The sequence below is a fragment of the Cavia porcellus genome, unplaced genomic scaffold (genome assembly GCF_034190915.1).
Source record: "Cavia porcellus strain 051 isolate PalLab524CR breed Dunkin Hartley unplaced genomic scaffold, mCavPor4.1 scaffold_2, whole genome shotgun sequence".
NCBI lineage: Eukaryota > Metazoa > Chordata > Mammalia > Rodentia > Caviidae > Cavia > Cavia porcellus.
This window is the reverse complement of record NW_026947485.1, coordinates 113,794,608-113,866,696: the sequence shown is the minus strand read 5'-3', so window position 1 is coordinate 113,866,696 and position 72,089 is coordinate 113,794,608. Positions and strand designations below refer to the sequence as shown.

At 39.2% G+C, this 72,089-nt stretch overlaps 2 protein-coding genes and 3 pseudogenes across 2 annotated transcripts; 3 read left to right on the top strand and 2 right to left on the bottom strand.

Moving 5' to 3' along the window:
- The first annotated feature begins 6,930 nt into the window (after positions 1 to 6,930).
- Positions 6,931 to 7,889, top strand: LOC106025640 (olfactory receptor 14A16-like; annotated as a pseudogene).
- A 7,930-nt stretch (positions 7,890 to 15,819) lies between these two features.
- LOC100731076 (olfactory receptor 2T3-like) lies at positions 15,820 to 17,522 on the top strand. Its single transcript, XM_013143276.1, is given in 3 exon segments — positions 15,820 to 15,997; positions 16,541 to 17,275; positions 17,278 to 17,522. Coding segments are annotated over 3 exon segments (1,158 nt in total).
- Positions 17,523 to 24,938: 7,416 nt separating this feature from the next.
- On the top strand, positions 24,939 to 25,898 carry LOC100731349 (olfactory receptor 2T4-like; annotated as a pseudogene).
- Positions 25,899 to 52,360: 26,462 nt separating this feature from the next.
- LOC100715199 (olfactory receptor 2M3-like) lies at positions 52,361 to 53,299 on the bottom strand. Its single transcript, XM_003479755.2, has one exon. The coding sequence runs from the start codon at positions 53,297 to 53,299 to the stop codon at positions 52,361 to 52,363; it is 939 nt and encodes a 312-aa protein (XP_003479803.2).
- An 11,768-nt stretch (positions 53,300 to 65,067) lies between these two features.
- On the bottom strand, positions 65,068 to 66,010 carry LOC100731626 (olfactory receptor 2M3-like; annotated as a pseudogene).
- Between the last annotated feature and the right edge of the window lie 6,079 nt (positions 66,011 to 72,089).

Below are 72,089 nucleotides of genomic sequence, written 5' to 3'. Positions count from 1 at the left end.
ACAATATTAAATGTTTTCCAAAAATGGATTAAAGTTATAGCATATTAGTTTGTTCATTTCAGAGATCGTTGATTATAATAACAATAAATCTATTAACCTATTTCTCCACTCAGCCAGTGATACAATCACATCCTCACTAAATCCAGGGCTTACTCTTAATTAAGTCTAATAATTTATTGGTGACTTTATTTCCAAAATTTGCAACACATGTGTGACATGGCATATTTCCAACTAAATGGAATAAACTAACGTTACTATGTAGTACTGTTGTATGTAGTACTGTTGTGTGGTTAGCAGGAAAATATATGTGAAAAACAGGCACTTTAAACATTGGAAGAAAAGAAAACCATTCTGAGATGATTACATGAACAGAAAACTTAAAATATTATAGCAATAAGATAACTCAGCACCTGTCAGACTCTCTATGTTATTCAGCCAACTGTAGGGCACGCATGCAGATACATGGAATTAGTGGCTGTGTCACATGTAGTGGAACAGCACATCTGTGACACATTAGTGCATTATTCACTAATTTTCCAAAAGTTGGAAATACATGAATTATCCAATAATGCTCTGAGAGAAGGGGTAGAACCTAAAAGTACTGCAGAGTGGAGGAAACATGAAAGGATGTGGTTTGAAGGAACACTTGAATAGCTGTGTCAGATGCTTTCTTGAGAGCACAATTCAAAAAATGACAGGAAAATCTATTTAAGCAAGAGCTCAAAGCCAACAGTCATTAAAAAATGTCAAGATGAGTAGATCAAGCAAAATCTCATAAGGATAGAACAATCACAAAAGATAAAAATAAAACAACTTTATTTTTCCTGTAAAGAAGCACAGTGTTTTATGGTCTGTTTCCAAATATATAAAAATCCTAAATAAAGCAATGCAAATCAATAAACAGCAGTGAAAAGTTAATAACATATTTCACACATAAAATTTAATAAAAACGTTTAACACTTGTTAAAATTTGCTCAGCCTGACAGTTAAATCTATGCATATCGAAGCATAGAGGCATTTCGACTAAGGACTGAGGAATGGTGGCCCCAGGTGATCCAGGTGATTCCAGCTGGAATGATTTCTTCTGCAATCTCCTGTACGCTCTCAGGGGAATAAGCATCTCCTGAGAAGTCTTTTTCTCCCAAGGGGAATATGTGGTACCTTTGGTTTTATTCCCAGGGCATTCGTGGGCCAACTCCAGCAGGGCCATTTAAACCACAAGACACCCGGGCAGCTGCCCATGGATTCAGTGATCCCACTCCACATAGAGCATGGCACCTTCCTGTTTCTCAGCCTAAGGAGCTGAGGAAGCTCCCTGCTCCTCCCTCCTGCTTCTCTTCACCTCCCCATCTGCCGTCCTTGTCTCTGTGTCTTTGACAGTCATGTCTCTATATTGCGGTTCAGAGCTCTGAAGTGGCACCTTGTGTGCAGCAGACTTAGTGTCAGGGCTTCATGATGTCAGAAGCATCTGCTGGACCCACATGGGACACAGAGGAGGGGACCCCTGATGGCCACCTCCCTGCCAGCCCTGGGCCGTAGTGAGCCACAGCACTGGAGCAGCTGGCAGCCTGGGGCAGAAGTCTGGCTTCCTGTAGAAAAGCACTGGGCTTGCTAGAAGGCCTTAAGGACTCTGCTCAGGCATCCTGAGTCCTGGGCTCTTCACTGGGCTGCTCCAGCCAAACTTGTGGGGCTGGGACACCCACGTCCCAGTCCTGCTCCTGTCCTGGATAATATGTTCCTGTCCTGCTCATGTCCTGGATAATCCTGCTCCTGTCCTGGAGCTCCTCGAGGGTCCCATCCTACTGTAGAGTCAGAATAGAAGGCGACCTCTAGGAACTAGGTCCATTCCAGGAAGGCACTTGGACAGCTCAGGAGTCCTCAGACTATGAATCTCACTGGGCTTGGACCAACCCAGCTAATGCAGACCTGCTCTGTGCCTCCTGCTCTGAGGAACAGCAAAGAGCAACCTGCTGCTGAAAGTTTAGAATCAAGGGTGTAAGGTTCATGTACTTCTTGACACATCCCCTCCAGTCATCAGCAAGTCTAATTTCCTGGGTATTCATGCTCCTCACCTCAGCACCCTGGGGAGGCTGAGGCAGGAGGATCACAAGCTCACTTGTCCAGCCTGAGGAACCTGGTCACTACGCAAGAGTTGTGCTATAGCTTAGTAAAAAGCTGTGTCCAATCTTCAGTACTGAAAATGAGGGGTGTAAAATCATTTACCCCGAAAAACCTTCGCCCACCTGCTGGCTTGGAGACAGATGGCTAAGGCCACACCCTGCTGCCCTCTGTGGTATTGGAGCTGAGCTTCCTTGGCCATCCCAGGAAGTGCTCAGGCCCACACTGGGCCAGGATGAATGGATGTGGGACCCTGCTGGTGACTCATGGAGAAAGAGCCCAGGCTCCCCTACTCTGCACTTCCTGTTCCCATCAGGTATGCAAGTGCCTTCTCACACTGCTGACAAGTTCTTCCTTATCACTAAAAATGTGCGCAAACTATGGGGATGCATGAGGCCGGCAATTCATCTTCATGCGGGTGAGGATGCTCCTGCGGACCTGCTCGCTGGAGTCTCTGATCAGAAAAGAGACACCCATAGTTCTGGGATTGAGCCAGGCCACGCCTGGAAAGGAGGACCCCAGCAGGAGAGCGCTAGGGGCAGGAAAGGAAGTGGAGCTGGGCCTTCCCTTCCAGTGCAGGTGGAGTCAATTGAGTACAGAGCTGCGCACCTGAAGTGCATTACCTGTGTCCTCTCTGCTCTCCCTTTCAGACTCGGTGCTGTCCTGGGCACCTGCTTGTGGTTATTCAGTGCTTTCTTTCCCCTCCCATGCCTATTGCAGGACCATTTGTTCCAGACTCTGTAATGGCTCTGGATGTATTACCGAAAAGAAAACCCGCACTTCTTCCTCTGCCTTGAATATACCAACCTAGGCAAAGTCACTCCATATGAAGAAGAGTTAAGCGCCAGGTTGCCCTCACATGCTGAGTAGTGGAGCCTAGATGAGGACACAAGGAAATTGAGACCTCCCTACGAGGGCTCATCTCTCTGAGCCCCTCGGCAGCCCCAGAGGGCACAGTGCACTGGGCCTGCCCTCATCAGCTCCCTAGGAGGGGTGATGGCCCCTTCCTGGAGACCCACTGTCCAAGGATCTGTCTCTGTATTGTTGACCTAAGTCAACCCCACTTTGATTCCCTATGACACACTTGGTGTCTGCCCCATTTGGTATAGAAAATGCCATCTTGCATATTGTATAGTTGTCCATAATTGCATATTACCAGGAAATGATTTTATTATCAATTGAGTAATCACCACACAACAAGGGGATAGGAATTAAGAAGTGACTTACTCAGAAGTCCAGGGGAACTTTGGTTTGTTTTTGAGAATTTACTTGGAATGCTAGAAATTCTAGAGTAGAAATAGGAAGTAGAATTGAAGAAAAGGCAAAAGGAACATTTTTGAGGGCAAGGGACATTTTTAGGAGAAAATGCAAAAGGTGTCCCAGTGAGAGACAGAGACTTTACACACCATCCTATTCTGTGCATATAGTTTTCAGATGCCACCCTGCATCAAAATCTTTTTATAAACGTTGATATTTTTTAAATCTGAATTTTCCTAGTGTATGTTTGCAGTATATGCTTGCACTTACAGTCATCCTGTGCTCGGGCACATGAAAAGAATACAGCTTGATATTTTTCACTCCCCCCTCCAATTCCCTTATCCCCATTTTCATTCTTGTGGATATTATTAATCTTAGCTCTTGTCATGGCACATAGTGTTTACATTCACTGAGGTTATTAGCTTCCAGTAATCAGCCTGTCTTTATTCTGTCTATTCCCCTTTCCATTGCCCCCACCCCTCACCCTTGTTCTCTCAGACCCATGTCCTACTGTCAGAGGTCTGTCCTCTGCTTCCATCCTTTTCATCCTTTGTTTAGGTTTCTCTTGGTCAAGTGCCACACCCCAGCACGATTGTGATCTTGAGCAGGAGGCTCTCGCTGAGCTCCTCTCCTAGAGCTTCTGATTCTGTGGGTCTCAGCCGGGCCGGGGGGTGCACTTGTTTCCATCCTGCTCCCAGATGATGCAAACCCAGGGCCCTATTTTGAGGAAAGCTGTTTTTGCTGAATTCTGACTTTGGTGGGAAACTGCTATTTTCTTGTAACTCTCCAGGAGGGAGAGAGGAAAGGTTCAGCTGACTTTGGGTCACAGGGGCCATGCACTGAATGGTTTGCTGTAGCTGTTTGTTTAACAGGAAGCATGAGACAGATTCAGGAAGGACCTAGTGGGAGATGGAAGGCAGCACATACTGAAAGCTCTGTTAAGAAGCATGAAGTTTATGAAGAGGCAAAGTAATGCATACCAAGCTGTGTAGAGGACCATGAGAGAATGCTCTAGAGGGTGAGGAGCACTGTGCGCACTGTGACTGCCGGAATACATTTTGAAAAGCCACTGTTTGATGTTCACTTACTTTCTAAAGTGTTAGTATGCTGCCTCCCCCATGTGACCTTGTTGTCTTGTAATTTCTGTGTAGTTGTATCCAACCGTGTCTAGTAGAATGTGAGCTTCTGGTATTTCCCCGTAATGTGTGTACCCTTTCACAAGATCAACATGAGCACTTTAGATGAATTTCTGTGTGGTTTGGAACATGAAAGTTGAACAATGAGAAAGGGAAAATTTAGGGAGAAAAATCTATAGACACAGAAGATTTTTCAAGAACAATAAAAAAGCTGATCTTGACAAATCAGTATCACAATTGTGAAAAACTCCAGGTCTGCTTGATTTGGTGTCATGAAGGGTTCTGCCAGAGGTCACCACACCTGAGTGATAGATTCATCTCAGCAAGTGCTCCCAGTGTGAGATACTGCAATGCTGTACTATAACCTTGTGAAGCAGGGAAGCTTTCCCTGCTCTGAGACAAAAGGGGAAGGAATAGAAAGATAAGAGAGCAGAGCAGCTCAGGAGAGAACATAGGGGATATTTACAATTCTGTTATGCAGATGATAAAATAATCCACAGAGACAGGAAAGAAAGAGGACACACAAAGACTCAAGGGCAGAGAAAGAGAGGCAAAAGTAACCTAGCAGAGCAGCTATGAAAGAGAAGGAGGCCTTCTATCCCCAGTAATCAACTATGTGTACCTAGAAACACATCAGCGACAGAACAGTTCCTGATAGGTGTCACAGCTGTGGCTGGGGAGTTCTCAGATAATTTAATGTTTCTGACATATAATAAATGAATGTGACTATTACATTAGACAAGGAAAGTGGCCCATTTCAAAGTCAACACACTATTTAGGCAAATAAACAACAAAAGCACAGAGAATATTTGATAGTTTTCCAGCATTGCTATCTCTGAAAAATTGGGCTATTTTTTCTCACATCAATTAAAATTTTTCAAAATCCTTGAGAAAGTTATGTTATTCAGGTCAGGCAATAAAATATCTTTACAAAATGGGTGAGATAGTGACTTTCACACTAATTCAGCATGAGCACAGGCTATGAAACCCCAAAGCGAGTTCTGCTGACCCCTCTTCCTCTCTCCACCACTTTCCTCCCCTCTGCCCTCTCTAGTTTTAGGCAAGAACCATTCCACTCTCCTCTTGTAAGATCAGTAAATAAGCAGAAACAGGTGGTATTTGCCTTACAAGTTGACTATAGTCATCAACAGCCTGTAATATATTTCAGAATAGTTCCAAGAGTACAATATTTTCCAACAGATAGAAATAATTATTTTGAAAGAGATACAAATGTCTATTACCTTGATTTACTTATTGCTTATTGTACACATAGGACAATTTATGGCTCTCCTACACATAAAATGTACTAATGTGGTATGTCTCTGACAAAATACACAGATCAAGGGTTTTATTTAGATCACTAATTATCAGGGAACTGGAAAGTTATCTCAAAGTTTCAGAGGAGAAGTCAAAGTACCACGTGTGTAAGGACAGATGAAGACTGAAAATTATGCACAGACATGCATTCCTAAGAATAGTGATTTGCATTAAGTGGGAGCTTAGCTCATTGGAATTTCTCTGACAAACAAAATAAACAACAAATGCACAAAGAATATTTGACAGTTTTTCAGTGATATAGTCTGGGAAACTAGGCTAATTTGCTCACTATCTATTGAGTCTTCTTATTAATTTGCACTATTAACAACTGTTTACAATTTATGGAATTGTAAAATAGTTCAAAGACAAAAAGCAACTACATAAGACACTCAGCTTATTTCTTTTGTTATTGCTTGCCAGTTTTCAAAGTTTTTCAGCTTTGCCGACATTGCTTTAAGGAAGGATCATTGAACATTTAATAAAAACCTTTGGTCCTCAGATTGTTTAAGTGCAGAGAACCAAACCAAGGGGCGGGCAGGTGCTGACCATGAGCTCTACTAGTGAGCTCTACACCTTCAGCCCATATTAGGTACAGTACCTTAAATTGAACCAGTCAATTGAACCAGAACAATTAACCAATGAGAAACACTGACTGTAAGCTGACTAAACTGTTATTCAGATAATTTAATCGAAGTCACAGTACTACCAAATGAGTCAGTTGAAAACTGGACTTCAGACTCGTAGCTACAAAACACAGGCATTGTCTTCTAAGAATCCATTTTAACCCAAACTATGTGTGTGTGATTCTGTTTAGTCAGTTACTGATTATAGACTTCATTTAGGTTAAATCCCAAGGCACACAGTTCTGGAAGGACAGCCTTCCCAGCCTCACGTGCAGTGTCCCTTCTCTGGTTCAGTGGCTTCCATGGGGGTTTCCTGGCATCTTCTCTGACCTCAAATTTTCTGACAGATGTGAATGTGAGCTGGAGAAAGACAAATGAAGAAAACCAAACAGTCTGGACTTTTGGTCGAGTCTCACTTTGCTTGCTCTATTTTCACAGATTAAAGTTCCAGAGAAACGGACAATGCCACATGGGGAAGCATGTTCATCCTCACGGGCTTCTCTGCTCTCCGGGAGCTTCAGGTGCTGCATGCTGTGCTCTTCCTGGTGATCTACCTGGCCGCCCTGCTGAGCAATCTCCTCATTGTCATCGTTACCACACAGGACCCCCACCTGCACACCCCCATGTATTTCTTCCTGAGGAATCTGTCCTTCCTGGGCCTGTGCCTCATTTCCATTACGGTTCCCAAGTCCATTGCAAACTCTCTGATGAACCTAAACCTCATCTCCTTTCTTGGGTGTGTGTCCCAGGTTTTCTTCTTCTTCCTCTTAGCCACTACGGAGATGGCTCTCCTCACAGTCATGTTCTATGACCGCTACATAGCCATCTGCCACCCTCTCAGATACCAGACCATCATGAGCCACCAAGCTTGTGAACAGATGGCAGCATCCTCGTGGCTCAGTGGAGTTCTCAATGCAGTTCTGCACACAGCTGCTACCTTCTCCGTGTGGACCTCCTGAGGTCCACCAGTTCTTCTGTGATGTCCCCCAGCTGCTCTCCCTTGCCTGTGTCTCTAACATCAGGGAGTTGGTAGTCATTGGACTCAGCCTCCTATTGGACCTCATCTGCTTTGTGTTCATCATTGTCTCTTACTTCCTTATCTTCTCCACCGTTCTGAAGATGCCTTCCAGAGAGGGCAGCTTTCTCCACATGCCTGCCTCACCTCCTGGTGGTGACCCTGTTTCTGTCTTCTGGGTTTTTTGCCTACTTATGCCCCCTGCCCAAATTTCCTTCATTCTTGGATTTGCTAGTTTCTGCCTTCTACACAGTGGTGCCCCCCACTGTGAACCCTCTCATCTACAGCCTGAGGAACAAGGACATGCAGAAGGCTGCAGCTGAGCAGGGGTCACTCTGCACAGTAGATGATCTTTCCCCTCATGCATCGCAATCTTTCCACTCCCTGACACAGGTATCTGAACAGTCAGGCTGCTTCATCTAGCAGCAATATTAGATTTTTAGAGAGGTCTCAGGAAAACCTCATCACACCTCCAAAAGTGTAGCTGGAAAGTACACTTCATGTTTAATTGAATGGCCATGGTGATAGAGTAGATACAGGTTCACCTTATTTCGGTGACCTTAATGGGATATTCTCTCTCTCTAGGCTGTAAACAAACAGATTTCCAAGAAATCAGAGACAAACGACCTCTCCCAGACAAACCAAACCTGTGGTCATTCTTAGCCCAGGGGATCTGAAGTTTCATGTGGGCTGATTTATTATGGTATTTAAGGCACTGGAAAGCAATGATGGTTCTAATCCTGTGAATGTGCTAAATACCGCAGAACCCTAAAGACCCAAAAAGCTAATGTATGTTACACAGTGGTACCTCGGTTCATGAATTTATCTCATTCCATGATTCCTTTCTTTGCCTTAACTAATCATATTTTACTAACGATGAAAGGCTCTGACTTACAGCTGGTGCAAGAACTTTAAGGAAAATGTCAGAAGAGCTATTAAGGAAACTATTTGTAGACTAAGAAGACTTTAAAGAACCGTGGTTAAAAACCTTGTGATTGATCATTTCACAAGAATATTTGCTTACTTCAATACATGCAACATTTTAAGTAATCACTGGAATTGTTATCAGTATCATTGTGCTGAATCATATAATGGGTGGTATAGAAAATAACAAAATACTATAATCTTAAAAATTTAATTTATACTAATATTTACTTTATGCAAATACAGACTATGGAAATGTAAACTTTTCTTCTTCAGCAACAATTATTTTCCTGCAGTGGAACAAAAGAGATAAACAATTTTACCATTTACCAGTACAATCATTTAAAGACAGGATGACTGACCAAAATTTGAATTTTGTTAATTTTTATAGTGCAATACAACAAGCAATGTAAAAATGAAAATTTTATCAAATTTATTGAATATTTTTTCTGTGTGTCATGTATTTTAAAACACTCAACACAGAATGTAACATTAAAACCTGGACAGCAGCATCCAATCTTTTTCTGGATTGTTTTCGCATTGTTGTTAAATGTAAATAAACTAAACTTATAATTTGTATTCAAAGTGATCGTTTATCAAGTTACTTTCTTGTTGACTGGCTTTCCAGTACATTCACTTTTAGGCAATTATCACATAAATACAAAGCTAAAAATGTTAAATATACTTTTTTATTTTGCATTTGCTTGCTCTGCCTTAGTCTTGTGCCAGGTATACATGAAGCAATTGACTCCAGCAATTCTTTTGTCACTAAAAATGCAGTTAGACATTTATAGGTAGTTTAAATTTATAAGTACTATATTAAACCTTCAATAGGTAGAATATTGGTTTAACTAATAAACTCAAATAGAATAAAAATTCATGCCCATAATATGCTTAATGCAGATAACACATAAATCATATCCATTTTTAAATCAATGTTGCTAAACTATTTTTCAAAAAGTTTCTCATATCACAGCAATCTGTAGAGCATTTCATTTAGCTTGTATGTTTTTAAGAATTTGGGAAATATTTAAATTTGTGTGCATGTTCACTGATCTCTAATTGAGAGTAGAGTCTTCTATGGGGCTTTAAAAATCATCTTATTTTCAATATCCATTAGATCAAGGTTTTCAGATTCCACTGTGGGTGAGATCATTTAGTATTTGTCTCTGTGTGCCCAGTCTAGCTTCTAATTGTTTTCCAGGTGTGTCAGCCAACCTGCAAATGACAGGATGTCGCACTTTGTTAGGGCTGGCTAGGATCCTATGGTGCATACTTTTTCTTTATCCACTTCTCCACCAATCAGGTTGATTCTGTACCCTATGTATTGTGAATAGAGTTTCAATAAACATGGGATGGCAGGAGTCTTCAATATGCTGACTTTAATTCTTTGGCTGTATACCCAGTAGTGAGATTTCTTTTTTTAAATTTTATTTAAAAGGAAAAAGAGAAAAAACAAAACAAAACAGTGTAAGGGTATAAATAATACAGAACTATAAAAAAACAGTAAGAAATCACCAGTTAATAGATTACACATTATCATCTTAGAGATAGTTGCTCAAGTCACAGTATCAAAGCATACAAAGTGAACATTCAAACAGAGAGACTGCAAACAGTTGCGTTCAATGATCCAACCAAAAACATTAATGTGGTCATCTATTTAACACCCCTAAACACACTTGTAGTTGTATCCTTTAGAGCACTTTTTCCCCTCTCTGTTTTACAACAAAATTTACACATTTTGGGTTTTATTACTCTTTAGTTCTTAATACTTTTTTTGGAAGAGAATAAAGTCAAATATGGCAAAACAAAGCTGTCAGTCAAAACCAAGGATAGACATAGCACATGATGTAAAAACAGAGTACAAGGTTATCAACAATGGTTACCATAATGCCTCTTGCTTCCTTAAAAAGAATTGTCTATCTCATTAGGTATAAAGTTGAACAAAACAGTAGAGAACAAGACCAATAAAACTTAAACATTGTAAACATTACAGGACTTCCAAAGGACATAATAGTCAAACCAGAATGGGCATCTTAGTGAAACTTATAGCCTTCAAAGTAGTTGCCTATTCCCTCAAACTTGATACTATCATATAGAACGGAACAGAGTCTAATCAGTCAAACAAAGATAGTGGGAGTATTACAGGACTTCAAATCAAGTTAGTAGGAAATCAAAAAAGTTACTATAATATATCCTGCTAATTTTTAAATTTTTCCCCTCAATTAAAAAATCATTAAAAATAACTAAATAATTTTTTTAATGAATAAGGGAGAGATTGAGACAAAAGAGGACATAACAACATAACAATACAGGTCAAAGCATGACTGTTTCAGCAATCTAGTGCTTCACCAACAAATAACCCAACTAAATAGTAGTTATCATAGTGTCTGTCTTTTTCCTTGAAATATTTGAATATAACTTCATATACTATAGCTTCAAATGTTTGCATATCAAGCAGCCCAGAATAAAGCCATTCCAATTAATAAGTGAAAACTTCATAAGGTTTCAAGGCCACATAATGGGGAACCATGAATACCACATACTTTTATGTATATCAATCATTATTTACATTAGGATGGCTTTCATTGCATCTCACAGATTCCAGTAAGTTGCATCTGCATTTTCATTTTTCTTGCAGGTATTGTTTAATTTCTTCTGTGACTCACTGATTACTAAAGAGTGTGTTATTCAGTTTCCATGTGTTTGTGGGATATTTGCAGTATCTTATATCATTAATTTCTAATTTCAGAGTGCTATGATCCGATAACATGCAAGGGATGATTTCAACTCTTTTGCATTTGTTTAAATATGTTCTGTGAGCTAATATATGGTCTATTTTAGAGAATGATCCATGTACTGCTGAGAACAATGTGTATTCTGATTTTGTTGGGTGGAACATTCTGTATATGTCTATCAAATCCATTTGTTCACAGGTGTGATTCAGTTCTGTTATTTCTTTGCTCATTTTCTGTCTGGTTGATAGGTCCCTTGGTGTCAATGGCATATTAAGGTCTCCTGTTACAATTTTGTTACTGATAATTTGAGTTTTCATTTCTGTTATTAGTTGTTTTATATAACTGGGTGCTCTGGAGTTTGGTGCATATATATTTAAGATAGTTATCTCTTCCTCTTGGAGTTTTCCCCTTACGAGTATGTAGTGACCTTCTTTGTCCTTTATGGTCATTGTTGGTTTAAAGTTCACGTTGTCTGCAAACAAAATGACTACTCCTGCCTTTTTTTGGATTCCTGCTGCATGAAGAATTGTTTTCCATCCTTGGACTTTCAGTCTGTGAGTATTCTTAGATGGGTTAGATGGGTTTCCTGTAAACAGCATATGGTTGGATTTTGTTTCTTGATCCATTCTGCTAGTCTGTTTCTTTTGATTGGTGCATTGAAACCATTTACGTTAATGGTTATTACTGTTAAATGCTGGTTTATTGTTGACATGTTATCTCTCTGCTGTTGCATCTTTATCTTTCTGTTCTGTTTAATTATCTGCTTTGCTTAGTGGTTTTTTCCTTTTGTATCTAAACTGTCTTTCAATATTTTTTGCAGGGTTGGCTTGGTGTTCATAAATTTCTTCAGCTGTTCTTTGTCATGGAAGTATCGTATTCCACCATCAATTTTGAATGATAGTTTTGCAGGATACATCAGTCTGGGTTGGAAATCATTTTGCTTTAGGATGTAGAATACTTCACTGCATGCTCTTCTTGACTTTATTGTTTGTGCTGAGAAGTCTGCTGTGATTCTGATAGGTTTTCCTTTATAAGTGATCTGTCTTTTCTCTCTGACAGCTTTTAATAATCTATTCTTGTGTTGGATTTCTTGGATGGTGATTATTACATATCTGGGTGTAGTTTTATTTTGGTTATGACTATTTGGAGTTCTATATGCTTCACTGATCCTGATGTCAGTTTCTGATCTCATGCTTGGGAAATTTTCAGCAATTACTTCTCTAAATATCCTCTTGACATCCTTTATGTTGTCTCCTTCTTTTTCATTAATCCCTATCAATCTTATATTATTTTTCTTTTCATCGTCTTGCAGTTGTTGAATTGTTATTTCCTGATTCCTTGTTACTTTTAGAAGATCTTTCCTTTCCTGTTCACTAGCTGCGATCTTGTCTTCAAGGTCTGAAATTCTATCTTCACTTTCACTGAGGTGGTTTTTACAACTTTCAGTGGAGTTTTTTATTTCCTGTATATCTCTGTGCATCTGCATTATGTATTCTGTTTGTTTCTTATATTGCTCATCTAGGGATTCTATCTTTTTGTTTAGTTCCTCCAACATTTTAACTGTGTTTTCTCTAGGTATATTCAAAATCTCTTTCATTTCTTTTATCATTTCTTCCTTTACCTGGGAGATTACTTTGAGTTTGAATTCCTTTAAAGCTTCCTGGAGTTGCTTGTTAATTTCAGTAGCTACTATGTCCAATATTTGAGGTGAGTGGCATATATTTTCTTCTATTGCTCCTAGGGTTTCTTGAGATGGGCTGGAGGTTTGAGGTTGTAAGTTGGTCTTTTGCTTTGTCATTTTCCTATATTTCTGCTATTTGAAAGCTTCCTCAGGGTCTGTTGGAAATCCACTTCTATGTTCGCAGCTCCTGGGTCTCTGACACCCAGTTCCCCCAAGCCACTGGGCCTCTAGAACCAATGGCCCTCTTCTGCCTGTTTATAACTCCATAGTTCCAGATAAGCTGGGCTCCAGGGACACTGTGCACCCACCTGCTTGCTGGAAGCTCCACAGTTCTCTCGATGGTGCAGTGCAGGAGTACCAAATAGGCTGGGCTCCTGGGATAGTGTGTGCCCGCCTGCTGCTGGAAACCCCACAGTTCTCCAAGCGCTGCTCTAATGGGGAGGCGGATGTAGATGCCCCAAACCCACTTATCCACTTCACTGCACCCGGAAGGCTGGAGGGTCCCAAACAATCTGGGCTTTGGGCAGAGGGCACTGAGCACTTACCGCAGGCTGCAGGGCCTCTGGAACCTGTGATGCTCACCTGCTTGCTGAGATATCTACAGTCCTCTAGACACACGGGGTGGCACATGCAGGTGCTCCAGTTCTGCCCAACCCTTCCTCTGCCCAGTAGTGAGATTTCTAGACCATGCACTATTTTTATTTTTTACTTGTTGAGGATCCTCTATAGTGTTTTCCCTGATGACTGCACTAATTTATATTCACAAATAGTGAATAAATGTTCCTTTCTGTCCACAACCTCACCAAGTTATATGTTATCACAGTTACTCCCATTGGGTTGAGATTGCCCTTCATTCTGGATTTAATTTACATTTTATAGGTTCCTGATATTTAGTGATGTTCAGTGTCTCCATTCAAGTCATTTTTAACAAAGGGCTGTATTGATATTTCACATGCACACTTACAAATTTTTTTCTATTTTTCAAAGCTTTGAAATCATCAAGCTTTGCAATCTTTGAGCAGATGCAATTTTATAGGAAGAAGGCTGCTAGGAGCAGAGGGGTAAGAGAGGAGCTCCTTCTCAATGGGAAGCTCTGTAACTACAGCTGCAGAGAGTGAGCATGGACACTTTACAGAGTGATGAGAACTGAGGGAACCCAGGAGCAGGTGCTCCCATAGGAAGAGTCACTTTTGTGCAACACAAAATTCATTAATCCAATAAAAGATAAGACAAACTGGAAAAATTAATTATCAAAATGTATCAATGATCTAAATATAAAACAGAAACACTAAGTTTGTTGGAAAATACAATAGATAGAACTCTTGAAAACAGTGGTATAGGCATAGGCTTTATGAACAAATTCTGATCACACAGGAACTATCGCAAAAATCACCTGCAATCTCATCTCATTATAAAGCTTTTGCACAGCAAGAGAAATAACCACTACAGTGAAGAGACATTTTTTCACAGTGTGGGAAAAAATGTTTGCCACCTTTTCTTCAGTCAAAGGGTTACTATCTAGGATAGAAAGAAATCAAACAAGTCTTCAAAATTAAAGACCCAATGCAAAACAGGGCATCAAAGATAAATATACACTTGTTAGATGAAGAAATAGAAAAGACAATTAAGTAAATGAAAAAAATATTCAACATCCATGGTCATTCAAGAGATGAAAAATTTGAACAACACTGAGGTTACTTCTCTCCCAAGAAACAATGGTTAATGTCAAGTAAACTTCTAATAACAAATGCTGGTGGGGCTTTGGGAAGAAAGGAACCCTTGTTCATTGTTGGCTGCAGTGCAGAAAGCCAGTGTTAAGATTCCCCCAAATCTAGAACTAGAAGTTCCATTTGACGCTGCTATTCTCTTTGGTAACTTCCTGAATTAAAGCCACCATACCACAGTGATAAATGAGAGTAATAATAAAGTTTTTTTTTCCAATTTTTAGTTTTTATTTTTATTATTACTGCATGTGAGCTATATGCATTCCCACTCCTGGTGGAGGTTGGTACAGGGACATCACACAATTTTCTAGCCACTTGTGTCCATGAGGCTGTGCCTACACTGGTATGAGGAAAGCAGAACCACACATGTAGAGGAGTTTGGGACTATGCAGTCACATGGCACCAGGAATAGGTGAAAGAAAAAAGTCACTACTCCTCCTGCTTCCACAAGGCATTAAATAGAAGACCTCGCCTCAATTCCCCAAAGAAAGGAGCCTGTGATGCAACTTCCCACTTTGCCTCCTAAAGTCACACCTGAGTGCCCAGCTTCAGGACGCTGCTGCATCTGCCTGGCTTGGCTCAGACTCAGCCCCTGGAGGAGCAGGAGAGGGGACAGAGGAGTCTGTGCCCTATGCTGTCTGATCCTTGCTGGAGGGTGGCTCACTGAGAAGTCTCTGGAGGACTTCAGCAGATGAGATGTGAGGCATGCCCTGTTTCCTTGCTCTCTTTCCTGTAATTCTAACTTCTCCTGTAACCCTGACGTCTTTTTGCATTGCATTTCCTATTGCTGTGCATTGCTGCTTCTGTGCACTCTTCAAAGCTGGGGTACGGTGATGCCAAGGCCCTTCCACACCTCAGTTTGTCCTGGGGCTCCTGACTCTCTGGTGCTCTAGAATACCTTTGTCCTTTGAGAGTTTATAGCACAGTTGTGTCAAGAGGGACTCAGGCCATTTGACTAAAAATTTAAAATAGATGCATTTGGGTTGAGCACTTCCTAAGGAAAGCTGTGTATTTGCAGAAGAGGTTTTTTTGTTTTCAAAGTAACTGAGATGCAAGACTAGAGGTATTCCTTCACAAAAGTACAGGCCTGCAGCTTAACAGCTATTTAACAAACCCTGCTGCCCTTAATGCTGGACACTGCAGGAAGTATGGCAGAAAAAAATCATGTCTGCAAAAGGGAAAATGAACACTTGAGTCAGTTTACAACTAAATACAAAGTTCATATTTAGGGGATCTGCATGTCTTGTTTCTGTAGTTTCTAAGACCATTTGTCTGCAGAACAGTTAATGAAGAACTTCCTGGGTCTCGAGGTGGATCCTGGGGTCCAGCAAGCCCTGCCCCTCCTGCCTTGCTGCAGGGCTGTGTTTGGAGCTGTTCTTCCAGGCCAGCTGCTAGTCCCACCCAGTGCTAGTCCCCTGACCTCTCTGTTCACAGAACTCAGTGGTGTGAGGAGCAGCTGGGAAGGTGGCATGAGGGGAGGGGCTCTAACAGAGGTGTGTGATGGAGGAAGGTGTTTAAAGGGTGCAAGGTTCCCAGGGAACCTCAGGCAGGGTTTCAGTACCCTCCACAGTGTTAATGCTGCTAGTTGCCTCGGGATTTCTGTCACTGAGCCTGAAGAGCTACTGGGTGTGGAAGTTCTCGAATACAGCAATTTGACTCCTGTCACAGACTTAATGTGTTTTTGACTTTAGTCTCCAATCATTCCTAAAGCCAGGCTTTGTATATTCCAAGGTTGGGGTAAATAAATAAGACTTAGTGCAGACACCTGTCTCTTTCTGGAGCTCATTTTCACTTCATGGTGCCCCAAGGTCTGTCTGTATTTCACTCTACCTAGTAGCCAAAGTCCAGCTTGACCTTTCCGAGGTCTGAATTTATGATCCCACCTCAGTTTAACCCAACATTTGTATAAATAGCACGAATTGCATGCTTCACCAGAAGTAGAGTCCTGTACATACAGTGGTTATAAAATCCTGATTCTGTTTCTCCTCAGGTGAGAATTCTATGCAGACACGTACTTGGGGAGTCTAACTCCATGGAATCAAACTTCAAGCACTGACTTCATCCTTGTGGGTCTCTTCATGGACACCAAGCATGCCGCTTTGCTCTACACCATGATCTTCATATTCTTCTTGCTGGCCCTGGCCAGCAGTGCCCTCCTCATTGCCCTGATCTACTTGGACCTCCACCTCCACACGCCCATGTACTTCCTCCTCAGCCAGCTGTCACTCATGGACCTCCTATACATATCCATCACAGTGCCAGAGATGCTTGTGGGCCAAGTCAATGGAGATCACACAATTTCCCCCTTGGGCTATGGGATCCAGATGTTCTTCCACCTGACCCTGGCTGGGGCTGAGTCCTTCTTCCTAGGAGTGATGGCCTATGACGGATACGCTGCCATTTGCAGACCTCTCCACTACCCACTACTGATGAGCCCAAGGGTGTGCCGACTGCTGGCAGACAGGTCCTGGTGTGTGAGGATACTGGATGCCCTGCTGATCGCCCTCATTACCCTGAGCTTCCCCTACTGTCAGTCCAGGAGAATCCTGAGCTTCTTCTGTGAAGCCCCCACCCTGCTCAAGCTCTCCTGCTCCGACATCTTCCTCTACAGCTTGCTCATGTACCTGTGCTGTGTGCTCATGATCCTGGTCCCCATCCTGGCCATTTTGGGCTCCTACACCCTGATCCTGTGCCTCATCCAAAGGACAAACTCAGCCAAGGGCCACAGCAAGGCCTTTGCCACCTTTCCTCACACATAATCATGGGGGTGCTATTCTATGGAGCCACCCTCTATGCCTACATCCTTCCCAGCCCCTACCACACAGCCCGGCAGGTCACGATGGGGTCTGCCTTGTATACCATCATTACGCCAGTGCTGAACCCTCTCATCTACAGCCTGCAGAACAAGGATGTCGCAGGGGCCCTGAGGAGCATGGTTCAGTCAAGAGCAAGCCTCAGGAGTGCTGCAAGAGGGAAAGCTGGGGAATGACCAAGCTTCTCTGCTCCCTTATCTTCTTCTCTTCATTTCTGGCCTCCTCCTGTCCTTGCCTGTCTTATCATCTGCTCTCAGCATCTGGGTCCCCAGTGGGAGCGCATGCACTTTCTCATGCACGTGGAATTTCTGTCCCCTTGGACCCCATGGCACACGGTGCTGGGTTCGCCTGATGTGTAGACACAGGACGAGGCAGGTGTCCCAGGCCTGCTGCAGCTGCTGTAGACCTGGCTTTCTCCACACAGCATATCAGTGGCACACTTCTGCTCCCCTGCAGTGTATGAAGGGTTTTGTGTAAATTTGGGAGTAAATCCCACTGATTTTGGGGAAAAGAATCCTCTGTAAAGGAAGAGGAACTTGTCAAGCAGTGGATATAATCACAGTTTTATAAACATATATAGTTAATTAAAAAGAAGAAACAAAACTCTACAAGCATAACAAATACTACTAGGTACACTGATACTATTTATTGTATTAGTGATATGATTAGTCTTATCATTGGTATCATTATAGAAGTCACTTGTTTTCAGTTTGTAGCTTGTGTAGACTTTTGACTGGTTTCTGCTTTCTTTTCTGAGTGTCCATTTGTCTTTTTATCACTCCAGAGAAAGATGCAAAGAAAAATTTAAATCTTTTTTGACGTTGTTAGTACATTGGGAAACTTAGTAAAAGGGAAGAGTTTTTTTGTTTTGTTTTGTTTTGTTTTGTTTTGTTTTCCTGCAATGGGAATTGAACCCTGGGGATCGAAGTCATGCTGGCCATGCAGGCCCTGCACCTATGAGCTGTACCCTACCCTCAGTCCCTGGGCCCTAGGGTAGAGTCCTTTTGAATAGGACTGGATTTAAGTAAGTCATTCTCAAGTTCCTCTTTAATTTAGGAAGGATTGTCTGGCTTTTGCAAGCTTGCTCCAGCCCCTATCTTTTCTTTATATCACTTTCAGGATGAAAAAGAAGAACAACTTCGTGTGGAGCTCTCTGAAAGGGTCCTTCTCCAGTTAAGGCCTGCGCCTGCTGCCTAGGCATAAATAAGAGTGTTGACACATTGTTTTCATAGAGAGCAATCACTTCATGTATATTCAGTTGTTATTCACTTCTGTAAGGTTGATTACTATAGGTTTTAACTTACCCATCTTATTATAAGTATCACGACTTCATTGTTGTAGAGCAACGCAAAAATAAAATCACAGTTTTTAAGAAACTGTTTCAAAAAACTGTTTTTAAAAAACTGTGACTCTCACTACAACTTAAAAACATTGTTATTTAATGTATTAAACTAATTCAAGTGTAGTTTATGACCAACTTTACAATTTTAATAGTTTTTCTGTATATTTTATATACAGATACGGTTTATAATAGGTCATAGTTTATGATAAATTTTTTTATATATTTAGTTTACTTGGCAATACATTTGCAGAATAAAGTTAAGAATGCATTGTATGCATTTGTGAAGTAATTTCTGGTGTTTCCATAGTGATTTTCTTATTAGTGCATATTATAGAGAGTGATGGGTTTCATTTGGTATACATTTCAAAATCAGTAAACCTGATTGTACCCTAGAAACAACCAGGTTTTTTTTTCCTTGTCTTTTTTAGCTTTCTAGGTAGAATTTATTGACAGAGTATGCAGATATTTCATGAAGTAAATATCAATTTGGGTAACACTGTTTTTTCCTTAATCATCTTTTGTCTCTGGAGTGAGATACCCGATATGCACAGTTTGCAGATAAATTGGCCCATGGTTTCAGTCTCTGTTCCACTGACTCCCAGGTGGCTGCCCCAGGAAGCTGGCTGGGGAGAAGGCAGCTGGGCCCATGGCAGCCCAGAAGTGGGGAAGCACAGCGGTCTTGAGGGGGGGGCAGGGACAGTGTGTGCCCCGCTCCAGCTCATACCTTTACCTGTTGCCTGTGCATGAACACAGGTAAATGAGGTATGTGACACAAAGATCATTCATCTTATCCATACATTCACCTGTAACTCACTGTTACTGCTGTTGATCATTGCATTTTTTACCTGTGTTTTTGCAAGTATCACAATGACCCACTTCCTCACCAGGCCTCTGCTACTCAGTGTTGGGTTCACTGGCTGCACTGTGTGACCCAGTCGCATCCGGGACCCCACTCCTGAGCATCACCTCACTGAGCATGAAACCCCAGCATGGAGGGTATCTCTGGGAGACCTTTCCTGCAAGCGGAAGTGAGCCCTGTCACTCCCTGGTATCCTGCAGTACCCATTTACTATCAGAGAGAGTGATTGCTTGCATCTTCTCTCTCTTATTTCTTATTCAATTTTATCCCAGATTTAGCACATTATTCATTGACTCAAAGACATGTAATTTGGGTTTCTGGTCCTTTCTGGTCTGTATTTTATTTCTCCTACTCATCAGTTTTCATTTCCTGAATTTGTTTTTATTTATTTATTTATTTATTTATAAAGTAGCTTATGAAGAATGAATTTGTTTTTAAAAGAATGTTGAAGACAGATGTGGTGGGACATACCTAGAATCCCAGCACTGAGGAAGGCTGAGACAGGCAGATTGCAACTTGGAGATTTCCCAGGACAACTTAGAAAGATCCTGTCTGAAACAGAAAATTAAAAACACAGGAGCTCAGTGGTAGAGAACTGCTGGATTCAACTCCCAGTACCAAAACAAAAAAGAACAAAGAGTTAACCTCACTGATACGTAAATTATAAAATATTCTACTAAATTCACTATTTCCCTAACTTCCCTGTCAATTATTGCCTTAGAAGTCTTCACAGATTTAACAAGTGGACTTCTCTGTTTCAGGATGTAAGCCATTCAGAGTGTGCAGCTAGGACACACTCTCACTTGCTTTGGTGGACTGAAAACTTCCCCAGCCTGGAGTTCTGTTTCCTACCAGTCATGCAGGACAAGGTTTCCTCCAGTCCCCTTACTGTAGCTTTTCTCTGCTGTGGCATTGTCCGGGCCCGCTGCTTCCCAGAGAAGGAGTGGCTGCTGTGACTTAAGATGCAACAGAAAGGGGGTTTTCTGCTCTCTGGTGCCCTGCAGGGAAATGGCGGGAGCTGGCCCAGGCGCCCCCCTCCAGGGTCCAGCCCCTATATCCTGCTTGTTCTCCGGAGGCAGCCCCGGATATTTAGCTTGGCTCCCTGACCAGATGAAAACGCTGTAGTGCTCACTTCCTGTGATGCTCTTGCCCTGTCCACTGCTCTTTCCCCCCAGGCTGTGTCTCTGTCCAGTCTCTGCACTCACAGTCTTGTGTTGTGCTTCTGCTCTTTGTGCCACTGGGAGGCAAAGTTCCCCTGCCCAGTGCTTCCTCCAGGGCTGCTCTTAATAAATGCCAGGATTTCTGGATTTTGCTTGGTTACTGGCTCACTCAATCCTCAATCTGTTATTTCCTGTTGGTTCCTCCTCTCTCCTGATTCCTGAACTGGACTCCTGCAGCAGCTTGTGAGGGCCAGCAGTTCCTGGGGCTACTGTCTGTGAACTTCAGCAATGCAGCTTCAAAGTGTGACTTTGCCTTCAAAGTGTGACTTTTCCCATACTTAAGGTATGCTTGATTGTTAAATTCTCATGGAATCAATTTCTGGTTTCTAGAGTTTTCTGTAATTTGCATATTAGTAGTTAAAGTAAAAAAGGGAATACTTTATGATCAAATTTAACACTGAAGTACAATTGGTAATGAAGAGTGGAGGAGATGGAGGGCTAAAAATTCTGACATGAACATAAATCTAACCACACTACTAATCAATGGTGTTGTGTTTGACAGAGTGATCAAGTTCATTTCAGAATTTGATTATGTATCTGAAAAATGAGAATACCTAAAATATTGCATATATGTATGTATATATATAATATGTATGTGTGTATATGCTTGTATGTACCTTTCTTCATATTATATGGTGTATTATCTCTAGAAATGACTCTATAAAATAAAAAGGCTAAAGTTCTATAATATTGACTTATATTTTATAGAGTAGATATTATTGATAATAGGGATATTTTTAGATTATTTTACTATTTTTTTAAAAAAAAACAAAATTTCATAGCAAAATAATAAAGAATAACAATACTCAATGCACTGTGCATCATTATCCCCAAAGCAGTTACTCAGAGTACACAACGTACACAGAAAAGTTCCTCTCTTACAAAGAAGCAGATAATAGTACAAAGCCTTCAAGATTGTGAATTGTACAAGAAAAATTTTAAAAATCACTCGAGAAGAAAACCAGAACCATGAAGCAAGTATGTATTATCTTCCACAGTTCTCTTAGTTTGTTTCCTCTTTAAAGTCCAGAGAGAATTTCACACAAAAATTGGTCCAGCTCAGTAATAAGGTAGTAAGCTCAGGGTGATGTCAGCATGCCAGGTCTTGGGGCACACTTAACCCATCCACACCCGTCCTTCATCCTGGATGGGCCTGCAGAACAAAGCAGAGGGTGAGCTCTCCGACAGGCTGAGACCACTGCAGGAACAGAAGGTAGTTGCTGCTCCTGACTCATTGATCTGCTGCAAAAACTTTGCACTAGATCTTGACAATATTTCCTAGCTTTTTTCCCTATCATTTATTTTTCTGGAGCAAAGAAAATGTGCTTTCTTTTTAAAGCTTTCATATAACATTTATTTACTAAGAAATAAGCACTTGGTTTGCAGTTATTTATTAACAAACTGATACAAATTTCTTCTTTATATTTAGATGTTCTTTTGATGTACTTGTTTCTTGAGATACAACTTTTACAGAGAGAAAGCTAAAGTTACATTTCAAGAGGGGATGGTGCTGTTATAGCAATGCAAGAAACACTAGACTCAGTTATACTTATTTTTCTATGGGGAAGCTTACAGAGCTTGGTGTGGACTCTGATTGCAGCCTACAGTGGAAAGCTGGTATTTCCAAGAGAGCAGAGGAAGTGCCATGCTAGGTATCTGGCCTTTGGGTTACACATCAATCCTAGCTCCATTTAGTTTTGCAGTGTTAGGCAAATACCTGGAGAACCTGAATATGAAATCTGTGGGGAAAAATAAGATAAGTAAGTCACTGACAGGCTCTTGAGCAAAAAGAAATGTGGGAAAGCATAAGAACGCTTCCCAGGAAGATCTCAAACTCCAGCAGTGGTCAGGGACCCCTTGCAGCAGCATTTAGGAGATTCCCAGTCAAACATGCACTAAGCTGTGTGCTTGAAACTCGAGGAATTGGACAGAGAGTAAAAAGCATCAGGTAGCTCGTCCCTGTGTGGGATAGAGACAGTGTCCTCGGATTGGTCCAGGGTCCAGATGGCTGTTGTGTGTGGATGATGACCATGACTTCCACTGGACAAGGAGCAGCAGACATGATCCCAACACTCCCCTTGCCCCACCTGCCTACTGCACCTACTGTATTCCCTCAGCCCTCAGCACCTGAGCTCTCTCACCTGTGCTGCTCATTGCTTCAGTTCTTGAAGCACTCCGCATGGATATGGATTGGAACCGCAGGTGTGCTTTGGAATTTGTTGGGGAGTTTTAAAATTTCCACAGAACTCAGGCTCCATCTTCAAGCAGAGGTAGGATTTGATAGAAAAGAAATTATACAATCTGTCTATCATCTATCCCATCCATCTTCTATACTGTATCTCAGGTTTTTAGATACTTAGAGCATCAGCGAATCATCTATGGCAACAACACCTCAGAACATTAGTGAGTGGAATATTCAAGTTAGTTTTAGAACCATTACAGGGTCATAAAATATAGCTCAAAGCTGTAAATTTTTGAAGCAATCACACATCTTAAATGCTGCTAAAGTTTTTTCAGAAAGATGATATATTTCTCCTTTCCTATTGGTAAGAATTTGTGGCATTTAATATTTCAGTGTTAGAAATAGAAAGTTGAAGACTTTTAGTATATTCAAGGAAAAACATAGGGAAGAAGCCTTTGTAGATTATTTTGTCAGAAAGACCAATATATCTTATGACTATCGGTCTTTCTGACTTATTTATAGTTATTTAAAATTCTATTTTGAGTCTCATTTCTATAGTATTTTCCCCAAATAAACTAAGTGACCTCCACAGCCAAGTGGAATGTGGTGTTGTGTTTTATCGTCTATCCTGGGCTCAGGAGATGAGCCCCAAGCAGAGGAGCAGCTGGTGGCAGGGACAGTTTTCCTCCCTATTCTTTCTGAGACAAGTGGATTCGGCAGTCAGTAACACTGAGAGTGATGACAATCACCCAGTCTTGTCTGGTAAACACCAGTGACCCCTAAATTCCGTTACTTTCATTCTGTTACTTTCATTCCAAGATTTAACATAAATTGTAAGAGCTTTATGGCGATGAATTTGGAGGAAAATCTGCCTACTAGACAAAAAAGGAATTCTCCATGAAGCTCTATCCAATCAGTCTTACACTTATGCACATCACACACGTGTGTTTATATACATGGGCTCATAAAATATGCTTTTAAAATAAATTCATACATTTATACAAAATAAGCAAATATGTTGAAACAAAAATTATCAAGTCTGAATCAGTTTTTAGAGATGAATGGTGTACTCAGTTTACCTATATGCAGATCTTTCCCTCAGTCCCTTGAGAACCAAAGAATGGAACATAGGAAAAGTGGAGAAATGCAGAACTGGAGCAATGCATCTCACAGAATGGTAGGAGTGACTGCCCTCTCTCTGGTTGCCTTTGCAGAACGTTCAGTACAGATGTTAACCAAAAGCACGTATGTTCATTTCTTTTTGTCTGGCTGTCTTCCTCACTTTGCCTCACCTCATCCTGAAGTCAAATATCATTTGCTTTTTAAGGTAGAGTGGACAGAAGCTGGGAGTTTGGGGGCAACTTGAGCTCTGGCTGATGTCTGGCCCTCTTCAGGGACCCTCATTCGATGTCCTTCAAGTTTCCGAGTTCAGTCTTGTGTGAGGATCCCACTCTGCTTGTGGGAATGTGAGCATCATTCCATGCAGCCATAGATTCACTCAGAATGGCCTGATCTCATGAGTAGAGTAGATTTAACTGTTTAGTGTTTATTTAATGCAATTATTTTTCATTTATTTTAAACACATTGTATATAGAACATACATCTGCTCATTTTAATACCTAATTAAATCTTAAAAATAATTGAATTTGTTTCATACTTTAACAATGAAAATTCAAGGATTAAGGAATTTGTTCTCTTTTTTGCAATGATTTGCTGTTTATGTTAGCAGAGTCAATGATTTTGTAAATATTCTGTACTTGTTGATAAACCCAAGTGTCATCAAGTGAAATTCATGATCTTGAAGTGTGGAACTTCACTGTCAATTACTAAGTAAGTGGTACAGGTAATGTATGTATGTCCACACAGCCCACCAGCCTTTGGGACTTCCTATGGTTAGTGGAATCATGCTTATGTATGTATGCTCACTAAACAGTCTTTTGGGATGGTCATATTACATTAAGCCCAAACTTTTCTTCACAGTCAAGGTGAAATCCCATGGATAACACCACATGGAAGTCCAGCAAAACTGGATGGGTAGATTTCATCCTGGTGGGACTCTTCCATCAATCTGCACACCCAGCGCTGCTGTGTCTGGTCATCTTTGTGATTTTCCTGATGACTTTGTCTGGAAATGTACTCCTGACCTTTCTGATTCACTCTGATACCCACCTCCACACCCCATGTACTTTTTCATCAGCCAGTTGTCTCTCATGGACATGATGTACATTTCTACCACTGTGTCCAAGATGCTCATGGACCAGATTCTGGATGAGAACAAGATCTCTGCCCCTGAGTGTGGGATGCAGATGTTTCTCTACTTGACACTAGGTGGTACAGAATTTTTCTTCCTAGGTGCCATGGCCTATGACCGCTATGCAACCATCTGTCATCCCCTGCGTTACCCCATCCTGATGAACCACAGAGCATGTTTCCTCCTGGCAACAGGTTGTTGGTTCCTGGGGTCAGTGGATAGTTTCATGCTGACTTTTGTGACCATGACCTTCCCGTTCTGTGGGTCCCGGAAGATCCATCACTTATTTTGTGAAGTTCCTGCAGTGAAGTCCCTGCACTATACAAGATGCTCATGTACCTGTGCTGTGTCCTCATGCTCCTCATCCCTGTGACAGTCATCTCGAGTTCCTATACCTTCATTCTCCTCACCATTCTCAGGATGAACTCAGCAGAAGGCCAGAAGAAGGCTCTGGCCACTTGTTCTTCCCACATGACTATGGTCCTTCTCTCTACGGTACTGCTGTCTACACCTACGTATTCCCCAGCTTCTATGACACCCCCTAGAAGGACATGGTGGTCTCTGTGTTTTACACAATACTCACTCTCATGTTGAACCCCTTAATCTCCAGTTTTAGGAACAAGGATGTCACAGAAGCTCTCAAGAAAATGTGCAGCGTGAGACCTGCCTTTCCAGACATGGTAAGACAGGGACTGTAAGTACTCATGGGTTCTTTTCCTTCTCCCTGTGCATGAAACACTCAGGCTCTTATGTGACATTTCCTCAGACTCTCATATCCTAAGGTCTCATCCAACACTTGTCCCTTTTTGAGGAATTATTTTAGTATTTCTGAATGTTTTCCATCTTTGCCCGCTTTGTCCACTTAACACCCTTATTCAATTGTGTTGTGCTGATACTGTATTTTCTAAAGTTAGTAACTGCTCCTTAACTATAGGAGAATATTCATATCATCAGGAAATGCAGAAAGGAATATTTATAGGAAATGGTCATTAAGTTTTCAATACACAAAGGAAACAGAGAGGGTGTACTAAGTGGTAGAGAAAAAGAGGATGGAAAAAAGCAGATAATTGTACCATCATTTTCATGAGTTTTATTTTAATTTGAAATTATATACAAATAAAATATAATATCCTGCCCCAGGCATTCAAAAGACTTAGATAAATCTCTTTATAAACAATGCACTTAGTCAGTATCTGAGAGTTGAAAGAGTCTTAACAGTTTTATTACTGTAGAAAAGTCCAACTATAAAGTCTTCTCTGTTACTCAAAGGAAACACTTAGCTATGAACTTCTTCAGAAAAAAAAAATAAACTAGTTAAATACTGGTGACATATTATGTACATGGTAAACATTACAATTCCAAAAGGGAGGAAAAGAATAACAGACAATGAAGATTCCACTGGAAAACATTAAATCCTGAAGTTCTATGTCCAGCTCCTAGGGTGGGTTGTGGTGAGATGTGAGCTCTAAAGGGCTTGGGTAGCCCTGGTCTCATGTATTGCCACAAGCTCATGTCCATGGCTTTCCTCAGCATATCTTACTCATACCTGCCGACTCCAATGTCCTGGGCTCCTCACTGGACTTTCTTTTCACTCTCACAGCTTTACTCACAACCCTCTAATGTGTACACTTGTATGTCCTCCCAGACCTTCTTCTGATTCCTGGGTGGACACCTCTGTGATCCCACAACTCTTACATTTGGACACCTGTAAAACCAGAAAGACATCAATGATGCCAAACTTTTCAGTTTTGCTATTTATTCATGATTTTCACCAGAGAGCTGACTAAAAGCAACCAGTGCACATGTCTGAAAGCTGGGCCATTTTGACAATTTCTCTGTCTTATTATTTAATACTGCAAATTAATCTCAGTCTCCAACCAGATCTCCAGACATGACAGAAATTTAGACAAATTTTCTTCCAGAGCATGAAACATTGGGCCATGAGTCCAACTAATAACAGAATCCTTATTTCCACTGAAGCCTCCTGAGCCTGGTCTTCACTGTGCACTTTTCTACCAGCATTATGGTCTTCAGAGCTCTGATGAGAATCTCCTGCTAAACTCAGCTTACAACTTTCTAGGGCTAGCAGGTATCCCCAAATCTTTCCAAACTCCTCCTGAGAACCAGACAATAGGTTTCTGTACTACATGGTCAGATACAGTACAACAATGACCCCCTTCTCTGGTACCAACATCTGTCTTACCGACTTTCTTACCAGGAGAAAATATCCAAGCATCGCACATCAAAAGAGCTAAGATTAATCTGGTTCATGATTTCAATCCACATTCAGCTGACTCCAAGACAAGCACAGGATGGCAGATCAGCAGGGCAGAAAAGAGGTGCTGTGGAAGCAGGGACGGGAAAGGCAAGAGCCAGGGAAAAGACAAGAATGCATCCTTTCAAGTCATGATCCCCGTGACCTGCCATGCCCCTGCTCCAGATAGGAGAAACTTAAAGACGTTTTTGATCAAAACATAATAACAATTCAGCAAATTTTAAACAAATAACTCCATGTTAACTTTGATCTGCATTTATTTTATTCTATGATATCATTTCAAATACAAATACAGATGGACAGCTGAAACATTTTTATTAAAGCACCAGTTATAAGCAACACTGCAGTCTGAGGCAGGCAACGAGAACTAAGTAGCAGCATGGAAACTGAGAAACTTAGTTGAGATAATGTCTCATAGCGATTTGATTTTTTTTTAAATTAAGATGTCTGCAGAATATGAGTAAATATCAATTCATGGCCACGGCCAGGGGACTCTGCAGAAAACAATCTGACCACCTCCAGCTTATGGGTCTCTAAGTGCTGATGTGCCATGCTGGTATCTTAGGTGCTGTCAGCTTCTTCAGCAGAGCTGTTGCTCCATCTGATCCATGCCACTGAGTGATTGGTCTCTACATCCTTCTTCTATGCTGTTCTCCTCAATGATAGTAACATAGCCTTTACTTATTTACAAAACTTAGTGACTGCAAAAGTTTATTCCTATCGTTTATTTATTTATTGTGTCCTGCTATAAAATTTTTACTCTATGCAAATAGAAAATTTGTCTCATGTTTATATTTCTGCATCATTGCTAAATGTGTGGTACAGGACAGACACAGAATAAACACCTAAGGACAGCAGGTTATTGGTAGCTTCACACACTGCGCAGAGTTTTCTTATAAATTAAGGACTTTTGACAACAGTGCACCCAGGGCTTCAGGGCAGCATTATCTGCTGGGGGCTGGGCCAGGAGCGTCCTCCCAGGTGTGAGGCTCTGTCTATGACTGTCCCTGTGAGGGCACAGGATCACAGTGTTCAGATTCCTCTATGGTGTGGGTCACAGTGAGCCAGACAGGAATATGTAAGCTCAGGGGAAAGAATGGTGACATTCCCCAAGTCTCTTAAAGGTGGAAAAATCCCTGGTGACTCCTGGGCTCCTGCCACATGGACTGAGGGGAAAAGGGCTAAAATGGAGAAAGTTTTCCAGAGATGGGCCGGGGTGCTTGTGTCTTCTCAGAGAAACTGAGGCATGAGTTAGACTTCCTTCTCTGAAAAAGGTGTTAGTAAAGCTTGGTTCTGGAGACAGGAAAGATTCCTGAGGAGAACCAGCGCTAAAGTGCAGTTCAAGGTCAGGTCAGAAGCTGCTGCAGGGTCCATGGGGCTCCTGCTCCCCATTTCTCTCCTCCTCCTCGGCCCCCACTGACAGCATTCTCTGTTATCCTTAATGGCAGTCACTCTTCTGAAATAGTTCTTGTCCTTCACTCTGGTTTTTCTCCAATTTTAAAGTGTTTTCTGTTAAATAATAGGTCAGTCCTTACCTGTCCTGTCACTGTTCTAGTGTGTGTGTCACTGCTGCCCAGAATCATCCACAGACCCTAGGTGAGCTTGTGAGGTGCAGGTCCTGGTGCCGGCCCTGTGTCTGGGTTGTTCCTGTGCCTTACACAGCTGGCCCAGTGCCCTCAGAAGGCTCTGTGCATGCCATAGTGGCCTTTTCTTACTCTAAGACTCAAAACAGTTAAATATAATAAATATGGTTTTAAAGAAGTACAGAAATTCTCTGTCATTCAGGCATGGACAGAATATTCCATGCAAATACAATGTTATATATTATACATAGTGTTATGTATATCAGAAGGGCTTCAAACTCACCAGGCTCGTCTTGAACTCACAGAAATCCTGCTGCAACCCTGAGTGCTAGGATTAGAGGTGTGCACCAGAATGCATGGATAAGATAAGCTTTCCTTGTGCCATAACCTTGATAAATGTAAAAGATTTACAATCACAGACTCTGCCCCATGGCAGCAATGGTACAAAACTGAAAGTCAGTTGTAAAAATGTTTGATTGTTTTAATGAAAATCTCTAAACTGATGGACACAAACTATGTGCAATATAATCTGTAGCTCTAACAGGAAATATGAAAGGAAACTATTGTGCAATGGACAATCTTTAAACACGTATCAACTATTATTCAAAGTCAGGCTCCAGTGGCTGGGGATGTAGCTTAACAGCATAAGCACCTGCCTTGCAAGTGTACAGTCATGAGTTAGATGCTTGGCACCAAAAAAAAATCCAACCAAACAACAACAATAACAAAGCAAAGCAAAACAAAAAACAAAACAAAACAAAACAAAAAAACAAACAAACAAACAAAAAGACAATAAAACAAAGTTAAGCTCCAAGTAAAATTAAAAGAATAAATTTTTAGAATTTTTCATAACTGGACTTCCAGGAGAACATGGCGGACAGATAGCAGCAGCTACGCAGGCTCTCTGAAAGACCCAGCTTAGAATTCAGGAATGGTGTGGAGTGAGGAATCCTAAGCAAGAGAGGAGATATGCCTTGCTGACCCAAGAACAAACTGGGCTGAGAGAAACCAACTGGGAATGCAATACTGGTGCTATAACAGGAACAGATAAAGCCTGGTGCTATAACAGGAACAGATAAAGCCTCAGCGTGGAAGCTGGAGCCCGTGCCATTGGAAACCATGATTTGGGTTTCCTGCTGCCACGGCTGCTTCTGAATCGGCTCGGCAAGGAGACAGACTCGCGAAAGCTCTGAGAACGGGAATCGGTGAACGGAGTTGAGAGCAGGACAGGCAGGGAGCCGTGCATCGACCTGCAGTGAGTGAGAGAAACTGGGACTCTTCCACGATCTAGGAGGCTCCAACAGAGGACATTCTGGGACGGGGCAGACTTGCGGGAACAGGACGCTGCAGTGACTTCAGTCATATATCCCCCTCTCAAGCGGGACTGGTGAGCAGTGCCTAGCCTACGTGATGCTGCTGGCTGAGACCCAGGCTAGCCCAGCCCAGGTCCCAGCACCTGAAGGTGACCTGGAGGGGTGGGCCCCGCATACACTGCCTGGTCCATAACTCCCTGGTGCACTGCGGTGGGTGGGAACACCTAGCCAGCGGAATTCAATCAGACTGTGGCCAACAGGGAAGGAAGCTGGGCCTCCTATATACGCTTGCATATATAAGGAACAAAGAATATGGGAAGAGGGAGCAACAAGAAAGGCCCCTCGTGCCCCAATCCTGAGAAACAGGCAATAGCGGACACCGCACCAATAGACATAAAGCGCTATCTCCAGAGCCTCATAGACGAGTTCAGGAATGAAGTTATTAATGACCTGAAGCTAGAAATAAGCAGAATAGTTAGAGAAATGCTAAGCACCACCCAAGAAAAAACAGATGGTGGAATGGAAGAACAGAAAAAGAGGGGAGAATTGTTTGATGGAGAAAATAGAGAAAGCATAGAATACGTGAGGCAGGTTCAAAGAGATTACCAGGAAACTAAAAACTCTATTGAAAACTGGCATAACAGCATGAAAGAAACTAAGGATAGATTATCTGAACTGGAGGCCAGATTTGTAATATGGGATCATGAAATGAAAAACTTCTTAAAAATAACAAAGAAACAAACAGCAATAATACAAAGACTAGAAGATGATAAGAGGATCTACAACTTAAGAATTAAGAACATAAAAGAAGAAGTAGGGACACAAACAAATGAACTACAAAAGCTACTCGCAGAAATAATCCAGGAGAATTTTCCTAATTTAGCAAAAGGTAAAGATACTCAGATATACGAAGCATTCAGGACCCCAGCCACCTACAACCCAAACAGAGCTACACCTAGACATATAATAATCAAAATACCAGAAATCCAATATAAGAACAGAATATTAAAAGCCGTCAGAGACAAGAAACAGATCACTTACAAGGGAACACCCATCAGAATTACAGCAGACTTCTCAGCACAAACCATCAAATCATGAAGAACGTGGGGGGAAATCATTCAAGCTTTGAAAGATAATAACCTCCAGCCAAGATTGATATATCCTGCACAACTATCCCTGGAAATCAATGGAAAAACAAGGTACTTCCAGGATAAAGAGGAACTAGGGGAATATGCAACCACCAATTCAATTCTACAGAGAATACTACAGGATATATTAAAAAAGAAAAATGTGAAGAATCCAGAAATAGTGGCAGAGAGGCCACAATGAATGGAGCAGAAAACAAAATGAAGAAGATAAACTGACAACTAATGACAGAAAAAGAGCTCAAGATAAATGAGGCAGAGAAGACTGGATGATAGGAACAGCTATTTTGGAGAAAACGTCATAATAGGTCATGCTGATTTAGTATCATCTTGTTTTGAAGTCTCATCAAGCTTTTGCTCTTCTGTCTCCATTGGTCTTAGCATGTTGTATCTTATTGGATTTTATTATATGTGATAGTATAAACAAAAACTTTTATAGACAAGGAGATTATACAGAAACCATTGTTCATTTTCTGTTAGTTGATTCTAAATACCCTGTAATACTGTCATTCTCTTGAATGGTTTTACATTGTTTTGATATATTTGATGCTACAGTATATGAAGTTATACTCAAAGATTTCAAGGAAAGAGACAATATGGTAACTACTTTTATGTAGGGATTATCTTGTGGTAAAACACTATTTTGCTTAAATGGTTGTTTTTTTCTGCGCTATTTTGTTGTTATTCCCTTTTTTATCTCAATCTCCATTTTATTATTTACTTTTTATTTTTATCCTTTTAATTAAGGGAAAAATACATTTAAAAATAGAAGGATATATTATAGTAACCCACTTTGATTTACTATTAACTTGATTTGAAGCCCTGTATTGCTCCCACCATCTTGTTTTGACTGATGTTCCTCTATTCTGTTTTGCTTGATAGAACCAGGTTTAAAAGTATAGGCAACATCTGTGAAGATAGGGAGATTCATTATGACGCCCATTCTGGTTGACTATTATCTACTTTTGAAGACCTGTAATGTCTCCAATGTTTTGGTTTTGTTGGTTTCATTCTTTACTGTTTTGTTCAAATTTTATTATAACTGATGATATAGGCAATTCTATTAGAGATAGCGGGAGGCATTTTGGTAACCATTGTTGATCACCTTGTATTATTGTTTTTACATTATCTATTATGTCCACCCTTTTGATTTGACCGACTCTATTCTGTTATGTCACATTTGGTTTTACTCTGTTCCCAAAAAAGTAATAAGAACTGTGGGAGCAATAAAACCCAAAATGTGTAACAGTCATTGTACAAAAGAGAGGAAAAGAAAGTGCTCTAAACGATACAACTGCATGTATATTTAAGTGTATAAGATAGATAATGATATTACTGAGTTTTGTTGGATCATTGAACAGAATTGTTTGGTCTCACTGTTTGAATGTCCATTATATAAGCTTTAATTTTGTAACTTGAACAAATATTTCTAAGATGACAATATGTAATCCATCAACTAGTGATTTCTTACTGTTTATTTTTTTCTGAAATTCTGTATAACTTGTACCCTTTTTCTTTTTTTTTTCTTTTTCTCCTTAAACAAAATTTAAAAAAAAAAGAATTTTTCATAACTGTTCTATCATTGTTTATCAGTTACTGATGCAATCATTGCATTCAAAGCCTAAATACCCAAGGTCCAAGAGGTGGAAGAGAAGACAAAAACAATACAATTATGGAGGTGAAAAACTAAAAACTAGCATTATTCATTTATCAGATTCAAATGCACAGAAAGCTTAGCTGGCATTAGGTAAAATTCAAGCAGAAAGTTAAATCATGTTGGAATTGGCTTTTGACTCAGTAGCCTGAAGTTACACACAAGAAAATTGAAAATTAAAATTGCATATGTCCTGGCTGTTCCCCTTTTCGGTATTTCCCCAAAAGAATTAAAAATACGATATCACATAAATACCCATGTTTACAGCAGAACAAGTAACACAAGCTAAATCTTTGCAGTGGTCTATTTTTCCACCAACAGATGGATGGATAATGAAAATGGTATTATACACCATGGTGCACTACTCTGCCATAAAGAAGGATAGATTCAGATCATTTGTAGGAAAATGGATGCATCTTCAGGCCATAATGCTAAGTGAAAGAGATTAGGCTTTCTGGGTTAAATATAGCATCATTTCTCTTATATGAGGATTCACCCAAAGGATGAATATATAGCAAAATAAAAGACAGTAGGAAATAGGCAGACAGTTCTTGTGGAACCCAGAGATGGAGGGAAGGAAATGGAAACAAATGAAATGTGTACCTGCACCAGCTCCCTGCAAGGAAAGCAATCATTTTCCTCTGCAAAGAGACACCAATGAAGAAATGTGGAAAATTAAAAATAAGAAACGGGGCTTGGAAAATATCTACAGGAAAAGGTTTTAGTCCTTAAATCTGGACAACTTCTCCTTCCCAACCGGAACCATGCTAGGAATGGTTTGCAGAGGGTGCTGAGCAGGAGCGGCTTCTCCTGTGGAAGCAGTGGTGCAGCCCCTGGTGAAGGTGGGAATCCTGCGCCCAGGGGAGAGAAGCCCAGTACAGCCCCCCACGGCACATGACTACTCAGGTCCCAGACACAGCGCAGCCCACTCGGGGACTGAGACGTGGACTGGCATCGACCATGCTGCACCATGCAGACACGTTCCCAAGAGGACATCATCACCTGACCTGCTGTTGCAGCAAGGATCTCAGATTCCAGAGTGGACTCCAAAGCTAGAATGCAGCACAGGCAAGAGGAAAGGGGGAAGACCAAGGAGCACGGAAAAGCAGCACAGCCCTACACAATGGGTTGGGGTTAATCGGCTCAGTGAGGTGAGAGCAGGGAGAAAAAATCTGATTAAACTTACAAAAAGGGCATTGGATAAAATCGTGTCTAACAGTTAAGTCATGCAGATAGGGGCCTGCGAGTGGAACAAAAAATAGAAATATAAGAGAACCTGGAAAAGATAATAAACCTGGTGGTTGGTTTGGAAATATTGATAGAATTTTCCTCAGCACGCTAGAAAAGCAAGAGCAAACAATGGAAAAATGAATATGGAAAAGGGAAAAGACCCTTATTGCTGCTAGGTAGTGCAAGCCACCCTCTACGCAGGCAAAGATGCCATGAGATTTTATTCAATTTGCCAAGGGGTAGAGTTTAAAGGGGCGGGCAGAGTGACATATTGACAGTTGATTGGGGGAATGTTGGCGCACGCGCAAGAAGCAAGGAGTTCAATTTCCGGGTTTGAAATAAGGCGGTCTTCGGTGTTGAAGGGAGGCTTCTCCAGCGCCAAGTTGGGCCGGATGTCTCTGAGCCTGGCAGCGCTTCCTAGGAGCAGAACCCATCAATATCAGATTGTAAGTGATGGGAATTCTCCAGAAAAAAAAAAAAAGAGAGAATAGCAGGGAGGGAGGGAGATGGTAAAGATGGGCAATGAACATTCTGGAACTGCAGGCCTTGCACGTGGAGGTGAAGGACCAGAGTCCTTGCAAACTGATGTGGGGACCGCGTGCAGGGACTGTGAAGCTGCACTGGAGCCCTGACGGACGGTTTAAAGGCCGGGAGTGGTGAGAGACGGTCCACGTGCTCCCTGTTTATTACCCAGTCACCTCGGGCATTTGTTGGAAAGTCTAAACGTCGTCGTGTGTTCCTAGGGGTGATGGTGGCCCCAGAGTGTGCGCCAGGATGCTTCCCGCGGGTGTTTATAAGAACATAAATTTCCTTTCTAAAGAAATTTATTACTGAATTTTGGGGAGAGATGGGTGTAGCCCAGAGTAGATAGATCATGGACTTATAAATGTACGAGGTACTATATTTTATCCTCAATACCAAGAAAAAAAGAATATTTATTTGAATAAAAAGTAGTGTCTTTTTCATCTATTTTTTCATCCACTATTATTTCCTTTATCTACGTCTATCTTCCTGGGACAAATCATTGTCTCCCTTCATTCCATGTTCAATGCCATCTTTTTAAAATATTTTTCATCTAAATTGTTTATCTGTGGAGTCACGGCAAATTCTATGAATACACCAACTGTAAATCACTATATTTTGAGTTTCTAAATAAATCTAAATGCTCTATAAATATTTTTGTGGTTATAGTTCTTACCAATCAAGTCAGCCCTTTCTGTGTGTTAGTACAACCTATGTTTTTTTATTTTTTCAGTCTGTTTTTTTAGTTTTTATTCTTTATAAAATGATGCTAAGTTGCTAGCTATACTTACTTTTCCTTTATATATTAATATATTTCAATACTAATAATTGTATATATTCATGTAGCATCATGAGCTATTTTGATTTTTTATATAATGTGAAGTTCAAATCAAGGTAGGCTTATCTATCTCCTAAACATTTATTATTTCTTCATTGTGCAAATATTAAAAAGTCCTCCTTCTCAGATATTAGAATTGTCCATTACCATTATCTTTTTCCAACAATGTGGATGAAGCTGAAAGTTATTTTTTAAGTAAAATTATCCATTCATTAAAATATAAACACTACATAAACTCATATGTGGTATGTGCAGTGAGCTGAGCTTATGAAAGTCTAGAGGTGAATGTTGGTTCCTGGGGTCTGAGTACAGTATGGGGTAGAGAGTGGTTGGTTAACTGGTTCTGCCTTATGAGTTAGGAACAGGAATTTCTTGTTCTGTTAAACAGGAATGTGACTATAACAGATAATGCTGATGTATTGTTCAGTTACAATGTTTATTTTATTTCTTAATTTCTATCATATCAACATCTATATATATATTTTATACATATAGATATATCTATATATGTAGATATATAAAAGATGTATGCCATTTATATAATTTTATCATTATATGTTCCACAGAAAAATCTTGAAATACCATTGTTGAAAAATGCTCATACTTTTTCATGTTTATTGAATGAAATGTATCTTCCAACAGAAAATTATGTAACTTGGTTCCATTACAGTCTCTTTAATAAGCAACATGCACTTTATATTTCAAGTGTACTTGTTCTGCTACACTTGTGTGAAATTCTCTGCATGTTTTGAATATGCATATCATTTTAAAATTATAGGAAAATTAGCATATATCAACTCAATTCTTAAAAGTTTACCATTTTTTCACCTTGTGCAAAGCAATTTAACCCAATATATTGAATCCTGGAAGGTACCCAGAATTTTATTAACAATTTTAAATTGGCTTTAAAATATCTACCCCCTAAGTTGGAAGTTCAGTGATGCTAAGAAACCTATGGAACCATGGACGAGAAACTCCATGGGCCAAGAGCTTCTTTGACCTGTATTTCATATTTTTTCTTGCTTATCTTTTTTCCAAATAGACCTATACACATCTGTTTATTATCAATTTTGTACCCACAGCTAGTCATTCTGGGCAGTAAAATCTTTCAGACACACTGCAGGTCATTCAATTTTTAAACTTCCAATTCAGGTGCAGTTGTCTGACTTTCCTGGGGTTTTTTGTTGTTGTTATTTTTAGCGTCTTTAAGGAAACATTGGAATTGCTTAGCACTATGATGCCTTCGATACCATTTAGGGACAGCTCCTCCTTTAATTTTCCTTACTTTCCCATTGCACTGCTTGATCTCCACTGCTTTCTGTGCCTCCACTGACCCATGTGAGAATGAACTCCAGCTCTGAAGGCTTCTCAGCTCTGTGCACAGAAGTGATTTTATAAGGCACAGTAGCTCGTAACAGGACTTCCCTGAGAAAAAGCACAGGCTGGTACAGTTGGTCCCATCTCCTGGTCTTTGTTAGTGTTAATACCTTCTCCATCAGTTTGAGCTGAAAACAGTATAGAGTTGCTGGTGCTCTGTGGGAAAGGAAACATCTACAGAGCAGTAGAGTTAAGATTCAGCCTTCAATTCTTCCTAAGATTCCACTTTGTCTGTGTTTTGTATTTTTTCTAAGTGACCACCAACAGAAGGATAAATTTTTATTTTGTTATACTGCCTCACTTTTTGTGAAAACCAAACCCACAATGTCTCAAGTGTCTGTATTCATCACAAGAGGCTAAATTGAATAATATTCCACATTGTGAAGATGGCTTTTCTGAACATCCTGTTTAGGCTTCTGCATATCCATCGTGTAAGCAATACTTGAAAATGTCAGGTTTTCTTACAATAAAAAAAAATCTTGCAGTTAGGACTAGAGTGCAGCTTAGTAGTAGAGTTCTTGCCAAACATTTGTAAGGCACTAGGTTAGATCACCAGCACACACACACACACACACACACACACACACACACACACACAAACACACACACACACTCACACGGCATTTAACGGTTGATATACTGAGTGGTTGGCATTTCACCTAAAATGATGCACATCACTAAGATATATACATTGTGCATTAAGTAAGTCACAAGTTTATCCATATCATGAAATCTTATGAAGTTTCTTTTATTATGTGATTAATAAAGTTTGCTGATTCCAAATGCAGTCTAGTAAATAAAAGTTCATATGATACTGCAGAGAAGAAAGGAATGATGCTGATTAAGACAGTTCCTGCAGAGGGATGCTGAAGGACAGTGTGTATTCAGATAAAAAATTCTGGAGCTGAGAGGTGGAGGGGCTGAGAGTACAGGAGAGGAAACTGAGGCAAGAAGACCAGCAGAGGTTAGCAGTGTTCACTGAGTATAAGCAATTGCCTAGGTGTGTGACATCTACTGAAAACGGAAGTTCCCACCTCCAAAAAGTAAACAAACAAGCAGGCTCGGAGTTACAGATGAAAATGGCATGCAAATCAAATCATGCTGACACTGTCACATTCACCAAATGCATGTGTAGAAACAACGTGCAACACATGTCCATGGGAGAGGTTGTTATGCCTTTCAGAGACACTCAAAGGTATATCTGAGGAAAAACTGCTTTACTGTGTATATATTTTAAATCATTTACTGTTTTCCAGTTCAACATTGTGAAGTTCTTACAGATGTTACAGATTCTCATTTTTACTCTATCTCCAATCTCTATTCTCTTATCTTCCTGTCTCACTCAGCGGCTATATCTGGTTCTGTCTGTGTCTCTCAGATTTCAATGCAGACTCCAAACTGTCCTCACATTTCAAGTTCTGTTGCCTGACCTTCCACAGGCTGGGAATGCTGCACTGTGCCACCAGGCCCTATTGGTCAGGAAGAACCAGCTCCATGAAACGCATGCACCAGCTTAAGTGTCTCAGATGTTTCCCTTATCGGAAACAACATTGCTTTTCTGTATTCTTACCGTGAAATCACCTTTCCTTCAATTTTTTTCACACATAGTTGGCGCACAAATACACACACACACACATACACACACACACACACATACACACTCTCTCTCCCTCTCTCTCTCTCTCTCTCTCTCTCTCTCTCTCTCTCTCTCTCTCTCTCTCTCTCTCTCTCTCTCTCTTTATTCTGCAGAATAGCAAATGGTGCACCCACTGCACTCACCAGAGACTTACGGCCTGTATCTTTACTGCTCCAGGTGAACAGCAAATGTCAAACCTTCAGAGCTGCAAACTTGAGCTTGCACTCTGACTCTATTGCCAACACTCTGTTCCCAGTCCAGTGTGATGATACCCCTGAAACTTTTAAAATTTTTCACCCCTCACAGGGTTGTCTTAGAGTAAGGTAATCCTTAAACTCCCTCAGCCATTTACAGGTACAGTGATAATTTCTTGAAATTAATCTCTAAACACAAACTGGTCGCCTTTTCTTTTGTGAAACTTGCAACATACTCCGGTGTTACTTAGCAGCCACTATTTCTAGATGCATTCTGTTTTTCTTTCTGAATTATTTTTTATTCATTGTTAAGCTAGGTGCACAGTCCTTATGTGCTGTTAAATGAGAACATTTTATACACAGGGGAAGTCATCAGCTCCCACAAGATAACAGCATGAAGAGATAGAGCAGGTCCAGGGGAGCAGCTTCGGATGGCTCCTTAACAGACACATCGTGCATCCCTCTTACTAATGCAGCACACATCTCTAGAGCTTCACACACATTGTTCATTTAGTCCTAGAGCTTCAAGAAATACAATAAGAACATCGTTCTATTTTCACCCAAGCTATAAAGGGATGGAACACAAATTAACATGAAAAATCATGTCACTATTTAGGGAATAGAAGAATTCCTAATAAATAGCTTGTTAATAAAATGTGGTTCCATCACTTCTGGCTGAATTCAGAGGCAAATATCTTAAGTATTTCAAAATGCCGTGTCTCCCTCTGTCTTACTTTCTGTAGATCTTCAACAAGACACTTCCCCCCAGGGCAGCTGACAGCATTTAAATTTCCAGGGTAAATCTTCACTGCACAATTTTACTGAGTCATCTGTGGTTTAACTCTGTGAATCCTCCAAGGCATTCAGTCCCTTGTCTTTAATTAGAGAACTCTGCTGTCATTCATTTTTTCCTAGGGTTTCATAGAAGTCAATTTCAAATTTGAAAATATAACTCAGTATTAGTATTTAATATTAACAAGAAATTAATTTAATTTATTGATAAATAATATAGACTTCCTATTTTTGCTTGTATCAGCTGGTATGTGCATACATGAAATGCTCCATTTTTACTCCCCTTTTTAATGTTTTACGTTTCCAGACTCTATAACTCCATAAGCGTAGGACAAGGCAGGCAGTTGCAGTTCTGTTTCCTAATTAAACACTTTCCAGTGCTTTGCCTTCCTTACCTGTTAGGATAGCTCTGTGAGAACTCACCAATTTCTTTTACACTGGCAGATCAGGTGGTATCAGGCCGGCTGCCATGAACTTGCTTTCAGCACGTGGGACTCTGGGGCGTTGGTCAAGGTCTTCTGCTTTGGAAAGCTTGGTTGTTTGTGGCCCCTGATTCTCTTCCTTTTCTGACTCTGCTAACAGTTGTCTTACTGTTTTTTTTTTTTTTCAAATACTGTGGGGCAATAGGAAGAACAAGATGTGCTCTGCACAGGCACAAACACCCACAGTGAATGTGACCATTAAATATTACATATGAGCTAAGAGTAATAATTACAAGAATGAAAATGGGAAAGTGGGATTTAGAGATGAAGAGAGGTAGGTGGATGAGAAGGAAGGAGATTATAAAAAGGAGCATGCTGTGTTACATATAGTACTTACTTGGCAAGATGACTGTAAACCTCATGCACGGCAGTAATACTACACTAATACTGCAAAGTCTGTGCACAGGAAAAAGACCCCTATGCTTCCTGACACTCTTACACCAGTCAACACAACTCTTCAGGCTACAAGTGTGTGCACGCATTTCACACACAGCTTTTGTACAAGTGGAATTTAAGTTTGTTTTTCCTGATGCGATGATTGATGTTTTCTTGAAGCCCATAATAATATTTTTACCTTTTAATATGTAATTTCTCATTTCTCAAGCATTATATTGTTACATATTATGACTTGGGTTCAAGATACAAGTATTATTCCACAGAGTTCTTTGTGTTTTATGATGTTTTCACTAAGAAAGATTCATAAAAATGGCTTGTAGATTGATACACAGATGACAGCCAGAGACTAGAGGAATATATATATATATGGAGATGATAGCTAGATGATAGATGAATGATACATAGATAGATAGACTTACTTTAGGGAAATTAACTGGACCAATAGAACATGGCAGAAACAATGTGCTGGTTTACAAAGCCAGTTCATAAATATACCATTTTGGGGGCACACTTGTTTTTGAATATTTGAACCATACCATTATTACAAGATTCCTTCCCTGAAGTGTTGATTATGTGAGGAGAAACAAAGTAACACATGAACTGACTGGAGAGACAGAAAAAGAGGGAATATAGCTTCCAGCTCCATGAGAACCCACCCGTTTAGGGATCTGTGAAAATACAGATACTCAGTCAGCTCTGTGCTCAGTCCTCTGAAGGAGCACCCTCTACATTTACACTTCTCAAAAGTCACCACTGCGGAAGGGGCTCACCTCAGCTCCAGCCCAGGGACTTAGTGACTTGCAAGACTATTGCGATCCTGGATAAAGTTTCAGCTTTGATCCCCAGTACTGGGCAGGGAAAATGAGAGGTAAAAAGATTTCCATACTACTTCAGGCACCCAAGAGTGTTTGGTGGGATTGGTGTGCCGCAATAGACAACTAGAACTCGAGTATTTACTCATGAAGCTGCACGGGCTCCTCTTAAACCATACTTTAGTTTTCTACTCACTTGCCTTGCATCCAGCTGGATGACTATTTCCAGGAGTTTAAGTATTGGTGCCCTATTTCAGTTTCCTGCTGAAACAGCTCTAATGCAGTAACATCAACAGATGTGACCTTTGGGTGCTTGGTTATTAAGGCACAGGGAGGTGACCCTCAGCCATGGAATGAGCACACCTCCTTAAAGGGGCTCCAGGATGAAAGGGACTCTTTTGTAATTTCTGCCCTCAGAGGATGGGAAATTCCAGTTCTCCGGAGAGCACACGGGCTACCACCAGGAAAGCAGAGACCTAGCTGGCATGGGACTCCAAGCTTCTGGGCACTTGGCCTGGACTCCCAGCCACCACCATTAGAAATGAACCTCTTCAGATAATGAATTCCCCAGTCTTTGGCATTTTGCTGTGCTAACACAAAGAGGATAGGGATGAACTTGTTACCTGTTTATTGGGGGGAGAGGAATATTTTGAAATTTTTGTGCAATTTATATATGCAATGTTGTCTAGCTTTAGAGATTACTTGTAAATGACTTAGGTAGTCTTAGGTATTTATTTAAAATCTTCAGTCTCTGCACAATATTAATTTACACAGGTGTAGAGAAACATCCATTTTCGTATTATATAATAAGCAACTTTAGTGTTACATGTATAAAATTTTGTACATTTTCAAATATTTCAGAGTCTGTTTCATTAAACCATTCTAAGAAATATTTCAGATTTATTTATAATAATTTTTTTACAATGAGCTCAAAACTATTTCCATAGTGGCATTTTCTATGTTTTAATCGCCTTTGATATGTTATTTTTTATTAAACTGAATGACACTTCAGAATAACTATGTTCTTGTTCTTATTATTATTGATAGTAATAACTAGGAATATTTTTTCTGTTAATCTAGTACTGTTTCTCTTTTCACTACTTCATTACTTTACAATTATGTGTCTGTGTATATGTATCAGAAATATTTAAACAAATAATGAAAATATTGAAGTGTAAGGAATTTTTGTAGTAATGTAGCTAAGCAAGTCTCTATTTTTAAATTTTTTATTTGAAAAACAGAAAAGGATCGAAATGATATAATCTCAAAAAATACTTGGATACAGAGGCTGGGGATTTAACTCAGCAGCATAAGTGCCTGCCTTGCAAGTGTGCGGTTGTGAGTTCGATCCCTGGTACCAATAAAAAAGAAAAAGACAAAAAAATAGTTGGATATTAACATTACTTAACATGTTATATATTGTTATCTTAGAAGTAGTTCAGATTACAAGATTTAGGCATAAAATTGTCAAAAAATGAAATAATCTAAGAACAAACTGTTCTTTTCAATTAACAGATTAGTTGAATGTTTATCATTATATATATATATACACACATACACACACACACACACACACACACACACACACACACACACACACATATATATATATATATATATATATATATATATATATATATACCTAGATACATTTGATCTTTTTAATTTTCTCCTTTCCCCTTCCTAGTTGTTATTTCCACTAAGCACTTTTTGTCTCTGTCATTTTTGAGATATATATTGTACATTTTGTATCTTATCACTCTTTCAGTATTGTTTTTTAACTAGGGAGACAATATACAGGGGAGTTTAATTTATTTCCCTCATGAGTATGGTTCCAAGTTGCATCCATTTACCTATAAAACCCTCAAGTTTATCCTTCTTTATAGCTGAGTAATATTTCATTGTATAAAAACAAAGCTTTTTTATTCATTCTGTGGTTGATGGATGTTTGGGTTGTCTCCAAGATTTAGCTGTCACAAAATGTGCAGCTATAAACATGGGTGCACGTATATCACTGTGGCATGATGTTTTCAGTTCTTCTAGGAAACTACCCAGAAGGGGAATACTCAAATTGAATAGGATCACCAAGACTATTTTTTGAGAAACCTCCACAATGATTTCAACAGGGGTTTTACCAGTCTGTACTCCCAACAACAGTAGAAAGGGTCCCTTTTTGCTAGCAGCTCTTCCAATATTGGTTATTGTTTGATTTCTTAATTGTAGCCATTCTTTCTGGAGTAAAATGGTAGCTCAGTATTATTTTAATTTGCATTTATCAAATGATCAGTGATTTCAGACATTTCTTCATGTATTTATTTGTCATTTGTATTTCTTCATCTGAGACGTGCATGTTCATCTCAGATGCCCATTTTTGGATTGCATCTTTGAATTTGGAGGGCCTGATGTTTTTCAATTATTTATATATTCTAGATATAAGTCCTTAGTCTGAAGAACTAAGTTGGTTAAAATTGTTTTCTATTTTGTAGGTTTTGTTTTCACTTGGTTAGTGATTTCTTTTGAAGTGCAAAAACTTTTTTAATAAGATGACCTATCAGTTGTTGATTCTTTGAAGTACTTATTGAGTGGTTTGCCTTTTGTTTGTGATGTCTTTATCTACCCCTATGTCTTCTATAATTCCTACCTATATTTTCTTCCAGCAGGTTTAGTGTTTCTGTTTTAGTATTTAGATCTTTGATTTATTTTGAGTCTAGTTTAGAACACAGTGATAGACATGTGACTAACTTTAGTCTTCAGCATGGGGAAAGCCAATTTTTCTACCATTTATTAAAGAGACTGCCTTTCTTCCAGTGAACATATATGGCCCCTTTGTCAAAGATAAGGTGGATGAGTATCTTTGCAGTTGTGTCTGCATCTTCTGATCTGTTCATTTGATCCTCAAGTGTGTTTTTGTGCCAGTGCCATGCTGATTTTATCACAGTAGGTTTGTAGTATATTTTAAGTGAGGGATTTTAATGCCTTCTGCCTTGATTTTGTTGTCAAGGATTATCTTTTTTATTTTAGTTCTCTTTTATTTCCAAATGAATTTTAGGAATGTTTTCTCTAGACCTTTAAGGATCTAAAGATGTTAATTTTATTTTGATCAGAATTGCACTAAACCTGTATAACAGTTGTGGGACTGTGACCATTTTCACTGTGTTGGTTTCCTCTTATTGAAGAGCAAGGGATATCTTCCCATTTTCTGATGTCTTCTTCAATCACCTTTTTCAGAGTTGTATTGTTTTCAGTGTGTAGATGTTTTGCATCCTTTGTTGGATGGATTCCTAAGTGTTTCATTTTTTGGATGCTATTGCAGAAGGTATTATTTCTCTAATTTCTCTCTCAGTGAGTTTTTAATTTATGTATAGGAATGCTATTGATTTTTGAGTGCTGACTTTGTATCCAGCCATGCTGTCATATTTTCTGATTAACTCTAGTAGTCTTTTGATGGAGATTTTGGGATCTTCTATGTAGAGTATGATGTCATTTGCAAATAGTTATAATTTAACTTCTTTCTTTCCTATCCTTATTCCTTTTATTTGTCTCTCTTGTGTAATTGCTCTGGCTAATATTTCCAGAACTATATTGAATAGGAGTTGTGATGGTGAACATCCTTGTCTTGTTTCTAATCTTAGAGTGAAAGCTGCCAGGTTTTGTCCATTTAGTATGATATTGGCTGTTGGTTTGTCATAGATAGCTTTTATCAGGCTGAGGTAGAGATCATCTATTCCTATTTTCTGCAGAGTCTTTATTATGAATGAGTGTTGGATGTGTCAAAAAGTTTTTTTTTCTGAATCTACTGAGATAATAATGGGAATTTTGTCTTTAGCTCTGTCGATATGCTGCATTATACATTATAATTATTGATTTGCATATGTTCAATCATATCACCCCTACTTCCCTGGGATGAATTCCACTTGATCATGGTGTATAATCTTCTTGATGATTTGCTGCATTCTGTTTTCTGGTATTTTATGTTCATTCTAGTGATTGATCATTAGTTCTCCTTTTCGTTGAGTCTTTCTCTGGTTTTGGTAGCAGAATAATACTTGACTAGAACAGTTAGTGAGACTTGCTTTCCTTTCAATTTCATTAAAGGGTTTGAGGAATATTGGTGCTAAGTCTTCTCTAGATTTCTTGTAGGATTCAACTGTAAATTCATCAGGATCCAATCTTTTCTTTATTGATAAATTTTAAGTTTTCAATTTCATCAGCTGATACTGGGGTATTCAGAAGTTTTATTTCTTCTTGATCTAGCTTTGGTAATCCTTATGTTTCTAGGAATCTGTCCACTTCCTCTGTATTTTTCCATTGATGTATGTAAAGATTTTCAAAATAGGTGTTGAAGATCTTCTCAATTGCTACTGGATCTGTAGTAATATCACACTTTTCATTCCTCATTGCATGAATTTGAATTTTTCCTTTCCTTTTCTTGATAAAGTTGGCTAGGAGGTTATCAGGTTTTTTTTTTTATTCTTTCAAAGAACCAACTCTCATTCATTAATTCTTTATATTATTTTCTTAGTCTCAATTGAATTAAATTCTACTCTGATCTTTATAATTTCCTCCCTTCTATGAGAGTTGGTCTTTACTTACTCTTCTTTTCACCTAGAGGCTTGAGGTGCAGCATTAGGTTGTTGATTTGTGCTTGTTCTGTTTCCTGATGTGACTATTTACTGCTATATAAATTCTTCTTAGGACTGCTTTCATTGTGTCCCACATTTCTGGTATGTTATATATGCATTATTTGAATTGTAGATATTGATTAATTTCTTCTTTAATTTTACCTAATACCCACTGGTTGTTCAGAAGAGTGTTATTTTATTTTCATATATTTCCATATTTTTTACAACTTTTTTTGCTATTATTTTCCAATGTCAGAGCACTGTTGTCAGATAATATGCATGGGATAATTTCAGTCCCTTTACATTTACTTAAGTATATTTTATGGGCTAATATATTGCCTATTTTAGAGAATGTCCCAAGTGCTGCTGAGAAGTCACCTGAATTTTGCTTGTAGACCAATTGTATGAGTCCTATATTCTTTGTAGGCTGACTAGCCTAGGAGTATTAATGTGAAATAACCCTTAGCTCATATTGTTGCTACTGCTTAAGTCTATTCCAGGCTGTTACATCCACCTGTCTATAGTATGTACTACAGTAGGACCCTCCTGTGTCACCATGCATCTTGTAAGCCCAGTTAGCTTCCTCTTTGTGGTGCTGAGGTATTTTGGGTATGCGTGAGAGGTGGCCAAGGCTCTCCTTGACTGCTGAGGTAGTCTGGGTGCTGGGGAGCAGTGATCCCCTCGGCTGATGAGGTCTTTTTGTTGCAGAGGAAGAGCAGCCAAGGCTCCCCTAGGCTGCAGAGGTTGCCCACAAGTGATTTAAGAAATGTGGAAATGTAGTAATTCACTTAATTTTTGTTATTTCATGTAAAATATATATGTGATCCTATGAAGGGAAAACAGTCCTTTAATTTTACTTGAATGATTGTACATTAATATTTCTTTATTATATTCTTATTCTTGCCATAATCGGTAAAATATGACTTTAAACAATGTTATTTATTAGAAGAGATTTAGGTTCACAAAGTTATTACTCATACTACAGACAGTTGTAAATATCCATCATGCTCAATATCCCGCACTAAGCAAATCTTGCTCTACAGTGACACATTTATTACAAAGAAGACACAATGACATGATTTTCACTCATACAAGTGCATTTGTTGCTGCTGTAACCAAATACTTTAGTTTTGGTGGTTTTCTTCCTACCTGGGATGGATCTCATGGATTCATAATTGCCATATAGGTGCTGCGTTGCTGAGCTTGTTTCTGGCTCACCAAATACTTACATTGAGAAATGATGAAACAGGCAAGCAGCTCACAGGTTTGGAGACTGAAAGCCTAAGACTGGTGAGCCCTGTCATCTTGTCCTATGGCCACCCTTGGGAGCATCACAATGTGTCTGATGGTTTCATGATGGGTGTGTACATAAGAGGCAAGATCACATTGTGAAACAGGAAGAAGAAAGAAGTAAGGTATAGACTTATTTTCAACTTGCTGTCATTAGGAATACATTTCTTAACAAAACAGCACTTATTCCTTCTGAGTGAAGCGTTAACCTACCTGATCACCTCTCACTAGCCTTCAATTTTGTCAAATTCTGAGACAAAGCTTCCAACATGGGCACCTTTGAGGGGTGCATTGCTGTCATATCTAAACCAAAGTACTGAAGTCCAAGTTATTTTCTTTTTTCTTCTTGATGTCAGTCAGCCTCTACTGTTAAAACATTTATGATCATATGTATTTATTTTATCTCACAAAATATTTTACTATGCTGTAAATCTGTCAAATCAAAAAATTGGCCATTTGTATACCTTCATAGTTTTGTATTTTTCAGATTGTCATAATTCAAATTAATCAGTATATAGCTATCTAAAGGTCGATTAATTTCATTTACTAAAAAGCATTTGAGTTTCTGCATGTGCATTCATATCTTCATAGGTAATTTCTCTTTAGTGTTAAATACATTCGAGTAAAAGCTCCACATTTTATTTATTCATTGAGCTACTGAAGAACAGTTCTTTATTTCCAAGTTTAGTAATTATGAACAGAGTCACTGTAAAAATCCAGGTGAATATTTACCTGAAAGCATAAATCTTCAGCTCAACTGGAACTTGTCATGAAATTCATCATGCTGTTGTATAAGTAGGCTTTGTTCTGTACAAATTTATAAAGGTGCCATCCAAAGAAGCTATTCATTTTACACTCAATTAGCAAAAATTTGAAAGTTTCTGACACTCATCAGTATTCCCCACCATTCAGAGTTTTCATAAATTTTGGGGCTTAAGTCCTGATAATTAATTGATAGTGAAGCCTCATTAGTTTTTATTTGAAATTTTCTAATGTCATTTCATGATAAATATTTTCATACACTTATTTATCTTTTTTATGTCTTTGTTTTGTGTATGACAGTCATTTGTTGAGTTGTTTACTTTATTATTATTTAACTTTTAATTATTTGTATTTTGTACATAACCATTCTTTTAGATTAGTATTTTGCCTCTGTAATTTTGGTATTTGTTTTGGATTTTCATTCTGTTGACAGTCTTTTGTAGATATCAAATTATTAATTTTAATGAAAATGAGCAGATCCACTTTTTCATCCTTAAATAATTTATGTACTTTAATATTTAATATTTTAAAAGTTATGTAAAGTATTATCCAAATTACCTTTTATGATATGTTCCTTAAATTTTCATAGTTTTACTAGTTCTGTGGTTCATTTTATATGTCTGTTCATGAAGATCATAAAGTGCATGTTTACGTCCTGTTTCTGGTATGCAAATACTGTTGCAGCATGATTAGTTAAGGAGAATCTGTATTTTTATGTAAGGTTTCCTCTGATAAAATACGTTGAAAATATATATGGGTGTTTAAATCAGTTGATTATACTTATATCTCTCTATTTGTGTATTATTTCAGCAGTAACACATTGATCTTAATAGCATCTTACCATGAACATGGGATAACATTTGTTCATTTACATTTTATTTTTAGCCCTTCTTCCTTTGTTTTTCTTCTGTTTTCATTATTTTATTGTATTATTAATGTGTAACTTTTATTAGATTTTTACCTAAGTATTACAGTCCAACATATGCTAATGGAATTCGTACTGTGATTTAGTTTCACATTCTACTTTCTTACCAGTGCCATGCAGGAAAGTAATTGCACATGTATATGCTATGTATCCTGCAATGTTGTTTTATAATTTATTATGTCTAAGAGAAATTTTGTCTTTCATGTTTTTTTTTGCATTTCTATATAGAAATAATAACATCTGTAACCAAAACTTCTATTTCTGTCTTAATGTGTTTTCTTTTTCTTTCTTTCTTTCTTTCTTTCTTTCTTTCTTTCTTTCTTTCTTTTTCTTTCTTTCTTTTTCTTTCTTTCTTTTTCTTTCTTTCTTTCTTTCTTTCTTTCTTTCTTTCTTTCTTTCTTTCTTTCTTTCTTTTTCTGTATTAGTAAAATTTTTAGAACAATGATAACAAGGTGAGGAGAGATGATGTCTTGGCATTCTCCTTCCAGTTTTACATGTAGCTCTCTGATGCACACTGATTTGATTGGTCACAGGGTGACAGATTACAGGATGTAATTTCAGTCTTCTATAAGTGAATCTTCAGTTTCCTGTCAACATATGCTAAAGAGGAAATTTTTTCTGTAGTATATTTTGGCTATTTTTTCAAAAATCAGAGCGTGGGAGGTGGATGCATTTATTCCACGTGTCTGCTTCTGTGCGAGTGCCTGTTGTGTTGCTGTTACTGCTGATGCATTTCAGTGCAGCTGGACATCTGCTTTGGTCATGCCTCAGCATATTCCTACCCTCAGGATAGCTTTAGCTGTTACACAATTTTTTGGATTCCAAATGATTTAGAGAGTTTTTTCCTCTAGTACTCTGAGCAGTAATTTTCACAGTTTATTAAGAATTGTATTACATCTCTGGATTCTGTTGGATAATATAGTAATTTTAACAATATTAATTTTATCAATCCAAGAATAAGGTTCATTTTCTAAATTCCTCTTCATTTCTTCACAGCTCTGTAATTTTTTCAGAGGCTTTTCACATTGATGGTTAAGCTTATTATATATTTAATTTTTTGAAGTTATTGTCAATGGAATTGTCTTGATTTATTTGTTGATCAGTTCATTATTGTTGTGCAAGACTATTGTTGATTTTTATATGGATTTTATATTCTACAACTTTATTTAAATTGTTTATCAGATATGAAGTTCTCCCGGTAGTTTTTATGTCTTCCATGCAAAGAATTATATGATTTTCAAATAGGAATAATTTGACAATTTTCTTTTTATAATTTGTGTTAGCACACATTTGTATTAGATAAAATTACATTCATAGTGGAAAATTGTTATATGTACATAAGATATCCAAAATTGTTTCCGTTTCCTTCTATCCCTCTTTTATTTTATCAGCTTCAGATTCATTTATTTTCTTATGAGTCACTATAAGTTTAATTCTCAAATATACAGATTAATGACAGGCTATTTGGACAAAATATACTAAGGAAAATCTCTTTTAACCTTTATATCTACACTTACAGATTTTTGTTTTGAGTGATTTTTCCAGTCTGTATGTTCCTGGCCTAGTTGTGAATATATATATTTAGTGTCTGTATATATGTTTATTAAATATTCATGTGTAATGCATGTATATCTTCCATATAGTACTGACTTCATTGTGTAAAACTGAACTGTTCTTTAATCTCTAAATTCTTTCAAAATATTTTATCTCTTTGTTTCTACATGTCACCTTATTTTGGATGGCTTTTAAAAATTCAGTGCCTTACCTCAGATTTTATTTGAAGTTTATCATTCTGCTTTTAAGTACATACTAGCAGCAGCTTCTTGTATTTCTCCAAACTTCAATCAAAACTGGCACTAAATTGAATTCATTGACCCCTTCCCCTCATCCTTATTTAGAGCCTCATAATCAGGTTCCACCCACCTTTTTTCCTGAACCCACTTTTCCCATTTGTATTTCTCCTGTTTAATATATTTTAATAATTTCTTTATTATACGTGAGATATAGCAGAATCGTAGTGTCTTTTTCACCCATAAATTACAAGTTTTCATTATCTTTTTAAAATTTTTATTTAAAGAGAATAAAATCAAACCAAATAAAAGAGAATAAAGCTAATCAAAACAAACCAGTGTGACACAGGACTTCAAAACAATAGGAAATCAACAATGGTTATGATAATGCCTCATCTTGTCTTCAAAATAGCTACAGATAACTTCAGACACAGTAAAAATCTTGTCTTCAAGATAGCTACAGATACCTTCAGACACAGAACAGAATAGAACCAATAAAAACAAAACAATGAATACAATAAAGGACTTCAAAACAAGACAATAGTAAATTCAAAATGGCTACCATAATATATCTTGCTATCTTGTTATCTTTGAAATAGTTGCCCATGCTATCAGATATAACAAAATCAAACAAAACAAAATAGAATAAAACCAAATCCAACAAAATAATGAGAATGATACAGGACTTCAAAAGAAGATAATAGGGAATTAATAATGGCTACCACCTTCAGGAGATTCCTCCGTAGATGCCACACTGCGTACTACCATCCTTTGAATTGATGGTCAGACTACCAGCCCTAGACCTGCAAAGTCAGTGCAACACCAAAGGCATGAAATTGCATTTCACCTCAATACTTATCATCACAGCCTGTTTCTCCCTGATAAGCTGGTTGCTTACTCGGTGTGTGTGTAGTGGTGTTTGGCTCTTTTATCCCCCCATCCTGCATGCCAGAAGGGAATGATTTAAATCATCCTGCACATGATTCACAGAGAGGGCTTGCTTCTTGGTGATTTTTTGTTCCTTCTGCAGTCTGCGAATGGCACTGACTCACTGGAGAAAGCTGAGGTTGGGCTATACCCGCAGTGGCCCATAAATGGTACTGATTCACAGGGAGGACTTGCTTTTTGGTGACTTCCTGTTTTCTACCTCTGCATCCCACAAATGGGAACCACCAGATTATTTGTTCTATGAGTTGATCATTTTCATGTATAATGTCATGTTACTGGAAATTATAAACTAGAAAATGTTAAATTGCTGTACATTAAAACACACAAGTGAATGAGGTACTGTGAGGGACATCTCATGTTTAGGGTTTTTTTTTTAAATTATACATTTCTGCACCCTGTGGTTATGAATATTTATTGATAATTGTAATTTGAATGGTATTTTCAATTTAAGGCTTTTTGTGTAAACTACAACACTTTTATAATGACTATTAGTAAATTTTATGTGTTGAATTTTGTCAGTTAAATATTAACAGTTAATCAGTAACATATTCTATAGCAATACTAATTAGGCCATTTATTCTGCAGATTTTCCCTTCCCTAACACCTTCAGAAAGGCTCTGCTGACTTCTCTGTTGCGCAGGCTGTAGATGAGGGGATTCAGCATGGGTGTTAGGATGGTGTAGAAGGCAGACACCATCTTGTCCCTGGTTGGGGACCGCTCAGACGTGGGCCTCATGTAGATGAACATTGCTGCTCCGTAGTACATGCCCACCACCATGATGTGGGAGGAGCAGGTGGCAAAAGCTTTGTGGCGACTCTCCCCAGATCCCATGTGAATGACAGCCAGAATAACACGAGTGTAGGAAGCAATGATGATTGCTATGGGGAAGACAAGCATAATCACACAGCAGAGAAATATCATCCTTTCAAATGTCTTGGTGTCCGTGCATGAGATAGTGAATAAGGCAGGGACATCACAGAAAAAGTGGGGTATTTCCCGGGACCCACAGTAGGAGAAAGTCAGTGTGACTGCAACATCAATTATTCCATCACTAGAGCCAAGAATCCAGGAGGAAGCTGCCATGAGGCCACAGATTTTCTGGCTCATGAGGACTGGGTACCTTAGAGGCTGGCAAATGGCAGCATAGCGGTCATAGGCCATCGCAGCCAGCAGGAAACACTCAGCTCCAAGCAGGGACACATGGAAGAAGATCTGGGCTCCACAGCCTGCCAGAGAGATGGACTTCTTGCCAGACAGGAAGTTGACAGCCATTTTAGGGACAATGGTGCAGATGATCATGAGGTCCATGAGGGAGAGCTGGCTGAGGAGGAAGTACATGGGTGTGTGCAGCTGGGCATCCAGGTAGATGAGCAGAACCATAGCTGTGTTCCCCACGCAGGCCACGGTGAAGATGGCCAGGACCAGGGTGAAGAGGAAGGTGTGGGTAGGGCTGTGATCAAAGATTCCCATGAGGATGAAGTCAGAGTTGAATGTCATATTTTCCCAGGCCATGGTGAATATTTTTACTGTGGAGACACAACTTTTAAGAATTGACAGACATAGATTATGGAAATGACAAAGATTTCCCTCTTACATATATATGCCAAAAAATTATTTATGCATAGGAAAATTGTGACTCTGGCTCTCAAAATTTTATTTGTAAATGAGCACATAAGGTTTATTTTCAGCTGACATAGCTTAAACCCAGTTACATAGCTAACAAGAAAAGCAAATTTCCTAGTAGAACTCTGAGTTTTATCAAGTCATATAATGCAGTTTGTATAATGAGTCCACTAAAACTTTTTAACAGTCTCCTTTCTAGTAGATGACAAAGAAAACTAACAGAAGAAAGTGCTCATTGTGACTAAGTTTCCAATTTTTTTCAGCTTCCACTCAGTTTGATCTAATGAGACACACCATATTAATAGGGCCTGATGCAGGAAAGCCGCTCACTTTGTGGTGGCCAAGAAGCAGATGTGAGAGAGAACCAAGGGAGTCTTTACAAATCATGGGCTTGTGCCCCGAACCCCTTCCTACATCCCAAAGCCACCTCCTAGCACACAAGAGACCAGTCCAGTGAGAGATTCAGTGCCCCATGCTCTTAGCACTTGCCACAGGCCTAGCCTCTAATGCATGTACCACTTGGAGGACATTTTAGATGCAAACCATACAGTAGCTGGATAATACATTCATAATCATACTAATATTATTAAAACACTCCTGCATTTCTGGGTATCCTATGACTTTTCCACATTTCCTTTGGAACTGAACATACCACATCATCATCATCATCATCATAATAATAAAATTATAATTCCAACAAATTTAGAGGAAAAGAGAAATAGATGAAGTAAAATAAGATCTTTAGTCAAATATCAGGTAAGCAGAGAATGTGAGCTCCCAGCCTCAGAAGTGTGTTATCTAACATGTGTTTCTTCTACCTGTGAGTCATGAAGGCAGAAGACCTTCACCAAGATATTTCTTCTCATTCCATGGCTAAATCCAGTGTATCTGTGAGATAAGCTGGTGGACCAGCTTTCCCTGAAGATTCTGGTTCCAGAGGATACTAATTTAGAGTTCCACAGATTATTTGTCTCTGTATTCAGATAATTAGGAGTTTTTCTGAGGCTCACATTCTTCTCGGTCCATTGGGATGTGGATAATATTCATATTAAAAGGAGTTACAAAGAATTAATGAAATCATGAAGTATTCAAAACATTATTTTGTACATTTCTTAATTTTTTACATCTTAAGAAATGAAATATTGTTGGAGGTAATAAAATGGTTTTTTATCTAGAATATTATAATATCTAGAAATATCACTTTTTTCAGTTTCTTTTCCAAAGTACATTGTAAGAGTATTTTCAGGGGGAGCTGGGTGGATCTCGGTGTTAGGGCACATGCTTACTATTAGAAAGAACTTGGATTTGTCTTCATCACTAATAATAAAAATGAATATCATCTTGGTTAATGTAGTATCTTCTTTATTCTCTATTTTATTTCTTTTATGTGCCTCTATTTCAAAGACAAATCACTGGTTTCATTCATTTCTTGTCCACTGGCATCTTTTAACAGATGTTTTGTTTTCCTTGATTATTTATCTGTGCAGCAATCACGAATTTTGTGACCACACCAACAGTGCAGTTGTAGCTCATTACATGTTGAGTCCCTCATCCATTGCTCTATAAAAGACTTTTTGTGGTTTCAGTACTTACAACAAACTAAGCTCCAATTATGTAGATAAGTTTAACCCGTGCTGGTTAATTTTTCAGTAGGTATACTGTCAAACCTTTAGAAACCTTGCTAACCTGCTAACTGTATTTTATTTTCATTACTTTTACTGTCATATATCTCTTTTTAATTGATAAACAATAAGGCTGTGGTGTAGATCACTAGTAGAGTGTTTGCCTGGCCCATATTGGGCCCAGGGTTAAATTTCAAATTCACAAAGAATGCATTTGCATAGAGATATAATAAAGGAAGAGGTGGTGTAGGTGTTAGATCTCTGCACCTACAATAATGCACATCATTACTCCACTTATTTTGTATTAAGTTTATCACAAGTCCGTCCATACCATGAATTTTACTAAACCTTTCTACTATGGGTTAATAGCCTTTGTTTATTCTACCACATTATAATGAGTTACTACTTTAACTAAATAGTTCAGTCCACCTTGATTAATCAGAGGATATAATACTGTCACAGTGATACTCTGAGGGAAAGGAACTCTGAGCTAGTAAGGTGGGGAGGAGAAGAAAGGCATGGTGCTCGCAGCTCACGGCAGCAGGGTGCTGAAGGACACTTTGCTGTGAAAGAACATATGTTGGAGCAGAGCAGAGGCTGAGAGGATAAAGGGCTGAGGGAAGAGGAATGAGCTAGCAGCGTTGGCAAGATGCTAATTTGGATTACTGAGCCCCCGTTCCTGCTCAGACAGGCAACACTGCACCTTTGCTCTCTCACCATCAAAGGTTAAAAACCAAAACAAACAAACAAATAAGCCAGACATAAGGTCACAGATAAAGGCATTCCCCAAACGCACGCCTGTGAAGAGAGCGCTCACACATGTTGACAAGAAGGGCTGCCCATGCCTTTTAGAGAGGCTCAAAAGCCTGTTTGAGCCAGAGGGCTCCCCATCTGCACCCTAGAGATTATGAACAGACCACCCCCACATTCTTCAGTCCACCTGCTGAGTGGCTTCCGTCTTCTCCCAAGGCCCCAGTAGATCGATCACTCCACCCCTTGCAAACACAGTTGTCTTAAATTTTCCATGGCAGACCATCGACTTGCCAATTTTGTTCATGAGGTGTTTTGGAGAGATTTGCAAGCATCTACATATTTCAACACATTAGTTCTGTTTCTCAGTCAACCCTGTGAACTTTTTATACATCTTACAGATTTTCATTCTCTCCCTCTCCCCAGCCTGGCCATCTTGCTACATCTCCTAACTGGCCTCAAATTTACAGTTCCCCTGCCTCAGCCTCCCACACATGGCCTTGTAAGCTTGCATCATCAGGCCTCACTGATATTAAAATACTCCATGATGTCCAAGTGTGAACTGGGCTTCTCAGAAGTCTTTCTTTAATTGAAACGGTGTTGCTCTTCTGCAGCCCTTTAAATCATGGCTCCGTTTCCCACACATAGAGCATGTATGCGTACACACACACACACATACACACACACCTTACTCTGTTTCTTTCTCTGTTCTGTGGATATCAAATTGCACACATCAAACTCAGAGAAGACACGTGGCTTCTATTCCTGTTCTACAGGAATACCAAACACCTAAACCTTCAGACATTGCCGTTACCACCCTAGTAAGGTAATGCCTCTGAGATTTTTTTTCTTCATCTCTCACAGGGTGGTCTTAAAAATGGGATAAGTTGATTCTTAGAATCACTCATAAAATCATGTGTAATAGTACTGCTGATACTCAAGTCCAGCTGACACTCAAGTCTAGTCACTTTTTGAAAATTCCACAAAACACCCCACTGTTCCTAAGTAGCAAATATGCTGAGAAAGTTCTGTTTTTCTTCCTTGATTGTTGGTTTTTATGCTTGATGCATATATACTTTCTTTCCATGCTATTAAACAGTGGAAGTTTACACACAGGGGAAGCCACCAGATCCTTAAGAAGGTGGAAAGTGTGACAAATAGACCATGTACACTACACAGGCATTATTTCATTTAACCATAAAACTGTAATTAATGGAAAAGCATACCATCGAATTTATTAACAACTATCAAGGGGGAGGTTGCAGATCAGTGAGGACAAACGTGACTATCTGGAGAAATTTAAGACACCAAAATTTCCCATACATTACTTTTAAATGCAACTGGTTCCCTTACTTTCTGGTTGACTCCAGAATGCCCACAGCACCTAAGTATTTTGGGATGCCTCCTTCAGCATCTCTCGCAGTCTCACCGACCTGAATGTCTTCAGTGGAACCTGCTCCTTGCAGTACAGCTGAGAATGTTCATGTTTCCAGCAGATCTTCACAGCCCAAGTTTACTAAGTTGCATGTGATTTAATTTCTAAATCCCGCAGGGGTCTCCTGTCCCTTGTCTTCAATTATAATAGTGCTCTGTACTATCATCACTTTTTCTCCTAGGAATTCACGTAAGTTACTTTCAAACTTGAAAATATAACTCAATATTTAAACTGTAAAATGAGTTATTTTGTTTTATTGATTAATAATACAAAAAGCTCTATGTTTTCTTTTGTCTCCAGGTTTATTCATATACTAGGACTCCATGTTAACTCCCCTTAAAACCTTATATTTTCAGACTGTCTGTAACGCCATAAACTGACGGAGAAATCAGGCACTTGGACTTCTCATTTTCAGCTTAAGTACACAGCTCAAAGTGTTGCCATATTTACCTGTAAACATAACTCTGTCGAAGCTCAGCGGTGATTTTCACGCTGGCAGATCAGTGGTATCATTTGGGTCGCCATTAACTCACTCCTCCATATGTGAGCCTAAGGCACGCAGGCCAGTCCTGCTGTGGCAAGCTTACCTTCTGTGGGTCCTGATTCCACTCCTTTTCTGATTCTACCAGTCGTCTTACTGCTATCTTCAAGTTCTGTTATAAAGTACACAGCATGGGGCTGGGGATTTAGCTCAGTGGCATAAGTGCCTGCTGTGCAAGCAGGCGGTTGTGAGTTCGATCCCCGGTACCGATAAAAAGGAAACAGACAAAAATAAATAAATAAATAAATAAATAAATAAATAAATAAAGCACACAGCAAAAAGACTCACATGTCCTGGCTTACACCACTCCACATAATGCTCCTGACAGCACATGTGTGCATGCATTTTCACACAGAGCTGTGTGCAAGTAGGAGTTTGTTTATAGCTACGTGGTAGTCAAGCTTTCTTTGAAATATGTAATAATATTTTTTACCTTTTAATATGTTATTTTTTCTCACATATTTATTATTATATATTATAACTTGGGTTTCCACATCACACGAGTGTCCCACAGATATCTTTGTGACTTAACATTTTTCCAAAATAAGACATTTAAAAAATATCTTACCTAGATATATTGATAGAGCGATAATAGCTAGATAACGGATGTATACACCTATGTATACACCTATTATAGATATGTTATAGGTGTATATATAGATGATGGACTGATAGACATACTATGACAACACGGTTTGGACCACTAATGCATGGCAAAAATTCTTTAAACTGTCCAAAGCCAGTCACTTAATATAATGTGTTTTGGCCAAAACCCAGTTTTGGATAGTTCAACTAACCCGTATAAAACTTAATTGTATGAAGCTTTGACAGTGTGAGGTAAAATGAATTAGCCACATGAATTTACTGTGTGTGTGTGAGGAAGAGAGAAAGAGAGACAGAGAGAGAGAGAAACAGAGAGACAGAGAGAGAGAGAGAAAATGAGAAACTCCTTCAGAACCCATTCAAAGATCAGCCCAAATATAATCACAGGATCATCCCTGTGCTCAGCCCTCCAGATGCACCCTTTATAAACGTAACAGTCTCAGAAAACATGTGTCCAGGAGAATCTCACGCTCTGGCCCAGTCTGGGCAACGGACAGCTAGGATCTTGACAGTTCTGAGCCTGCCTATCCATGACCTGGGAATAAACTTTTATTTGCTCACTTCATTTTGTGTATCTTGAGTTCTGTCATTTTTATATGGATGTTTATATTTTGCTAGATTTTTACCTAAGTATTGCATTTTGGTTTATATTAATGAAAATGATACTGTGTTTTTTTTTTAATTTTATTTAAGGAGAAAAAAAAAGCAGAGAAAGGGTACAAGTTATACAGATTTACAAAAAAAAAAATAAACAGTAGCAAATCACTAGTTAATGGATTACATATTGTCATCTTAGAAATAACTGTTCAAGTTACAAAATTAAAGTGGACATTCCAAAAGTGAGACTGCAAACAGTACTGTTCAATGATCCAACAAAACTCAGTAATATCATTATCTATCTTATACACTTAAATATACATGCAGTTATATCATTTAGAACACTTTCTTTTCCTCTCTTTTGTACAATGACAATTACACATTTTGGGTTTTGTTGCTCCCACAGTTCTTATTACTTTTTTGGAAGGGACTAGAACCAAATGTGACAGAACAGAGTCAATCAAATCAAAAGGGTGGACATAATAGATAATGTAAAAGCATAATACAAGGTGATCAACAATGGTTACCATAATGCCTCCCGCTATCTCTAATAGAATTGCCTATATCATCAGTTATAATAAAATTGAACAAAATAGTAAAGAACAAAACCGACAAAACCAAAACATTGGAGACATTATAGGTCTTCAAAAGTAGATAATAGTCAATCAGAATGGGTGTCATAATGAGTCTCACTAGCTTCACAGCTGTTGTCTAAACTTTCAAACCTGGTACTATCAAGCAAAACAGAATAGGGGGACATCAGTCAAAAACAAGATGGTGAGAGTAATACAGGGCTTTAAATCAAGATAATGAAAAGTCAAAGTGGGTTACTATAATATATCCTGCTATTTTTTTATTTATTTTTCCCTTAATTAAAAGAATAAAAATTAAAAAGTAAATTATGAAGTGGAGATTGAGATAAAAGAGGGCACAACAGCAAAACAGCGCAGATCAAAACTTAACCATTTAAGCAGAATAGTGTTTCACCACAAGATAATCCTGACATAAAAGTAGTTACCATATTGTCTCTTTCCTTGAAATCTTTGAGTATAACTTCATATTCTGTAGCATCAAATATATCAAAACAATGTAGAACCATTTAAGAGAATGACAGCATTACAGGGTATTTAGAATCAACTAACAGAAAATGAACAATGGTTTCTATATAATCTCCTTGTCTTTAAAAGTTTTTGCTTATACTATCATACATAATAAAATCCAATAAGATACAACCTGTTTAGACCAATGGAGACAGAAGAACAAAAACTTGATGAGACTTCAAAACAAGATGATACTAAATCAGTATTACCTATTAAGACATCATTTTCTCCAAAATAGCTGTTCCTATCATCCAATCTTCTCTGCCTCATTTCTGTTGAGCTCTTTTTCTGTCAGTTGTCAGTTTGTCTTCTTCATTTTGTTTTCTGTTCCATTCATTGTGGCCTCTCTGCCACTATTTCTGGATTCTTCGTATTTTACTTTTTTAGAATATCCAGCAGTATTCTCTGTAGAGTTGAATTGGTGGTTGCATATTCCCCTAGTTCCTCTTTATCCTGGAAGCACCTTTGTTTTTCCATCAATTTCCAGGGATAGGTGTGCAGGATATATCAATCTTGGCTGGAGATTATTATCTTTCAGAGCTTGAATTATTTCCCCCCACGCTCTTCGTGATTTGATGGTTTGTGCAGAGAAATCTGCTGTAATTCTGATGGGTGTTCCCTTGTAAGTGACCTGTTTCTTGTCTCTGACGGCTTTTAATATTCTGTTTTGGTATTGAGTTTCTGGAATTTTAATTATTAAATGCCTGGCTGTTGCTCTGTTTGGATTGTAGGTGGCTGGGGTCCTGTATGCTTCATACAACTGAGTATCTTTACTTTTTGCTAAATTAGGAAAATTCTCCTGGATTATTTCTGTGAGTAACTTTTGTAGTTCATTTGTTTGTGTCCCTACTTCTTCTTTTATGTTCTTAATTCTTAAGTTATAGATCCTCTTATCATCTTCTAGTCTTTGTATTATTGCTGTTTGTTTCTTTGTTACTTTTAAGAAGTTTTTCATTTCATTCTCCCATATTACAAGTCTGCCCTCCAGTTCAGATAGTCTGTCCTTACTTTCTTTCAAGCTGTTATGCCAGTTTTCAATAGAGTTTTTAGTTTCCTGGTAGTCTCTTTGAACCTGCTTCACGTACTCTGTGCTTTCTCTATTTTCTTCATCAAACAATTCTCCCCTCTCTTTCTGTTCTCGCATTCCACCTTCTGTTTTTTCTTGGGTCGTGCTTAGCATTTCTCTAACTATTCTGCTTATTTCTAGCCTTAGGTCATTAATAACTTTGTTCCTGAACTCATCTATGAGGCTCTCAATATGGCACTTTATGTCTATTGGTACGGTGTCTGCTATTGCCTGTTTCTCAGGATTGGGGGCCGAGGAGCCTTTCTTGTTGCTCCCTCTTCTCATATTCTTTGTTCCTTATATATGCAAGCGTATATAGGAGGCCCAGCTTCCTTCCCTGTGGGCCACAGTCTGATTGAATTGCGCTGGCTAGGTGTTCCTGCCCACCACACCACACCAGGAAGTAGCAGACAAGGTGGCCTATGCGGGGCCCGCCCCTCCAGGTCACCCTCAGGCACTGGGATCTGGGTTGTGCTAGCCTACTGGGTCTTAGCCAGCAGCGTCACGTAGGCTAGGCACTTCTCACCAATCCCGCTTGAGAGGGGGATACGTGGCCGAAGTCACTGCAGCGCCCTGTTCCCGCAAGTCTGCCCAGTCCCAGAATGTCCTCTGTTGGAGTCCCCTAAACTGTGGAAGAGTCTCAGTTTCACTCACCTCACCGCAAGTCAGTGCACAGCTCCCTGCCCGTCCTGCTTTCAACTCCGTTCGCCGATTCCTGTTTTCAGAGCTTCCGCGCATCTCTCTCCCTGCCGAGCTGATGTAGACGCAGCCGCTGCGCAGTGGGAAACCCAAATCGCGGCGGGCCGCGGGCTCCAGCTTCCACACTGAGGCTTTTCTGTTCCTGTTATAGCACCAGGATTGCATTCCAAGTTGGTTTCTCTCAGCCCAGTTTGTTCTTGGGTCAGCAGGGTATATCTCCACTTGCTTATGATTCCTTACTCCGCACCATTCCTGAATTCTAAGCTGGGTCTTTCAGAGAGCCTCCGTAGCTGCTGCTATCTGTCCACCATGTTCTCCTGGAAGTCCAAGAAAGTGCTCTGCCAGCCGTCTCTCCCGGACGTTCCTCCATAGTAAGTCCCAGGCTCTGGCCATGGAGTCCCGCAGCTGCTTATACTATGGTTTTAATTTCAAATTCTACCAGTTTATTGGTACTATCTAGAAACAAATTGTAATCTTGCAATTATAAATTACTGAATACAGTAGAATTTTGTCTTTGTGCTTGTTCTCCATGTATTTTTATATAGATATAATAATATCTGTGACTAGAACCCTTATTTTTCTTCCTTCCAGAATGCTTAACTTTATTTAATTTTATTGCCTATTTACATTGGTGAAAAGTTTCAGAACAATGATAGTACAAAGAAATGAGAGCAGATATCTTTGCATTCCCATTATTTTACTTGTAGTTCAGTTTTGTCATCAAAACACAAGATTCTCAATGCTTTGCATATTATTTTACCAAGTTGCAATCCCTCTGTTCCTTGTTTACTGAAAGTACTTAAATTAATTAATGTTCAATTTTGTCAGTTTACTTCATATGTGTTAATGTGACCATGTATATTTTGGTAACCAGGTAAGATAATAAAATACCTAGTTTAATTTTTAAAATGCTAATCCAGTTTTGTTTGAAAAAAAATGTTCTATGCCCTCATTGTATAAAATTTTTAAACACTGAGGTTCTTGAATTTGCTAATATTTTATGAATATTACTCTTAAAATTCATAAGATTCTGATTTTACTTTTTCTGTTTTTTAATTAATTAAATGTATTGGTACCTTTTAGATGCACATGATGTTCACATTCATCTCAGGAAATTTATACTTGCAAATGATATATCTTGATTCTTTTTTTCCATTTCCCAACTCTCCTTTCAATCCCTCTTCTCTTCCTTATTTGCAAGAGATTTGTTTCCAATTTTTCCTTCTTTCTTCATTTTTTCCTTTTCTCTTCCTTCTTTTCCTCTTCCTCCTTCCTAGTTTTCCTTCCTATTTGAACATTTTCTTCCTATTTCACAATATCTATTACATATTTTCGTCTTTAAAATATTTTTAATACCCAATGGTTTCCTGGAACTAGAGTAATTTTTTAGAGTAAATCACTTAATAATTATGCTTCATGTTTATATCTTCTAGAAGGGTGTATACAGAATTGGTAAAATTTCTTCCTCAAATAATGGGAAAATTCATTATTCATTGGGCTTCATACTTAATGTTTAAAAAGTTATTACCTATCATCTTATTTTTGTAATAAATACAGACAATTTCAAATTGATATGAGTTCTTTATTATTTTATATTATGGAATAATGACATTTGTGTTTGGAAGTTGGCTTGTGCATAAAACATATCTAGTTCACCTTCAATCCCTCTAATCACAGTTACCTTTTTACCCCTTCCTTGCACCCATTTTCTTATTTTGAAGAGTGAATTTCTAGTTTTGTTTATTGGTCCTCTGTTTTATTAATTTATTAGTATTTTAGACTTTTCAAACATAAGCAAAAGTATAATTGACTCTCTTAATCTGACTTAGAATAATCATGTTGTTTCATACTTCTAGAAATGACAGAATTCATTCTTATTTATTGCTGAAAATATAGTATTGTGTGTATACATAAAATTTTCAGCCAGGAACTTAGCTCAGTGGCTTAAGCGCATGCTTGGCAAGTGCAAGGTTGTGCTTTCGATTCGTGGTACCAAAAAATATATATATATATTCTCTTTTCTTTGATCTGTTGATACACATCTAGTCTATTCCATAAATTAATCTACTGTGAATTGCTGCTGTAATAAGGATGTGCATGCTTCACTATGGTTTGTTACCTTTCATCCTTTGTGGATGTGCCCAATACTTAGGTTAAAGCAAATTTCTCTTTTCAGATTTTGAAGAATCTCCATACTTAACCCATCATGGATGCATTAGTTCAATTTTCAGCAACAGTAAGAGGATTTTTCTCTATATATATGGAAATAAATGTGCAGCATCGTGGAATAACTCACTGTCTGTTGTAGAAAAAATTCAGTTTCACACGCATTAATTTTGTGTTTCAGTGATAGTATGGTCTTATAAGTGTCTGAATAACTTTCCGCATAATTAGCTTCATTGATTGTTGTAACAAGATGATCACTGTCACAGGGTCAAACTCATGGAAATTATTGGCTCACTGTAAATAAAATTACTGTATGTTAACAACACACCACAGCATGGGCTACTGTTATGGGACTATATATCCTGTGAGATAATAAGTACTTAATATTTTTAAAAGTCTATAGCTCTATACTTCCTCATACTACAAATACTTAACTTGTAACAACACATTGAATTTTACAAACAAATCAAATATTTATCCAACAGATGTGTATGTTATTGGATGGCGTGATGGCCAATGATCCTTTCCAGGCTTTTGGTGTCAGGAAGTGGATAGGGACAGCCAACAAATGTAGAAATTCAATGTGTACATGTGTTTTAAAAAAGAAATGAAAAAGAAAAATAAAGAAAGACAAAGAAGTAAAAAGCAATGAGGAATAGAAGAAGAAGCAGTAGGAGAAGGAGTAAAAGGAGGAGGAGGAGGAAGAGTTATGAATAGAAAAGAAGATACACCCTATAGGCAGAAGGGGTCATGAAAAAAACCAAGAGACAGTGCCTATCAAGACGTTGGCTTCTGCCTTCTACATGTGCTTTTGACCTCAGATCCAGGCCATCAGGAATTCTCTGTGTAGTCATCTCATCTGTGATTTGCAAGAGGTCCATTGTTAAAAGCTCACTCCCTGTTGTCCAACCTGTTTACCATGCCTGAATCTCTTGCTCATGTGTACAGTTATTAAATTTTGACTCTTTTGGTATAAACCATAACTTTTTCAGTGCAAATGTGAAAACATTTTGGGTGCTGAATTGTGTTGGTTATAGTTTCAAATTTAATCAGTAAGCAAACTCTACAACAATGAAAATTAAAATGAGACCATTTGTTCTGCAGACTTCCCCTTCCCTAACACCTTCATGAAGGCTCTGCTGACTTCTCTGTTGCACAGGCTGTAGATGAGGGGTTTCAGCATGGGTGTCAGGATGGTGTAGAAGGCACACACATCTTGTCTCAGGTGAGGGACCGTTCAGATTTAAGCCTCATGTAGATGAACATCGCAGCTCCATAGTACGTGCCCACCACCATGAGGTGAGAGATGCAGGTGGTAAAATATTTGTGGCGACTCTCTCCAGATCCCATGTGCATGACAGCCAGAATAACATGAGTATAGGAAGCAATGATGATTGTTACAGGGAAGAAAGCATAATTACGCAGCAGAAAAACATTATTTGTTCAAATTTCTTGGTGTCTGTGCATGAGAGTGTGAGCAAGGCAGGGACTTCACAGAAAAAGTGGGGTATTTCCCAGAACCCACAGTAGGAGAAGGTCAGTGCAACTATAATAACAATCATACCATCAGTGGAACCAAGAATCCAGGAGGAAGCTGCCAAAGGGCCACAGATTTTCTGGTTCATGAGGACTGGGTACCTCAGAGGGTGGCAAATAGCAGTATAGCGCTCATAGGCCATTGCAGCTAGCAGGAAAAACTCAGCTTCAGAAATAGACACATAGAAGAAGATCTGGGTCCCACAGCCTGCCAGAGAGATGAACTTCCTACAGACAGGAAGTTGACAGCCATCTTGGGCACAGTGGTGCAGATGAGCATGAGGTCCATGAGAGAGAGCTGGCTGAGGAGGAAGTACATGGGTGTGTGCATCCAGGTAGATGAGCAGAACCATGGCTGTGTTCCCCACGCAGTCCACTGTGAAGATGGCGAGGACCAGTGTGAAGAGGAAGGTGTGGGTGGGGCTGTTATCAAAAATTCCCAGCAGGATGAAGTCAGAGTTGAAGGTCTAATTCTCCCAGGCCATGGTGAATGTACTTACAGTGGAGAGAATGTGTAACAAGTGTGTAAAATTCTGTCATAGAAATACTGTGTTTTTTCATTTATTTCTCAGACCACTATGTCTCAAGAAGTATCTGTGAATCAGGAAGACATTTATAAAGATACAGATTTCTTCTTTTATTTATAGATGATCGATAGTGATCCTAGTGTTTGGGTTGAAGTGATTTTTAAATGTGAATTGCTTATTTAACAGACAAAGTAGGTTTTGTGACAATAGGTGGGAAATTTTCCGAAGTTATAAAACCCCCTTTATGGGTCAAGTTAAATCGAGTGGTATCATTGTTAGTACTTTCACAGTTTCCTAATCATCATCTAATTCATAAATTCTGAGAAAGCAGTTTCATTTTCCTTGGAATCCTTTTATCAAATTTCTCCACATTCACTCTATTTTACTTGTGAATTTTTTCTGCCAAATATAAAGGGCAGCGATTACCAGTGGAAAGAAGACAAAATTAGACAAATTCCAAGAATTTGAGAAATCAGTCAGAAACCACTGAGCAATAATATTGCTAATAATGAAGATTTGTCACAGCAGGGGGATGTTATCGTGGGGTAAACTTGAGCCACTGGTACAGGACACCTTTCTGGAGAGTTCTTCTAAGGAGAGGGCTGGGGCACAGTGTCAAATCTGTGAGTGAGCAGCAAAGCTGGCTGATCCCGGGCAGTTAACACTTCTGTGCCTTTTTTTTTTTTTTGAAAAAAAATAATAATGTGAATATTTTCCTACTTTATTACACAATGTTAGATAACTGTCATATTTTGGAGTAATTAAAAATATATCTAGTTGCCTAGAAAATAAAAAATTTAAATGTAACTGTGTATCTTTCTCACACACTGGAGTGTCCTCCAATCTCCCATGAATAAATGACTGTGGAGACTGTGTCTTCCAGCACATGATTACCTCACACTTCCTACTTGTTCAGTTCTCATCAATTCCATGAATATTACTCAAAATTTCAACTCAGGCAGTGTATCCTAAATGTTTAGTCAGTTTGAAATTGTCTTACAAATGCTTTTCCTGTAATAATGCTTACCCAGAAAGAATCACTCTTGTTTGGGTAACCTTAGTGCGTGCTGCATAAACCTGTTTTTCCGTGGATCCTGACTTTCTCGTTTCTGTATTGGACAATTGGCAGGAAAAGCCTTCTACAGGATGAAGTCAGAGTTGAAGGTGCAGACTCTCATTCTGTGCCAGGGCTCCTCTCAGAAACCAAGACAAAGCAAAAGCCACGAGGACAATCCTCACTGAGGCCACGCTGGAGTCTTCCTAATACTTCCTGATTGCAACAGTTCTTTGTCTGGAAGCTGCCCCTCACTTGCTCACTGTTGCTGTGGATCCCTCTACACCACGGGTATTTTTCTGTTATGGGTTTTCTTCTAGGAGGTACTGTGCAGCAATCCCTAATTCCCTAAATGTAGATGATGCCTTTCTTTAAATAAAAAAAAGTTCAGCTAGCAAGTGACCTCCTAGAATCCTGCCACTGTGTGTTGTTCTTCTGATAAACACAGTAAGGCTCACAAGTCCCTAAGTGTTTGACTGAGGCACAGAACAGCAGACTCAACAGCTCTTTGAGAGACCTAAGGTCTCTCCGTCCTTCAGCAAGAGCTGCATCCTTTGCTGCTCTGTGGCAGGAGGTCAGAGTGAGCACCAGGGCCTGGTCCCAAGCAACGATCTCTGAAGGCTCCCAACCTGGGTCTTTCCACGTGACTTCCCTAGGCAAAGCCTGATTGAAAATCACAGCTTAGGGGTGGAAGGAGTTCCACCCAAACATATATCTTGGCCACATTCCAGATTTGCTTTTCAGAGACACTGAAGACTTTTCAGACCCAGGAACAATTCTGAAAGGCAACTTTTTGTGAGAAATTTACACTTGTCTGTATTAATAAATAGAAGATACAGACAGGCTTTCCCACATTTGATATACCCACTCTGTCCATGCCTGGAAAAGGCCTTTCCACAGGAAGAAGTGGTTAGGGACCTGGTAGTTGCCCAGAGTGATACCATTCATAGGTGACCGCATCCTGGGAGACCTCATCTAATGTAAGGCCGCTGTGCCTGTAGGGTCACCCTCTTTCTACCTTCTAGAGTACACGGCTTCCTCCCTGCTTGGATTGCAAGACCTATCCCTTTGCTAGGTTCTGTAGGACATCTTACTCTTCTCTGGGTCTCCTATTTCCATGAGTTAGGCTCACAGTACCATTTATGTATTCCTTTTACTGGTATCTATTGTCAGTTGATTTCAGAAACTAAAATTATCGAGGGCTGCCAAAGTGGTTGCCTAGAATGCAAGAGACCGTAGGTTCAAATGTCAGTAACCACAACTAAATATTCAACTTTCAGAAAGAAAAGGGAAAATTTAAATGTTTCCTACAATAGAGTGTAAGAGATGTCACAGTTATGCATTTAATGACATAATGCTTTATGATTGTGTAATAATTTCCTCACAAGATTATATCATACATATTCATCAAAGCACTAAACATGATACTAAGAACTTTCAAATACAAATACAGGTAGATACTTAATTGGTGGCATTACTTTGGGGTAAAAAAATGGAATGGGGAGTAGAGAGGAGCCATGCAGGTAGTGCAAATCAACCACAGAGTGAAAGACTGTCAAGAGTAGCAGAAAGATTCCTGGAGTTAGAGATGAACTGCAAACCCACTTCTCATGCAAAACAGAACTGCAACATTTTGAAAAGAAATATCAATATAATAAAAAAGAAAGGTCAATTGAAGGAGATAAAGAAATTACGGATCTAACTACAGAGCTGGCAGCCTGCCCTTCTTTTTGCGTATGACACAGTGTCTAGCCTTTGTGCCTTTGTGTCTTTATCTGGGATAAGGAGTCTGCGCCATCTCTCGGCTGGATGCATCATGTCTGAGGCATAAGCTGTGGCCAGTGGTTCCAGTCTGCATTCAGCCCACTCACTTTTGGCTCATTCATCTCTTCATTAAATTATTGAATTCCTTATTCACCTCAGTTCCTCCTCTCCAGCTCCAATAATCTGTCACTATGAGCTGTCGCAGGCATGACCACACTCACTCCAGGCTATCCAAACCTGTGCTCCATGACTTTGCTCTCTACACTTCTGACCAGGCAGCGACCAGCACAGCATAGACCTAAGGCTTGGCTTATTTTCCTTCTCATGCACTGGTCTACTCTTTGTCCAGTAAACTTGCAAAGCAACATTGGCCAGCAGCCTAATTCTGTCAAGAATGAGCAATGCACTAAGACCTAGGAGGAGACGTGCAGATGTCCAGTGGCTAACAGTAGGGTGAAGCTGGGTATTTCGGTTGTCAGCATGTGTTTATCTCCTGCCTTCCCTCTGGTCGCATTCCTGCTCAGCCCAGCACATGGGCAAGTTTATCACTGAATTTAGAGTCTGTACTACAAGGATTTTGCTTTCAGTTTTGGGGGCTGATACTGCTAATCTACATCCATGGCTCTGTATTTTAAGGTTTTTTTAGCCCTAAATTTTATGTAATCTTTGCATCCTCCTACAGGACTGAAGACACCACAAGAACAGTAAATTATTTACAGAATTTTCATTAATATTCAAACTCCAACTTTGACAAAGTCCTATCCCAGATCCCTGATGTGATGCCTGGAAGTCTCCAGTCATTGTCTTCCACCTGTGTTCACCTTAAATTCCAGAAAAGCAGCAGTTGGAAGACCAGCCCACAACAAGGTCATCTCCTAAAGTGGGGGGAAATAACTCTGTGATGAGGAATGAGGCTGCTCCTCAAGCAGGAACAATCTCCACAGATTCCTCATGGCTTGCGGGGAAGCTCACTCGCCTTGAGATGAATGTTCTTGCTTGGTGATGGACAGGGCAGTTAGAGCTACAAAAGCAGAGTGAGGGATCAAGGCCGACCGGTCACCAGCACATCCAGGACATCATTCTGTGGGGAGCCGGCCTATCTGCAGCAGCTCCTCACCATGCACCCCTCAGCCCCTCAGCTGGAGTCCCTCTCCTCCATCCCTTACTTTCTAACTCCATCTTACTCTGTCTGTGCCTCACACTGATACATGCAAAACTGTTTTTCCACAATGAGAGACAGGAGCCTACTCCAGAGAGTGAACTGATGTCCCATCTCCTCTTTGTGAGAAGCCCTTAAACCCTCTGTGGTGACACCATTGCTATAGGAAAAATTATGTTATTTATACTTACAGCCTGTGACATCATGGATATAATTCCTCCTCCTTCAGTTTCTCCTGCACACTAATTTTGGATTTTTCACAATTGCATGTACCATTCATCTTTGCAAAATATCAAATTTTGCATGATCCAAACAGTCTACAAAACTGACTTTTATCTCATTACCAATCCTTTTGGAATGTAGGAGAAGATAATTGTAGGAGTCACCTGTTCTGTGGTTTTTGTGCAAAACTCCCATGCACTTTCACTAACATAATTTTGATTTTAAACCTCAGCAAAATTATCTTTCCTATAAGGGTTTTTCTTTCAATAACTGAACTTTTGTAGATCACAGTTTCCAAGTTCTGACACGTGTACCTCTTTCATAATGTTTCTCCACTTACTGAGCCTCACCTGGACGCATCACACTGAAGTGTGTGCCTTTGCCCTGGTGTAATATAAAAGACAAATATGAATCTTCAGTTCAGGGAAACTCAAACTTGCATTGTTTTTCAGGCTTCAATTCCTTTGCCACTTGATAATTAATCTCTATGAGATTGTTTTTTCACTTTCCTCACTTCCCTTTGGATTTTTTCAAGACATATTAAGCTAATTCTTATAAGTCCCTCATTAAAATATTTTTCACAGTATGGCCTTATCTTATAAATGTTACATTATTACTCAAGTCTTGTCACTTTCTTTGGTGATCTTGCAGTCAGGTTCGCTCTAACGATGGCAAATGTAACTCTGCTTTGTATCAGCCTTCCATTCTATCCTGTACACATGAACTTTTTTTTTTTTTATCTGGTTTGTTCTCTGTACATCTGGCCAATGCATGCAACTGCAAGTCCTTTGTTCTCACAGTCTTCACATCGTGCTTGGCAAAGTATTTGGTCCATTGCCCAGGAAGAGCTGTCTGATGTAATGAGTAAGTAGTAACCATTACCCAGTACTGCCCCAACCCTAACCCTTAAACCCTCAGTCCCCTTTCCCTCTAACCACACAGGTAGGGATCTTCCACTTGCCAATAAAGCCTGTGTGCCTTGATTTTCACCTCCATGGGTGATTCTCTGTGTCTGCCACAGCATTCTGAGCAGCAAACATTTTTGAAATCATTGTTTCCTCTACTAGATTGCTAGTTCCTGATTGATCAGCTATTTGCTTATCTCTGATGTACTCTTAGTCAAACAGAGACCCACACAAGTGGGTCATGTGAGGTCCTTATGAAGAATGAGAGCATGAACGAATTCACCAGATGCACTGGGGTGTCTTGCAAGGATTCTTAGCATATGTTACCTTGCTATGACTCAACGTCTTCCATTCATTTAGCATCTTCCAAGACAAGCATTGATGTAACATGAAAGCATTAATTATGACAACTAGAAACACAGTGCACTCATTTTTAAAGTGGTATAAAAGGAATGTGCTGGATATCAACATCAAAAATCATCTCCCTCATTGGTCAGCTTTAAATAATAACATTTCTGATAGAAGCTCTGGAGTGAAAGGTGCTCCCTTCTTGACCTCCAGAACACCTGAGACACACTGGACACTAGAGTCTTTCAGGACTTACCTGCTGAATGACCCTTAGAAGGCATGGCTTCCTACACAGAATCTGGGCAGCTTTAAATATCCAAAGCAAACCCACGCATGGGCTTTGCTGAGTCCTCAGTGATTCCCACCTGCAGCCCCTGGGCCAAATCCCTTGCTTTTAATTACAGGAAGAGGAGCTGTTCATTGAGGGCCTCAGACAGAACTAGCTGCCTGTTTTGAAAATGAGAGTCTTATTGATATTTATGATTATATAAAATACAAAATTCTGTCAGCTTCTTCCCTATTTCCCCCCTGTATCACCCATGTCACTCATTAATTTGTTTTTTACTGCCATTCTTAATCAACCAT

Coding starts and splice junctions, on each gene's coding strand:
- LOC100715199 (XM_003479755.2), bottom strand. CDS start 53,299: ATGGCCTGGGAAAATATGACATTCAACTCTGACTTCATCCTCATGGGA.